A 66,555-nucleotide genomic window follows, 5' to 3' on the forward strand; every position below is an offset into this window, starting at 1 on the left:
ACAGTCATGGCATGTATTTACATGCACGCTACCAAACGTTCATACGCTAAGATATCCGGCAGACACGCAAAAATAAGAACATGGAGAGCGTACGTTGCCATTTTACGCCAACCAAGAAATTTCGACCGACTGCGACACGCTACACTTAGTGTTCAGTAAAAAAAAAAAATACGTTGGACCTCCCACCCATTGTGAAATCCTAGGTACGCTCCTGTCAGTCAGCCAGTCAGTTTTGAAACACACTGTCTATCAGCAAAGTGGATAATTTTGGCGACGCAGCAGCCCGCAGTATGCGGTATGCGGCTTATAACATACTCCATGATCGCCAAAGCGCGCAATGAGACAGCGGACATGACCGAACAACCCATCGTCCCCATTTCGCGCACCATGGACCCAGACAAGCGTAATCTAGGTGACGATCGGTACGTATGCTTTGAATTTCGTACCTACGTCCGACGCGTCCACCAGGATACATCATGACCTTGATTGCATCCGTAATGATGAGTGCTGCATCGAGTGGAGGGCTTTCCTGGAGCTGCGTCAGCACACGTGCCGGGAACACGGCGTCCGTAAGCGTACCCTGAACTGTATCATTATCAGACATCGATCCCATCAGTATGCCGCACGCTTTGAACCATCTCCGTTGTACGCTCCTTCCTGCACCGCATCAGAAAGCCGTATACTAAAGCCAGGCCAGTACGCCCCGTAGCTTGAGCCGAGCAGGTATGCTGCGCAGCCCGGGCCGCGTCAATATGCACGCATCGGGCTGCGTAGTGTACCTGTACCTTAAGCTCTGCCAGCATGCCGCGCACCTTAATCCGCGTCAGTTCGCCGCGTGCCTTCAGACACGCCATGCGGCGCTGGGACTATTTGCGGCGCGCCTGAGTCACGTCAGCTTGTCGCGTGCCTTCGGTTGCTTCTGAATGCAGTGTGCCTCGAGCTGCGCCTGTACCTATACCGTGTACCTTGAGCTGCGCCCGTACCTATACCGTGTACCTTGAGCTGCGCCCGTACCTATACCGTGTACCTTGAGCTGCGCCCGCACCTTACCATGTGCCTCGAGCTGCGCCCGTACCTATACCGTGTACCTTGAGCTGCGCCCGTACCTACCGTGTGCCCCGAGCTGCGCCCGTACCTATACCGTGTGCCTCGAGCTGCGCCCGTACCAATACCGTGTACCTTGAGCTGGCGCCTATACCGTGTACCTTGAGCTGCGCCCGCACCTATACCGTGTACCTTGAGCTGCGCCCGTACCTATACCATGTACCTTGAGCTGCGCCCGCACCTATACCGTGTACCTTGAGCTGCGCCCGCATATACCGTGTACCTCGAGCTGCGCCCGCACCTATACCGTGTGCCTCGAGCTGCGCCCGCACCTATACCATGTGCCTCGAGCTGCGCCCGCACCTATACCGTGTACCTTGAGCTGCACCCGCACCTATACCGTGTGCCTCGAGCTGCGCCCGTACCTATACCGTGTGCCTCGAGCTGCGCCCGTACCCTATACCGTGTACCTTAAGCTGCGCCCGTACCTATACCGTGTAACTTGACCTGCGCCCATACCTTAACCGTAAACCTTGAGCTGCGTGTGTATACGGTATACCTTGATACACGTAAACATTTCAGCCGCACCAGCTGGCGAACCTTCGAGTGCGTTAGCCGGCTAAATACGTTCTGAGGCAGTAGTAATTGACTTGGATTGAAGCAGAAGTAGGTGGCCGTTTGATTTTAAGTACGCGTCAACAGCACAGGTTATTTGCGCACGAATGGGACTGCGTCCGTAGGCCGCGCAACTCGGGTCGCCTTCGCAAGCGTTCCTTGTGTCGCTTCGGTGTGCATATCCTGCGTATCCCAAACTGCGTTAGCAGCCTGCCTACCTCGGGCTGCGCCAGTATGCCGCGTACCTTGAGTTACGCCAGTATGACGCGTACCTTGAGCTACGTCAGTATGCCCCGTACCTTGAGCTGCGTCAGTATCCCTGCACCTTGGGCTGCGTCAGTATGCCGCGTACCTTGAGCTGCGTCAGTATGCCTGCACCCTGAGCTGCGTCAGTACGTCACGTACCTTGAGCTGCGTAAATATGGCGCGCACCTTGAGTTACGCCAGTATGCCGCGTACCTTGAGCTGCGTCAGTATGCCACGTACCTTGAGCTGCGTCAGTACGCCGCGTACCTTGAGCTGCGTCAGTATACGCTGCGCCTCCCAGAGCTGCTCCTCGCGGCGCTGGCTGATGCTGCCGGCCTTGAGTTCGCGGTGCAGCTGGGCCAGCAGCGACTCCTGCTTCTCGATCTCCTCTCGGATGGCGTCGGCGGAGTCGGGTAGCTCGCCGTCAGCGATCGGTGGCACGTACCTGGTCGGCGGCGGGGCGCGGTCACCGGGGTCGGCAAGACCGGGGTCACGGCCCGGGACAGGACAGAGGTCACGACCCAGCAGGACTGGGCAGAGGTCACCACCCGGCAGGGCAGATCAGAGGCAAGGTCCTCCCAGCGACCTTTGCGTCTTATCAACCGTCAAACACCACGCAGCACAGGATAGTTACCTGTGCACTCGCTCCATTGCATTGACAAGCGTGCCACTAGGGCATAGCTTGAATAGCTTTACATTTACGCTTAATATAGTTGTTGCCAGCGACCACATCACCAAGGAATCCTTTTACAGCGTGCTGGAATGTCACACAATTTATCGACGATAGACTTGGTGATATAGGCAGGCAGCTGAGGGCCGTGACGGAGTATGTCAGCAAAGCCACTGCCTCATTATAACGGGAACATCCACCTCACCTTTTTATCGACACACCGCTGAACAGGATCTTCCCGTACAGGAAGAACGCGTTTAACACCCTGTGCGATATCTGCATAGTCGGGGAGAGCACCAAGGAGACGTTCTGTACGTTCATCTTGTTGATTTTTTCCTGAAGCAAACGATAACGTCATCAACATTGGTAAGAGGAGCCACCGATTACCAGCGGACGACAGCTGGGTTACCGCCATGCCACAGCGCCAGCGACCTGCCGATCACACCACGCCCGCCGACAGGCCCCCCGGGCGAGCCACGCGCCGGCCACTGTCACAAGCTTCAACCCCCAGCGGTGGAGCAGGCCGACAGTCCATGTCAGGCCGAGCGCTCTGCAGGTCCCACACGTGAGCACGCAGAAAATGATCGCAGAAGCGTCGAAGAGCCAAAACGAACAAAGCTACAAGTGAATTGAGGAAGAGATCCCATTTGAAATACATTGGTAAAACGCTAAGACAAGAGACGCAGGTTCGACCGGTCGAGGCGGGTTAGTCGGCACCAGTTCGGAAGAGTTGCCGACAAGCAAGTCAGGCCCATGCACGCTTCAGGCTGGGTGTCGTCAGCACCTGTTGTCTCGGTCAAGGGCTCCTCGTCAGGCGTTCGATATCTAACGTTCCAGGTCTGGCGGTCAGATTGGGTGTTTCAGGTCAGGAAATCCGGACTTGTCTTCCAGGTCCGGGTCAGGCCATCTGGACACGTGCTCCACATCTGGAGTTTCAAGTCAGCTCTTCAGTGTCACGTACTCCAGGCAAGCCGGTGGCTGTCCCAGGTCACATGGCACATCGATAGCATTCCACATCAACTTTCCAGGCCAACTGCCCCCCCCCCGCCCCAAAGTGTTCCAAGTCGGATGTTGTTCCACACTCTATGTTTCATGCAGCACGGAACAAGGAACACACGTGCCATGCGCCGGCTCCGCGTCACAGCTCACCCGCTTGATGATATGCTCCATGTGTTTGAACATGTACTGGACGAGCAGCCGGTTGGGAGCTGGCAGCCGGTCCAGCAGGACGCTCAGCTGTTTGACTCGGCGCTCCGGGTCCTTCTGGCCGGCGGCGGTGTCGAACAGCGGCAGCAGCTCCGCGGTCAGCACCGGCTCCGGCAGCTCCCTGTCAGGTCAGGCGTCAGGTCACACGTCAGGTCAGACATCAGGTCGGGTCGTCACGTAACGTCATAGCGGCTTTACGGCGCACTCAGCTGCTGATGTTTATGGCGACAAGTTGACTCGCACCCTGTCGGGAAGGGCGGGTACCGCGAGTCATCAAACCCCGTACCACCTGTTTCTGAGACGTGCGTTTAATCACAACACTACCGGTTCACTCAGACCCTCTCAGGTCAGGTCAGGTCAGGTCAGCTCAAGTGAGTGGCATGAGGTCCGCAGCAGCAGCAGCAGCACAGATGTAAAGCAAGGATCTTTTCTAACGCCAAACACAGAGGCCGGGTATCAGCAGCAAACCTACACGTTACCAAGGCGTTGGCCAGGCCTCCACAACACTACAATTCACCCAAGTGGTGCCTCCACAGGCCAAACGCAACACTAATCGGGCGCGTCCTCCGATCCTCAGCACCTTCAGCGCTACAGCTGATGCACCGTCACCAGCGGCAGCGAACATGTGAGCGGGCGTACCTGAGGAAGAGCTTGAGCAGGCTGGCCACCGTGTGTGGCTCGTGGTCGTACAGGCAGACGGCCGTCGCGGCAGTTGTAGCCGCGCTTCAGCTGCTGTACCTTGGACTTGACCCCGGACAGACGGTAGATGCCCTCGCAGTTCAGGCCTGGCGGGCACGTCCCACCACGACCGTAACACCGCACACCGGTGGGAGGGCACGTCCCACCACGACCGGAACACCGCACACCGGTGGGCGGCCACTCCCCACCACGACCGTAACACCGCACACCGATGGTAGGGCACGTCCCACCACGACCGTAACATCGCACATCGGTGGGAGGGCACGTCCCACCACGACCGTAACACCGCACACCGGTGGGAGGGCACGTCCTACCACGACCGTAACACAGCACATCGGTGGGGGGGGGGGGCACGTCCCACCATGATCGTAATACCGTACACCGGTGGGAGGGCACGTCCCACCACGACCGTAACATCGCACATCGGTGGGAGGGCACGTCCCACCACGACCGCAACACCGCACATCGGTGGGAGGGCGCGTCCCACCACGACAGGAACACCGCACACAGGTGGCAGCACGGCCGTCCGAACACGCACTGCCATGCAGCAATGTCGCTTAAATAAGGCAGCCGATGCGCGCTTAAATAGGCGTGGATCGGCGCGAAAACGTGGTTTGAAGGCGCCACTGTGGCTCAAGAAGGTTGAGAATCTGGAAATCTGACAAGAGACCGTGCTTTAATAAAATTAACGGCCTGTTGTGACAATTACTCAAACATTTACAACTGGACGAGACGTTATGCAGTCCCAGCTGGCCTCCACTTTGCTCTCCAAGGACATAACGTGTGTGCTCACGCCACCACTCCATTGTCCTGTCACTCGGGGCCTCTCCGCACCCACGGGAGCTGGTGAGTATCACTGGGCCCGGCTGGCCGTTACCGTTCTGTTCGATGAAGTCGATACACTCTCGGACGATGGCCGGCAGCTGTACGCCATCGTGACACTTGCTGCGCTCCACCGCCAGCGCCAGCGGTACACCGAACACCGGCTCCTCCTCCACGGCCACCACTGGGGACGGGCCACCGGGGCACGTCACACCGAGACCAGACGGACTTCCCTCTCAGCCAGCGCCGGGGAAAGGTGACACCAGATCCCACGGGGCGGGGGGGCGGGGGGGCGGCCGCAGGTGCACAAACATAGCGATAAGTGCAACCGTTAAATGCAAAGTGACGTCTCAACTGTCGGAAGTGTTTAACATTAAGGTCAATTGGGTTTTTGGTTCGATGTATTTCTAGGACCAGCGCCCACGCCAAGCACTGCTTGAGTGACCCCGTGACTCTGCCACCCAATCACGAAATTTCGAGTAAACGGCAAAATTTGCGGGCGAAAGTTTACCGTGCTACAATGATCGGTACAGTTAGTCCTCCCATCTGACGTCACCTGACGTTTGGCATGTACGCTTCTTCTGCCCGCAGACCATCCCGGGAGGAGCAAATAGCGAGTGCCTAAAGCGACTCAAATCCATCCCGTCACGGCTGGGTGAATCGGAAGGCAAGCCTTCTACCCAACTGAGCTCCTGAACTGAGCTAACCAGGCGGACATGAGTCGTAGCATTAGATACTTTTTCGGGACATTTTGTCATACAAGCCTGCCTTAAACGGAAAGGCACTGGGTATGAGGGCCGATGGATAAGATCTATGTCGGCTTGGGTGTGATCTCACTTACCAGGATCTGACTTTTTTCTTTCTTTTCCCTTGCTCTGATCTTTCTTCTTCTTTTTCCGTTCTTCATGTGAGTCTTTTGAAGAATCCTTAAGTTCTTTCGTGTCTTTCAACTTCTCCTTAGAGTCTTTATACTTTTCTTTGATCTTCTCATCCTTTCCTTTTTCCTTTCCCTTCTCTTTGGTTTTCTCCTTTTCTCTGTTCTTTTCCTCTTTTTGCTTTTCCTTCTCTTTCAGCTTCTCTTCCTTCGTTTTATCTTTCGCCTTTTCCTCTCTTGCTTTTTCTTTTGTTTTATCCTCCTTTTGTTTTTCTTTAGAATCTTTCAGTTTGTGCTCCTTTTCTTTCGCTTCCTTTACTTTTTGTTCCTTCTCCCTGTGCTGCTCTTTCTTTTCTTTTTCACGCTTCTCTTTCTTCGAGAACTTAAAAGGGTTTCCCAACTTTCCTCTCAGAGGGCTCCTGAAACACAATTACGTGTCGCATTCCTCGGAATAAACGGTTCGACGCTTTCCCCCCCCCCCCCCCCCCCCCAATGCTGCAGGATAAGGCTTCTTCTTTTTGGGGAGCTGACATGCATCAACGAGGGGCAGCCATGGCAACAGCTCGACTCATGAGAAAATACGCTACCGCCTGCAGACGAGCCAGTGCGTCTCCAATGCACAACAATCGAGCATGTCCACAGGATAAGTTCCTCGAAATATTTCATTGATGAAATCCTCAATCGGGCATGCCCGCAGCGTAAGATCCTCGAGATCGTTTAGCGATCGAATCCTCGAGACCTTACTGGTGTTCACGACAAGTGAAGGTTGCACACATGTATGTTCTACAAATTTGTCACAGCAAATTTTAGCACTTCATTTACGCTAGCAAACTACAATAACAGATGGTACACTTCGAAATAATACCTCACATCATAACATCACAAGCCACTTCAGTTACCAGCACCACACAAACAGTAACAGGCATTTAAACATTGTTCACCACGGCCATGCCGCCCTCACACATGTTTTACACTGAGCTAATGCTTCAAAACCAGAGAGCTACCCCAACCATTCTGCCAATAAAACAATATAAACCAATGAACATCACTCTGCTTTTCGCCCTACACTTTTTGTGGGCTGTTGTCCAAAACAGTAAATCAGAGCCTTTATTAAGTGAGAAAATCACTTCAGCCCTACTGTTGTCAAAATGATGTCAACTGATCTGCATAGTCTTACTTTCCATCCTCTTCTTCATCTCCCGAGCTGTCACCCAGAGCGGCATAGCCAATATCCTTTTCCTTCTTGTCTTTGCGCTTGCTAATCAGCTGCTTACTCCCATGGCTCTCCGAATCACTATCTGTAACATTCAAGGTCCATGAGACCCATGCCATGTCATCAATACACATTTTGTCGGTTAGCTGTCCGCTTTTTCACGTAACAGCAAAACACATTCGTGTTTTTCATTCTCGGCGTAACAGCATTCGGCTAAATGTCATTCGCCAATTGGTTCAGGAATCCGGGTACACTACTCCAGATCACACTAGATCGCCGTCAAATGCCATGTGACGTGAACCACGGATAACAAACTAAACTTATTTCTCTCACCAATTCACAATAACTAAGGCACAGCAACTGGAACATTTTCAAACCGACGTGTTTCAGCACAATGTGCACCAGAGGAGCAGGCTAATTATGTCCAGTCAGGTGGCCTGAACTCGACTAGGCATAACCGTGTTACCACGTTGTCCACAACATGGCCATTGCTACCCTCAGCATGATTGTGAACCACAAAAACAAGCTCTTTATTCTGCTTCAAGCTATAAATTTCAACAATCAATATGACAGATGCAAGACAAGCCTGAATTCATTCTCAAAGATTTGTGTGGCATTAACACTGTGCGCAACATGTTGTCACCATTCATGAAGTCATTGTCAATGCACCAATTCTGAAGTGAAGTTGACCTGGGCTATTGAGTGCAGTATGGATGTGTCTGATCTGACTATTAGCTCCTGATATATCACCAGCTTATTTCAAACTTCCTCCCCCCCAAAAAACACAACACTGATCGCAGGTGACAAAGTACCACAAGCAGTGGAAGCTCGGGTCATCTGAATGCCAGTGGTTGTGGGTTCCACAGAATCTTAGACTGTTTGAAACAAGCCTGCAGAAGTTAAAAGCAAAGCACAGATGAAATGATCTCTGACAAAATTACTGTGCAGTGCATTCTGAGATGGAATGCTTGGGGCTGATAAGACACCTTGTGTCATGTAAAACAAGAAGACAATGCCAGATATCTGAGTTGCTGTTTGCCATCATGTATATGATGGCATGAACTAAGCTGATCAAACCAGATCATTTCAGCTACTGATAATGATAGGTTTGATCAATACATCAGCAGGCTCATGTTCCATGAGATTTTGACTGGCATGATTGAACAGGTGTGTCCCAACTGTTACAGCAGGGCAGCCAAACATCACATATTTGTTACCACATCAGAATAAAAACATCACATATTTGGAAGACAGGTAGCCTAGAGATTCCACCTGGGTCTTTGCTCAGTGTTGGAAACACTGAGGCCAATGTGCTTGTGGAGATACCAAGTCAGCATTGGGGGAGCATTAGGGGTGGAGCATGGGGAGGTACAGCCCTCCAAACAGATTCAATTCCTTCTTGTGGAAACATGTGGCCTGAGCTCAGTGCTCCCTTCCTTAGTTTCTTATGTTTCATGCTTGAAATTATGAAAATTACCAATAGATGGCAGGTTAGCTTTACAATGTTAAGCACTCTTGCACCATGTTAAATGGATGCTAATGCTTTTCTAAACTTTATTAATGCACTGTGGACTGCACAAACTGAATGAGTGGACTTATTATTTACATCAACAAGTGCTTTACCTGCTAATATATACCTATTAAGCTGTTTTATACCAACAGCTATTGTTTTTAGCGTAGCATTTCATGGATTCACTCTACGGCATCACATTCCTACACAAACCTTCTATGGGAGAAAAAATCCCTCTGATAGAAACAGTGATGAACACCAACTTGCACCATTTCCACACCAAACAGCACTTACCAGGTTCTCTTTCATGTCCATAAAGACCAGGAAAATCTTTGACACTTTCTGGGCTTCCAAAATCCATTGCACCTTGCAATTCTCTGTGTGCTAAATGAAGAGGCATCAGTAGGTCAGTACAAATGAAGAGGTGTCAGTATGGTCAGTGCAGAAAAGTAAGATACAATGATGGGGGTAGCACCACTGACAGGATGGAGTATTCCACTGAAAATCTAAGATTTAAAACTTATCCCATGGCACTGCACAAAATCTTGGACCTGAAACAAACTGCATCCATCCCACCCTCCTCCATCCTCAACTGCACTCTCATAGAACCAGTCAAGCACATAGATAAATAAGCAAGAAGTACATTCCTACACCAGATACCTACAGGATATTATCCACTCTCCAAGCCCCCTGCTTACATACATGCAACTTATGCTAAGTAAAATAGTGCTATCAGTGACATCATTTTTACTTTTGCTTTCAAAAATTAGGTTTCAGAGAATGTTTGCTTGCAACTGCACTAGCAAATCACAATTCTCTCACACATTAGCTCTCAAAGCACTCAAATTAGTGAATACTGTATGCTTAACTCTGAGCACAGTTTGGTAACATAAGTGCGTTGCACTTGTTGCCGCGATTTCACTGTTACACTGTACATGTTCAGATTAACGCTTATTTTTGCCGTCTTACACACGGGTAGGCATATTACAGTTCGCATGACCACAGAACCTATCTTGTTTTATGAGGAATCACAAAACTGTGACCGAATCGCCAAATCAGGAAGGCCATGCATTAGAGAGGCCAAGATTCTGATGAAGCTTTAAAATCACCTGGGCTTTATGACAATCTGTAATCAAAGAACCGTCATCCCAACACCGTTTGGCTCGGGGTCTCGTTCTGCCGCCAGCACACTCCGCTGGAAATACTACGACGCTTAACTACAGTCATAAATCTGGATTCACTAAACTACATACAATCGAACTAAAAAGGTTAAACTACTGTGCTAAATCACCTGGTCAGGTTTACTCGGCTTGGGCCTCATTGCATTGAGTACAGACACAAATTAAGGGTAAGCGCCTGACTTTTTATGAATGAGCTTCTCCGAATTTCATGCAAAATAGATATAGGATAATGTCAATGCAGAAGATTGATGAATCGATGAGAGAATGGTGAGCGATCAGCATGACCTTAGACCCTTCTGCGAAAAAAGCTGTTAAATAAATTGCTACATGCAAAAAAGGATCGTTTTTCCTGCTTATTTTCCTCTTTTCCATATCGTGCTTATGAAAATAACGTTTTGTCTTTAGTGAAAAAAGTTTTATTTAAGATTACAAATAATAAAGTGGATGAAGTCGAATAATGCGCGTTTGCGACGGTGTCCAAGTTCGGTGCAATGTGAAGATTTAATATAGAAACCAGTGTGTTCATGGCCTGGGTTGTTGAGCGGCATGTAACCGGCGTTAGTTGTCGAAAAAAACTGCCGCTGTTGGAGGGCTGTCCACTTAATTTGCAATTGAGCTTTAGAGAGGCAAGAGTGTAGTCAGGCAAGAGACAAGAACTTCCTCAAAGGCGCGGAAGGAAAAATGGTAAGTTTGCATGTGTTACTTGATTTGTTTGGAAGGCATTCCTGTTATCGACTGATCCATCAGAAATGACTCCCGAATTGTTTTGTTCTGCTAGCTGCTTGAAATCGCTGGGATGTCCACCTAGTGAAGATATGGTGGTGATTAGCTTCAAAATATTATATAACAGCAGTGACCTGCAAAGGTGGGGGTTTGTTGTTGGACTAGGGGAATTATCCACTGGCAGGGTGCCAGCTGCCCCATACCACTTGTTCAGAATATCAGTGCCTGTTGCTTACACCAAGTTAAAATGTGAAAGTTTAGATGTGAAAGCAATATTAAGTGTTTGTGTTGTAGTGACATTGCAGTAGCTATTTCATTGTGTGCACTCCACAAATCCTGGCATTTAGAGTTGTGTGCATGATGGCAACTGCTGTCTGCCCAAAGATAGCCAGTGTTTCAGGGAATTATGTTGTTAAGATAATTGCAAGTCATTCTGTGACAAATTATCCTGCCTGCACAACATCAGTGCACTTGAACCTCTAGCTTGCATAGGTCAAACTCAGATCATACCCAAGTGCACTAGACCTTCAATTGTTTTTGCCTTAAAACATGTCCTTGGATAATTTTTAGCTGCATTTACATTAACAACATCATAAGGCTACAACACTTGTGTATGATGCTCTGAAATTGGTGGTGACAATGCCCCCAAGTGCCCAAAACTTAATGCTTAGATTACACTTGTGCTTTACTTGCTAGAGTTGGAGGCCCTTTGTAAATCATGATCATACTCTTTTGGATAATGAGGCCTCTCTATGCATCAGGAGGTCCTTTTTCTGGAACAGAAGCTCTATTTAAAAAGGTGAGGTCCTTTGAAAGATGATCAGAGTCCTATTGGGATTTCTTTATTGGTTACATTTATTCACTTGGATATCAGGTGTGATAGGCCCCATGTTGTGGAGGAGCCCTTCATAGAAATCCTCTCTCCATCTCAAGATCACAGGTGCCACCCCTGATTGATGTTTGCCTGCTGGTGATGGCATGAAGTATTTTTTCATGGTTTATAAGGTCAAGCCTATTTTTGGCCTAATGTATGCAGACTAGGGAAAGGGATGGCTGCCTCCAATTTGGGGAAAATGTAGAACTTTACTATTGACTTTAGAAAAATGGAACTGACCTGGTTAATATATCTGTCATAAAGCTTTTGTGGATTCTTGGATGGCAGTGGCTCCAGGTTCAGGTTAAGAACAGTTGCTGGGTTCAGCCTTTTGGGTGTCCCCTGAGACCACTAGCAAAGCAGGCCTGATCCAGCCCATCAGGCATTCTGGTGCCTGTGTCATGGGGGCTTTACAATGCACTTAACTACTGAGGCTATATGGCATTGCCTGCCTCTCACCCCGACAGGAAGGTCGGGCACAGCATGGAATGAAACCCGGCACCTCTGGTTTCCCAGACACATAGTGGTTAACACAGATGTGCTAACCACTACATGACCGGCACCCCACACTTTTGGTCTGCCTTTTTCTGGGCTTGAATATGGAGAACAAGATGGGACAATTTGTGCCAGAAAAAATCATAGCCGTATTTGCACTGGCATAGCCTTGGCCAGGTCAAACAATAGGCCCATCCATCATACCATACACAGCACTGCTGAACTTCATATCCACTGTCTTTTACCCAAAACATGGCATTTAAGAAATCATAAGCCAAGGGTTGCACCCCCAACTTTGCTTTAAGCTCCCGTCTCCTGCTGTCAACATTGATTGGTAGAGAGGTGTGGTTGTAGGGTCCCTGACTGCCTTGACTGTAGCAAATTGTGCACCCATGTACATGACATCCTGTGGCCAGTTTTGAACAAAATTTGAAATTCACTTCTGCTATTATTTCAATAAAGGCATATTGCCCAAATATCAACTCAACTATATATCCATTCTCCTGGTTTCCTCTGTGGAATAAGGCATAGGAATAAAGATAATGAAAATACATGGTTGCACAGGCATTACACCTATGTGTGCAACTGTTAATGCCCTATTTTATTACAGCTGTTCTACTCCTTCTTCAAGTCACTGGTGGGGAAGGATGTGGTGGTGGAACTGAAAAATGACCTGAGGTGAGCAAGGGGATTACATCACTGGCAGCCATGTGGGCACTTCTGCTGCAGTCTTGTCCATGGTTTTTGCCACATGTGCACTGAAGTGTTGCTATTGCAAAGTATGCACCTTGTTTAACAGGTCTTCATATTTGTACACATGAACCACAGCACTGGATGTGAGGGACAATGCTGATATCATCCTTCACACAGAGTGGAAAATTCACCTGCTTGTGTGGAGTATGGGTATGATGTTGGGCTACAACTTTTTAATGAGTATTAAATGCTATTGTGGCATTTTAAGCAAAAGTTAACATCCTTTCCCAATGCTGCATAGTCATTCTCTCTCCCATCGCACCAGCTTAGGGTGAGACATTGGCATGGTGTCATTGGTGGTAATATGCTCACCCTTTGTTTCTCTCTTTGCCAGCATATGTGGGACACTGCATTCTGTGGACCAGTACCTCAATATCAAACTCACAGACATCAGCGTCATCGACCAGGACAAGTACCCGCATATGGTGAGGATTGTGTCTCTAAATTGGCATGTAATGCAAACAAGCTGTTAAACCTTGGGTTAAATACTGTTGATGTACCCTCACAAAATTGTATTGTTTTGGCTCCGACTTTGCAAAACCAGGTTTTCTCCGATGGCTTCAGATGTGGCTTTGGCTTTGAGGCATTGTCTACGGCTGATCCCAGATTCGTCTTCGGTTTCTGCTTTGACATTTTGAACTGCTGCCTGTCTCTTGGGCTTCAGTCTTGAACAAGTTTTTCATTATGGCTTTGGCTTCAACTCCATGCAATCTAGAACGCTAAATCCGTCCTCGACCCCACGCGATTTAGCACTGCGGGATTCGGCGTTGTCATGGCTATTTTTACTGTGGCTCCGGCTTCGCTCCACAAAAATCACTTGTCTCGGTCACTCCGCAAAGCCCTTGCATTGCCTGATCCAACGCTTTAAAAGACGCAAAAACGCGTGGTTCTGTAAAGCAACGTTGTACACTAGGATCGGCGTAGGCCTCGGCCTCGGGATTTTGGACTGATGGGTTTGGCCGTCGCCTCGCATTCTCCAAGTTTGAAGGTGCTGGTTTCGGCTTCGGTTTTCCGTGTTTAAATACGAAGCCGTGACCTTCAGGTTCGGCTCCGCCGATGCGGACTTCGAGGCCGCCGCCTTCGGCCCCGACTGTAGCTTTGTCGTTGTCGTGGCGTCGGATTCAGCTTTGACGCCGAAAACCTGACCTCGCCGCCATGCCCGCTTCAAACTCATGATCAATGCGTGTTGCGCCTCGACGGAGTTCGGCGAGCATGGCACCGCTAAATCGGTACGAAGGCCCTTCACTAAATGCCCATTTTGCGTCAGACACCTCGCCACAAATGGTAAATTCTAGTACACTCTTCCCTTCATCAGTGTGGAGCTGGCCCAGGCGGCCACCAGTGCGAGTATTAATGTTGACATGATGACATGATGGCTTGTCATTGGTTGGCCTGAGGTGGCAAGCCGGTCATTGCTCGAGAACTGAGTCCTGATTCCAAACCATTCGCTGGGTTTTGTTTCGTGGTTAGATACCTCTCAGTGTGGGGCAGATGATACGAACCGTGACCCGCACGGCCTATGTATAAAAATAGCCCCCCCCCCCCGGCCAGTCGTTGCGTGTAAGAAATATTATATATATATATATATATATATATAATATATCATATTACTTTATGGTTATATGTGTAGAAAATAGCCCCGCCGCCGAGCGTGACTCCAGCATCCTTACTGGCAGCTGTCAGTGAAGAACTGCTTTATCCGCGGCTCAGTGGTGCGGTACGTGCAGCTGCCTGCTGACGAGATCGACACGCAGCTGCTGCAGGACGCCACCCGGAAGGAGGCGCAGCAGGGCAAGACGTAGCCGCCCGCCCGTGTCTCGCGTCCCGCGTCACCCACGCCAACATGCCCCCATTCAGTCGAAAGCGATCATTTGCTTGTTTCACGCTCGGTGTCACGTCAATACACGCGCAGACGTTTGTGTAGCCGCTGTCTGTCTGCATATCGGGAGCCAGCGGGCGCTCTGGTCGGCACTCACGCTCTGGATGGGACTGGTCGGAGGGTGACAAAGGTCACCCTCGGTGCTCCGCTGCCTGCGAGGGAGTGATTCAGACCCCGTGCCCTTGCCGGCCGGCGCGCTCAGGCCGGGACCCGTGGCAATCTCACACTCCACCCACGCCGTGAGAGCCCATGATATAGCCCAAACGGTAAGGGTTGCGTCGCGAGGAGCTGGAGTCCAGTAAGACCTCGTTCGGGCCGCAGACTCACCCGGTGGCGTGTGCTTGCCATTGCACGGGAACGCCAAGCTGGCTGGGCCACACGGCAGTTTCGTATGTTTTGCGGAAAGGCGCCGGCGATTTCGACAATTCATTCACTCATCAAAACTCACGATTAAACGGGGATATCGCAAACCCAATGCATTTCTACCATACACCACGCATCAGTAGCACCATTTAGACCTGGATCACAGCCTTCCCTCCCCGTCATTTCCGGAACAACCAGCTGCAAGACTCAGCGGGCGGACTCTTATTAGAATGTAGTGCAGGCTGTCAACGAAACTGCGTGCCTTTGTGGACTCGCATCACCTCAGTGATTCCACAGCAGCTCGGCCTCCCACGAAGTATCGGCGCGAGCGCATGTCGAGACCAGCACAAGCGCTTGACGCCGAGTCATCGCGCGTGGTGGCCTGCTCTGAGCTCCCAGCCCATCATCACTTCCGGTGGTGCCGGCGCGCTCCAGCGCCGGGCGATCGTCAGACGCCGGCGCGCGTCTCCACTGGAGAGCCTGCCGCGTCGACAGGCTCCAGCTCCGGCTCCGGCTCCGGCTCCGTCACCAGCTGATGGCTGAAGTGGCGAACGTCAGACGCCGGCGCGCGTCTCCACTGGAGAGCCTGCCGCGTCGACAGGCTCCAGCTCCGGCTCCAGCCCCGGCTCCGGCTCCGGCTCCGTCACCAGCTGATGGCTGAAGTGGCGAACGTCAGACGCCGGCGCACATCTCCACTGGAGAGCCTGCCGCGTCGACAGGCTCCAGCTCAGGCTCCGGCTCCGGCTCCGGCTCCGGCTCCGTCACCAGCTGATGGCTGAAGTGGCGGCGGCGGACGGCGGTGGCCGCCCGGTCCTCGGTGAGCGCCGCCAGGCCGGCCTCGTTGCACAGATGCCGCAGCTCGGCGCCGGAGAAGCCGTCTGTCAGCCGGGCCAGCTGCGCCACCGACACGTCCCCGGCCGTCGGCATCCTGGACAGGTACAGCTGCAGCGACGGCGGCGCACACTCTGGTCACCTCAGGCGACACGCAGCCTCGGGCTACCACGGACGCGGGGCTCGGTCACGCCAGGTTGTTCACCAGCATCATGCTTGTTTGCAGCAGCATGCTGACCTAAACGCTGCGAGGTGATGAACGTTGAGGGGTGATCGTAGGCGATTCTTTCGTGATGTGTTTCAGAATCACACATCTTTAACCACTTAGGACCCATTGCGCCGAGTTAGAATGTCAGGGAACGTAACCTTCAACAAGTGTCCGTATACGGAACAGTTACGGGCCATTGCCCGAAATGGCCTGTTGGTGTTCACACTCCACTGGGCCTGCAGAGCTCATCCCTTGCCTGCAGTATCTCCTGCCTCGCCTGCAGGTCTGGCAGTGGCACGCGTATGTGCTGGTCCAGCCGGCCGGGCCGCAGCAGGGCCTCGTCGATCAGGTCCCGCCGGTTGGTGGCGCCCACCACAAACACGGCCCTGTCCACCGCCTGCAACAGACGGGCGTATCGAGCACGGGCGCTGACGCCGGTACCTCCAGCCTGCGGCGTTGGCTGGGTTTGCGGACTCTTTGTTTTCCCGAAGGCCCTCGCTGCCTGGGACGGATATATTGGTGCGAGGGCTTTGACTCATTGGTTTGAACCGTCTCATAACCCTCTCTCTCTACATGAGTGTTGATCCTAACGACTTGACGCGCCCATGTCTTATTCCACCGTCCATGGCCGATCTTTCTAACAGGCAATTGCGGCACTGAGTCCACTGCCGCCTGTCACAGACGACAGCCGTGCAACGGGTCCAGCCCGTGTCAGCACGCGGAAAGCGACGGCAGGCCACTCACCGCCTGGTCCTGCCGGATGCCGATGCCGTCCATCTCGTTCAGCAGCGCCGACAGCAGCTTGGCCTGCACGCCCGACTGGCCGCTCTTGCTCCGCGTGCCTACGATGGCGTCTGGAGTGGGCGGTAAGAGCTCAGGCTGGCGCCACAGGCAGCGGTCAGACGCGACGGCGCACAGCCCTGTCGCAAGCTGCGACGATTTCAAAAGACAGACGCTGCCCGAACCGGATGCTGCTCTCAGGCCTGGGCAAGGACAGAGACAAAGGCAAGGCAGCGCCATGGCTCGCCCAGTGGTGAGCCAGTGTTTCACCTGTGCTAAACCCGGCCAGCGGGCGAAAAACAGAGCCCCTCCAGTGCCTCGGCCACCCAGCTACGCCTAAACCGAAGCCGGGCGGGTCGCTGACACCAGACCCGGCGGCCGAGCGGCGGGCGGCGGCTACCCCCAGCCAGGCCAGCGTTCCTCTACCCCTGCCTCGTCTCCCCGCTCACCGAGCTCGTCGAGGAAGATGACGGCCGGCGCCGTCATCCTGGCGCGCGCGAAAAGCTCGCTGACGGCGCGCTCCGAGTCGCCGACATACGGCGAGAACAGCTGGGCCGGCGTGGCGCTGAGGAAGGCTGCGTGGCACTCGGAGGCGGCGGCGCGCACCAGGCTCGTCTTGGCGCAGCCGGGCGGCCCGTGCAGCAGCAGACCGCGCGGCGCCGGCACGCCCAAGCGCCGGTGCGCGTCGGGACGCGTCAGCGGCGTCACCAGGCAGCGGCGCAGTCGGGCGCGCAGGCTCGAGACGCCCGCCAGCTGGGACCAGGCCAGCGGCGGCAGCGGCACCGCGCCCGGCCCGGACTTCAGCGCCGATGGGCGGATCACGTGCAGCGCGCGCGTGAAGTCGGCCAGTGTCAGAGCGGTCGTCTGATGGCGGGGCGGGGAGGGCCGGCAGTGGCATCAGAAGAGGCCGGCACGTTGCTCGGCGTCGGTAGATGCTTCAGTCCAGGCAGCGCTGTGACGTCACACACACGTTCACTCCCGCCTAAACGGCAGCTGAACACTTACAACTCAAACTGGAGCCAGACATTCTGACACGCACTCAACCGGACACGGGTCATCAGACTTCTGACTGAACCGAGCACGCTGATACCTCCCTCGACCGGGCGGTTTCGATCCGGCCTGGTGAGACAAACGAGACACCGAGGTACCGCGCGTGACTCCCAGCGACCGAGCGCGCGCACGCCTGACCCTGACCTGAACCTGACGTCCGAACACAGCCTCGCGGCAGAGGGAGACCAGATCGGCCACCGAGTACCCGGGCGTCATGTCGGCCAGCTGCTGCAGGGAGCAGTCGACCAGCCGCCGGTCCGCCAGCAGGTGTTCCAGGTGCTCCAGCCGGTCACACGCGTCCCCCACCGTTAGGTGCACCTGCGTCGACGCACCGACACGTCACCACGACAGCCCGGCGGCTCTGTGAAGCATCGAGCCGATCCAAGGGAACGCCGGTAAGCAGTGCTACAGTCACCCGCCAGCCTCGACGCATGAGACAGCGACACTGCGTACCTCTGTGTCGAAGCGCGCCGCGCTGCGCAGTGCCGGCGCCAGGTCGGCCGGCCGGCTGCACGTGGCCACGGCCAGCGTGCGCGGCCAGCTGCGCACCTCGTCCAACAGCTGCAGCAGCTGCAGCAGCGGGCCGCCGCCAACGGCGTCGGCGGCGCGCAGCAGCAGCAGCAGCGGCCCGCAGTCGGCGAAGCGGCGCGCCTCGGCGAAACGGCGGCGCAGCTCGGTTTCGCCGGCGCCGGGCCGCTCGCCGGGCAGGTCGTCGAGACGGAGCGTCAGCGCCAGCGCGCCGACCGACGCCGCCACGGCGCGCGCCAGCGTCGCCTTGCCGCAGCCGGCCGGGCCGAGCAGCAGCAGGCTGGAGGAGCGCGCCGACTCAACGCGGCAGAAGTGGCGCGCCGCTGCCGTCAGCCGCGCCCGCCCCGCGCCGTGGCCGCTGGTGGGCGGCCGCTTGGCGGCGAACTCCGCGTGTCGCCGCGTCACCACCGCCGCCACCGTCAGACACGTGTCGGCGTCCGCCGTGCCAACAGCGTCGCCGACCGGGCCGGACAACTCCACATAGGCGACGCCGAGCCGGCGGCCGAGCGGGGTGCCGGCGCAGCTGACCCGGCAGCGTGCCGAGACGCCGCGGCCAGCCAGCAGGCGGCCGGCGGCGCGCGCCGCATCGCGCCGCCGCAGCCGCAGCACGTCCTCCACGGCGTCACACACGACCGTCACCTCCAGCGTCGGCAGGGGGCGTTCCGGCGGGCAGCGGAACATGGGCACGCCGGCGGCCGGCTCGGTGGCGTCTCGACACGTGACGCAGCCGTCAGCCAGTATTGTGCCCGGGCGCAGGTCCGGCCGCGAGTACAGACGGCAGATGACAGTCTGCCGACCAGCGGTCACCAGCACCAGACGGCCTTCAGCGACACCCAACGACGCATGCACGTCCGAGCTGACCAGGCACTTCTGCTGGTCCACAAATGGCCGCTGTGATTGCATGACAACATGCTGGATGTCCATGGTTTCCTGGAATCAAAACACATTGCTCTCTGATTGTGATGATGCTTCAGGAAATATGAAAAGTGTGCACCAGCAATTTTGAAACTCACTGCATCAGCAATACAATATATAAATCATTCATTGGTGCAGAACAAGCCTTTGAGGCTGATGAAAATGGCAAGATAATTATTTGCATCAGCTGCAAGGCCAACTAGAAACAGGCTGATGGGGGGCATCCTTGACCTTGGTAGCTTGGTGGCTGTGGATTGTGCTGCAAACAAAATGTTCTGGTCCAGTATGACTAAGGGGCTGATAAAAACAGAATATTATTTGTTTAGCTGGTTCACACATCTTGGTTGGTGAATCTAGGGTACTTGCAATAACTTTTGCTAATGGAGTACTCTGAAGTCAGTACAAGCCTCACACACCATTCAGAAAAAATGACAAAATGCAAGAATGTAAACTTTAAATTTACATCTAAAAACTATCAATATAAGTGTACATAAGCCAATATCAGTTAATACCAAGTGTAAGTCAATATCAAAATTGTCTGTTTTCCTTGTACTGTGTGATGAATTACAAGCAATGTCTTTTCTTTTTTGATATGCTAAACATCCCCACTTAATTTTACCTCAATAACTCATCTTTTATATTTCCATGATCAGAACAAGAAAATCAGCTGCTGACCAAGAAACCATAAAAGGATTTGCTGCTGATCGAGCTACTGAAAAAGGTGTGTACTTGACTATTGACTTGACTTGACTATTGACTATTGTACTTGACTTGACTTGAATTTGTAAGCAATGGACATCAAAAACATATGTACAGAAAGGCATAGACATCTATCTACAGCCCTTTCAAAGCTTCAAAACAAGACCATCCTGGCTAGTATATCAAACATTCATCCACTGCACCCAACACAAGTGTGGCATTAGTCATTGGTTTGATGTGCTGTTGTTTGCGCATGAATAGCAACTTTTTACCTGCTTAGGGCACACTTGCATCAACAAAATGCAACCCAGGCTAAATTGAGCAGATTTCTATTCATTCTTCAGTGAATTTTTCAAGGTCTGCTTGCCTGACATTATCTTTTCAACTTCATAATAATTTGAAATATTAGTTCTACTTACACTAAGGTTGGTATCAGCTGTATACCAACCTTTGAGAGCTCAGAGTTACAGGACACATGCGCTCAAAAATGTTGCCGCGCTGTGGCTGCTCCTCGTCTTGTTTTGTGACATTCACGCGTAGGAACTATTTCGCAGTTTGTCAAACAGTGACTTCCTACCTGCTTCGGTCCTCGTTAGCTCTTTCTTATGGTAAACTATGTCCCTTACATCAATCAACAAAGTGTTATCGGGGATAAAAAGGATGAGATGGAAGTAAGCACAATTTTCTATGCAACGGACGGCACCCACTGGCAACACTTTTGTAATGGCTTCAACTCACGTTGTCTAAACACGTTTACCTTGTCTCAAGTGCGTCATTCAAGTAAACATTGCTACGAACTTGCGTATAGCATCAATGTACTGCCAAGATCACATCATAAGTCGAAACATAAGTCAAATCGACATAGAAGATAAGTGTGCACTTTTCTGCTATAGCTGCACTCACAATATGGGTGCAACCAGAGGTGCCAGTGCTGAAAATTTTCAACATCATCGTTTTCAATCCCCAAGTACGGTATAATGGTTGCAAGGTAAGGTGCATGAAAGCCATTGCATGCTGATGAAAGCTATCCCTGCAGTACAAATTTGATATTTTCGGCAGATGAATGTTATTACACTAGTATTACATTATGCAAAAATAAAACTGGTATAGATTAATGCGACTGAGGCCATTTTTGGCGAATAACTGGTCTAGTTTTGCCCAGATTTTGAAGTCAACCTTTCGCGAACTAATGAGCAAAGAATGTAAAGCGCTTGGAGTAGGTCGCCAGAGATGTAAGTTTCATATATTTCCTGGTTCCTGCCTCTTAGGTTAGCATTTTCAACAGAAGTCACACCTCCATATACGTGCACTCATGCTGCTGGCACACCCACCCAGCACCACCCACGATCCACGAAATATCATATACAAGTCCTGCGAGCACAGTATATTACACTACGACCACATGTATATAGAAAGCGCTGTCGTTGGAGGCTGTGTACAAAACAAAAATGTCCAGCTAGAGGTGTGCGTCTTAAGATCACATTTCCAGCAGAGGTGGCATATCCAAATATGTGTACTCATGCTGCTTGCAATCCCTATCTGGTCCACGAAAGATCAGATACAAACCGGGGTAGCACGCACGGTTGTCGATTTGTATTCTTTTGAGTGGGGCACTGCCCCCCCATGTTCAATCTGCCCCTCCCCCAACGGTGAATTTGCCCCCCAACCTTCTGGAACCCAAGCTCATATAGGACATTACAAATAGAAGCTCGAAATTATGTGAAATTTAAAGAAGGTTCCTAACCATTGTTTCGCAGGCGAAAGAACCAAAGTCACTGAAAACTGCGATACGAAGTACAGTTAAGCGTACCTGACTGAGTTAGAAGCACTTTTACACGAACTCGCGTGGGATTGGGGTGCAAATTGACCCCCCAGAGGTTTTTCCACAATGGTTTCCGAACGGCGCGGCACGGCCGCGCCAAATTTTGCATAGCTGTAGACAATTAAGTAGCGGATCGTTTGGCATTACAAATTTAGATGTACCTCGTAAGGTCGCTGACCTATGGCAGGTCAAAATCAGGCCATGGTTTCAGCGAAGTCAATTTCTAGGGAATCTTTCAATCTGATGATACAACGGAGTGCTAGACGAATCCATAAGTCTCTGAGATGCTTTCTTAGGCAACACAAATATTGAGTGGGCAAATTAAGTTGACCTAAGGTCAGGTATGAAGGTCAAACCACGGTCAAAACCAGTCTGCTTTATTACTCCAGGGCTTGCTGTATGGGATAGTTTCTGGTGCTTATTTCGAATTTATTGATTGCAGGAATCGCAGTTTACATCTTCCATAGACTTCTTAGAGGTCGGAATAGGTCATTGACCTAAAACGACCCATGTCAGCATGTTTTTTTTAGGAACATACTGCCTGGCGTAATCTTTGTCGCTTATTCAAGCGCAAAACCCAGAGCAGTCTTGTATGATTTTGGTCACCATGACCTTCAAAAGGTCGAATAAGGACACTGGCCTTAACTGAGCATACGACCTTTTGCTTAGAAACAGTTATCTAGGTTCTGGGGGCACTTTGGAGACCAACCTGAAATTTACCTTGTTTGACCTTATTTGACCCAAAGATCATGACCTAGGAGTCTCACACTTTGATCTTAGTAAGTTTACGTACAGGTCAACACACCCTGTAAATTTGGTGTCTCTAGCTCTCTTAGTTCCCGAGATCTCTGGGGGGTCAACTTGACCCTCCCCACTCCAGCGAAGGGTATCTAGCCGGCCAGCCGGGCGCGTGTTAAAGCTCTGCCAGCGAAGGGTATCTAGCCGGCCAGCCGGGCGCGTGTTAAAGCTCTGCCTGTAGTGCCTGTAGTAGTGTAGTCTGACTATAGTCCAGTTTTGTGCTCTTGTGGGAGCATTTTGACATTTTCAGCAACGTTTAAGTTATACAGACCGCAGCAAGTTGCGTTGTTTTTGCTATGACGTCCTAACGGAAGACTGAAAACGAAGCATGATAAGGTTACAAGCCGTCTTTATTCGGAGGAGCGTTGGAATGTTCATGAATGTTCAATGAAATTCACATTAATATTCGATGAAACAGTTGCAAAAACCTGACGGTCGACGCCAGCTCCCTAAACTGACAGCGGCAACATCCGACCATAACCACCAACACAAGCTGTGTCAGATATGCCTAATGGAAGCAATGCACCTGCACCCCACCTTGTGACAATCAGCGGGGATTTCTATGGCAGAAGTCGCACACATCAACTTACACACTTTGCGCCGGAAGCTGTCCAACAACGTCTGAAGTCACGTGACATCGACTCTACGTTGATTACCGAAACCTGGTTTCGACGATCGGCGCCAAACAAAATTAAAATGATGCCCGATGACAACATCACTCGCCAAGATAAATTGAGCAAACGTATTGGGCCAGATAGGATCCATCTAACAAGTAAAGACAGGACCGAGATCCGCGATTTTCATTGGCAGGGGCCCGAAAGCCAATGAGCGGCTCCTGCGTCAGCCAGGGGACCACAATGCGTAACGAGGGTCGAGTATTGACAAGAATCTCAGAGTAGGCCTGGGACAGTGTTCGGGGGTCCGCAGAGGAGCCGAAGGGTCCCTCGGGACCGATGATCAAGTGCCCGATTGGGGGACTTGAAGGCAGGACCGGGCCATCAAATGTCGGTTAGCGGGCCTCTTGCACCAAGTGAGGACACCCTGGGACAGTGCGGATCTCTGCCTCGGTCATAAACCACCAACATCGAACAATCGGCTCCGTGTTGGTCTAAGCCTTGGGGGCCATTTCCCAAGGTCGGAACCCGTGGTTTGCATCGGTCGGGACCCTGAGGGCTTCTTTGCTGGTCAGAGACCCATAGTGCCTAAAAAAGGGCCCAGTGTTTGCAATGGACCTCGAGTGGCCAGGGCAACATCTGTTGGAAAGAGACATAGACGGGACCCCAAAAGCCGAGGCCCCTTGCGTTGGTCGAGGCCCTCTGACTAGGAAAGCGGGGATAAAAGCTAAAGATGTGAATACACAACGCAACAATGGAGGGCCCTTTGCGAGACAGGAGCCGGTACCGAACGAAGGGCTCTCCATCCCATTTCAGCGAGTACAGACCAATGCTAAGCTTGGAGCTTCAGCTACCTGGGATAGTCTATTGTAATATGTTCTGGTCTGTTGAAATTTGTGTTCAGTTTTGCAATTTTGTCACCAATCGGCTGGCAAACGCCTCAGTTTTTGTCACCTACCGCACCAGGTGAATCAGAAGCTTTTTCACCTCTGGTCCATCCGCCCAAAATAAGGTTACGTTAACAAACTGCGCGGAACGTCTTAAAGGCTCCACACATTCGGTGCATCTGACTCATACAATAGAAAATGCTCGACGCATTTGATACTTTTGGCAAATTTGATGCGTTCCAGCCAATGAACACATTGGATATAGATTTGTTTCGCTCAACGTGCTGGATGCGTGGGCAACATTCGAAACATTCAAGGCATCTAACGTGCTTGATGCATTTAAATTATTTGATATAGTGTACGTATCTGCTGCTTTCGAAAAATCGCGCAAGTTGAGTTAATCGCATTGTTATAACTTAAGTGCTTATTGGGGATGCACCTGCATCACCAATATTTACGAAGATGAGCAACGTGTGTATGTGTGTGTGTGTGACATTGCACTGCAAGTATCAAGCATCAAGCATCAAGCAAGGCATGAATTCCATATATATTTAAGCAAAACATGTGCGGAACCGTTTTGTAAATGTTTTTCTCGCATTAACTTTCTAGCTCTCCAGAACTCCGAACTGTGCGTTGCCGAGACGGAGACAAAAGCTGGAGGCGCTTTCAAAGAGAAGCAGTTAGCTTCACACACGGATGCCCATGCGAGGGATGCGAGGCCATCGCCAAGGTTCCAAATGTTCTCGCCTGTGACTTGGTTGAGACTAAAAGTCATCCCGTGATTTAGCGTCTAAGTTGCAGTGCGACAACACTAGCTGCTGATAAAGTTGCACGCGGTGCAGCCTGGAACACGGCAGCTGTGGACCATCTGATGCTGTGGGGTGTGGGTCATGGTCAGTGGTGGGTCATCGGACGGTGTGGAGTGTGGGCCAGGGTCAGTGGTGAGTCATCTGATGCTGCGGGGTGTGGGTCATGGTCAGCGGTGGGTCATCTGATGCTGTAGGGTGTGGGTCATGGTCAGTGGTGGGTAATCTGATGCTGCGGGGTGTGGGTCATGGTCAGTGGTGGGTCATCGGATGGTGTGGAGTGTGGGTCATGGTCAGTGGTGGGTCATCTGATGCTGGGGGGTGTGGGCCATGGTCAGAGGTAGTTCATCTGATGGTGTGGGGCGCGGGTCATGGTCAGTGATGTGTCATCTGATGCTGTAGGGTGTGGGTCATGGTCAGTGATGTGTCATCTGATGCTGTAGGGTGTGGGTCATGGTCAGTGGTGTGTCATCTGATGGTGTGGAGCGTGGGCCAGGGTCAGTCGTGGACTGTCTGGTGTGCTCCACCTGGTGGTGTGGGTCAGTGCCCACGGAATGGTCACAGTCAGTGGTCAGGGTCAGATGTAGTTAATGGAGTCCTTTGAAATGAACTCAATTGCGTTGCTTATCATTTCGTCAGTTGAAATATTCGCTGGAAAGCTCCGTGATTTCCGTGAGCGTTGCCGCTCAGTGACAACACATCAGGCTGCTTCTCCACTTTCCACCAAAGGACAGACAGCCAGTGCAGTGCGGACAGTACAAAATGAACACATGCACGCAATACTGTGATGATGGACTCACAAACCGCAGCTTATCTGTCGCTGAGCAAATATTTCGTCGCCCATGTCAGTCATGCACCTTCCCCCCCCCCACCCCCCACCCCCACCCCACCCCCACCCGATCCTACGCTTTCATTTGCTGTGAACCGTGCCACTGCATACACACGCCGCTGCATCTGTCCACCACTGCAAGATGTTCCCCCACCGCTGTATGCGTTCACCACCTCAAGACTGTCCATCTCTCCCCCCCCCTCACTCCATCCACCCACCGCCGCAGGACGGCTCCCCACCGCTGTATCCGTCCACCACCTCAAGCTGTCCCCTCCCCCTCCCACTCCACCCGACCACCACCGCAAGACGGTTACTCACCACTGCCTTCGCCCAGCACTGCAAGATGATCGAAAATTTCGCCCGGTCCAGATGAATCGTACCAGTGAAATGGACATTTCTAATGAGATTTCGTCTAACGTAAATTTGGATTAACGATATAGCAACGTCCGTGTGGCACTGCACGTGATGAATCGAGCAGGCAACAGCATTAATTAACATGAAAGACATTGGATCTTAATTTGATTTTGCAACCGGTCTGACTTCAGTTCCGACTGCTGCTACCGGCACAGCTGAACCGGGGTGGGGGTGGGGAGGGGGTATGGCAGACCACATTCAATCCTTTGCTTGTTATGAGCCGTGTGAGGCGGCCCTGTTTTCCCTGTCCGGACAAAAAGTCCATTACCCCGCCGGGAAAGGCCCACCTGCAGGCACCAATAACGCGCGCCCGGCACGCTTTTGTCCCTTATGGGGTGCTTTAGTCAATGACCGGCCAGCCGCGTGCCGTTTCAGTCAACAACATGGTCACGGAACCAGGAAGAGAGAGAGAGAGAGAGGAGAGAGAGAGAGAGAGAGAGAGAGAGAGAGTAGAGAGAGAGAGAGAGAGAGAGAGAGAAGCGAGAAGAGAGAGAGAGATAGAGAGAGAGAGAGAGAGAGAAGAGAGAGAGAGAGGAGAGAGATAAGAGAGATAGGAGCGAGAGAGAGAGAAGGAGAGAGAGAGAGAGAGAGAGAGAGATAGATAGAGAGAGAGAGAAGAAGAGAGAGAGAGATAGAGAGAGAGAGAAGAGAGAGAGAGAGAGAGAGAAGAGAGAGAGAGAGATAGGAGAGAGAGAGAGAGAGAGGAGAGAGAGAGAGAGAGAGAGAGAGAGAGAGAGAGAGAGAGAGAGAGAGAGAGAGAGAGAGAGAGAGAGAGAGAGAGAGGAGAGAAGAGAGAGAGAGAGAGAGAGAAGAGAGAGAGAGAGAAGAGAGAGAGAGAGAGAGAGAGAGAGAGAGGAGAGGAGAGAGAGAGAGAGAGAGAGAGAGGAGAGAGAGAGAGAGAGAGAGAGGAGAGAAGAAGAGAGAGGGATAGAGAGAGAGGAGAGAGAGAGAGAGAGAGAGGAGAGAGAGAGAGAGAGAGGAGCGAAGAGAAGAGAGAGAGAGAGAGATAGGAGAGAGAGATAGAGAGAGGAGAGAGAGAGAGAGGGGGGGGGGGGGGGGGGGGAAAGAGATTGAGAGGTGAGACGGAGAGGAGAATAAGTGGAAACATAATGGAAAATTGAGGGATATAAGGGAAGAAGGTAGTGACAGATGAAGACAAAGAGAGACAGAGAGAAACGTTTCTGGTTTCCCTTCGCAGGTAAAATCGACATTGGAAATGCGAATGTAGTGAACAAAATGCAGCCCATACGTGATTTGAAATATGCAGTATTGCAGACAGTTCGGACCCGCCACTACGGTTTTATGCGTGATGCCCATCGTCCGCAAATGGCGATAATGTGACGTAAATGAAGGCATGACGTCGGCCTGCAAGTGCTGGGGATGAACTTGTACGGTGATATTAAGCCAGAAACCGTGCCATATTTCTCTATGGATGCACGTGCGTGCAGGCTAGACCGCCACGGCCTGAAGATGGCATGGCTCAGAAGAAATCCCGCGCCATTGCTTTGAATGTGACAAAATGAGCCGCAGCGGGGAATAGGTAACCAGCCCAGGTAACCAGCCACTTCTGAGGCACCACGCAAGGGACGGACTGCTGCTCATCGCTGGCTTTGCCTGAACAACGCGTACATTCGACAACGCAAACCGTTGGCTTTGCTTTAAAGTTCACATTGCAGTTGGGACAATATCTGGTTTTCAAGAAGTCTACCCTTGGCTACATCACTTGAACTTCAAACATGTCATTACGCCCCATTACACGTCATAGTTTTTGGAGCACTTTTGATGCGTATCCAATCGTAATTCTGAAATATCTTGCAGAATAAAAAGTCCCAGTTTAAAGAAGTCAGTTATAAAGTCAAAGTCCTGGTTTGTCTATAAGTAAATGAACTCAGGTGGCGTTCTCCGCGAGAACAGATTACCATGCGTGCGTTTTCAGGAGCCATCAGAGGTCGCAGCTGCCGACGCAGTGCAGTGTTTTACGCGGACTGTCGGAATACCCGAGCGAGTCGCATATGCATCTGTTCTTGTTCCCGACGTAATTCGGCTGGTAATGAACATTTTTCCAACACAGTGCATACACGATTTCTTAAATTATATTTCAAGTAGATATTTGTTACGCATTTTGCGCATTTTCAAGCACATTTGTTCCTCTCACACACCTTTTTTGTGATTTGTTCCCTGCTTCATTTCAACCATATGTATTTCTTTAAAAACACAGTCTGAGTGCTCAAAAATTCACTCCACGAACAACTAGCCGGTTGCAGCAATGCTTGCTTCGCTGCGGTGCCGGAGGCTTATTAATGGGTTCACAATAAGTCATCCGTGATCCGACAGGGTGGCTTGCAGGGCTTTCGTCACTCGCACCATGACATTGCCTCCAAAAACAGCCTGTGATGAACCACATTCTGCCAACAGCGTGCAATGCTTTCTTTATTCTTTACATGGTCTAGGACACTATGCTTGCGAACGCTTGAGGGATGGGAATGGGTGCAACGTCGACTCAGCTATGGGGAGCGCGGAGGGGAGACAAATCAGAACCCGACTGGAAGCGATATTATTTAACATAATATTTGTCAATGCAAATCTGTGAAATGCGCCCAGCTCGAGGCGAAAAATGGAAGGGGGATAAATCACCGTTTCCCAGAAACCGTATGGAGATGTTACCCCAGTCCCTTAGTGGTCTGCTGCCATACTGAATGGTTTATCTTTCTGCTCCCTTGCTCCTGCCATCCTTATCCCTCACCATGAACCTTGGGCTGGCTTGGTCAGCATTCATATCTTCCTTCTGATCATGTAGCATAATAATCATTATCATAACTTGTGGGCATTTGCGCACGTAGTGAAAACTGGCGGCACATCGATGTCGTTTAAGAGAGTGTTTCACATTTGCATGGGGTTTTGAAGTCTAAAATAGCGATCTTGGAGATCATTCGGTGCAGCTAACAGTCCTACCCGTCTTAAGACCTAAGCCCATCTAGTGTTTGAGCTACACGCCCGGGAAGATGTGCATACCATTTCGGGACGACTGTTTCAAAGTCGCCAGGGTCTACATGACCTTATGATGACACCTACCAATTCCTGGCATTCTGCGTTAATCAAGGCCAATACAATTACAGTTGTCGAGTGCTCCATATCTGGCGTTCGTGAGCACGATTTCCAGATATAACTGCGATCAACTGGCTCGTTATCAATGTTGTGCAAGGTACAATGGCGTAATCAAACATTGACGCATATTTACTGAACAGAGAAATTGTGTTGTTTAGAGCAATCTTTTCCACTTAGAAGTATATCAATTTTTATAAATGAGCTTATTTCATCACATCTGATGCTTGCCTCAATATCTTCAAATGTGAGGCATTCCTTTTAATATATATGAACTTGGAGCACCTGATACTAAAGGCGATAAGTCACCTTTGCTAGACCGATATCGTACCGCTTAGTTAATCATCTAAACAGACCTTGCTTTACACTTTATTTTCCACGATCACCCCATGATCATAAATGATCTAGCGACCATCACCAATGACCACCCTTGTTCTCACATATTGAGTCCAATGGGTATTCGTGGGCGGATTTCACGGCCAACCCGAGTGACAGAGGCCATCATCCAGGCGTCAGCAGGTGCTGCGGCCGCTCCCGGGGGACGGGACGGCCAACCCGAGTGACAGAGGCCATCATCCAGGCGTCAGCAGGTGCTGCGGCCGCTCCCGGGGGGCGGGCACCGGTGACGCTCGGTCTGCTTCTGCGCGCCCCGCGGGAACCGACCGTCGCCGGTGACGGAGTGGGGGCGTGCCGCGGCCGACGGCGGCTCTCGTCGACTTGGACGGCGCGTCTGCCAGCGGGCGCGCGCCGAACGGCGGGCCGCGATCTGCCGGTCTCGACAGCACCAGCGGACGCGCGCCGAACGGCGGGCCGCGACCTGCCGGTCTCGACAGCACCAGCGGGCGGGCGCCGAGCGGCTGGCCGCGACCTGCCGGTCTCGACAGCACCACCCGTCACAGACCGCCACCGGTACCGCTATCACCGGCAGGTCAATACCGACACTGCTTATTACTGCATCTGGTCGATTAGGGCATGCCTACAGCTTAGCAGCCACAGCAAACATGGGATTGGCGTTTGCTCACCTCAGCAATCATCCAGTTAGCCGGTGTCCTGCTAGTCAGTTGTGCGCTGATGCTCGTCGCTCGAGCCAGTGCCGATATTGCTTACCGGCGTGCGGTCACCTGCATCAAACTGTTCCTCCGACCAGCGACGCTCAATGTTGTATCTGTCCACTGTGTTCTTTGTTCACATGCGTAGAAGAGAACGGCTAACAACGGATATTTGTCCGTCTAAAGAGTTCATGCTTAAACTCTATTTTCAGTTCGTACGTAAGCCATTACAGGGCATACATCTGCTCGCTCTGTAAAACAGCACGATGATGCGGTATGTATTAAGCAAAGATGTCAGCTTTGTTAACTGTGTCGTCACTCAGCGCGCTGTTAATGTACAATACGGCCGGCGCATCCTGCGTCGCATTGCGCGTGCCGCGGAACGCATTAGTTATTTCTTCGAAGCTATTGCTAACTGCAGCACTTGTACTGCCACTGCGACGCTTTGCCGCCTAGACTCCATGCTACGTCCAGCGAAGAACATGCACGATGTGTTATGCATTGTGAGCAAAATCCGTCGGACTGGCAGGCCTTCACATGTTTTCAGTCATGACATCAACACTAAATGTCGACACTCAGGTCTTTTTATATTTTCGGGGTCATGCTTTCGAGGAAAATGCCGAGTAAAACAAAGGGGACGGTTATGCCCTAACGACTTCCCAAATCTGGAAATGCATTGGCACGTTTCGGTCCAAAGTGTTACAATTCCGGTGAGATTACACGCGAAGAGCGAAAGAACTTGAGCCAATTTGCCGCCATTTAATACATTCTAGCAGGCGAAAACCGAAGTCAGATTCGTCAAGCGCTTTCAAGATATCAGGAATTATCTGCAACACATTTGTTTGCAAAATACTTTGACGGCATGAATATGAATGCTTCAGTTATCATTCTCTGATTCATTTTAACACGCCTCTTGCATTTTTAACATAGCGCAGAGCGGGGTCACATCGCACTATTCCGTGTCACATCGCCGTTGCAGCCCCCAAACAGAACGGCGTTACATCGCTGCTGCAGCCCACCAAACAGAACGTAAAATTGCTCCGAAGTCTCCCTAAACGCATCACAATGAAAAGCCGACCAAGCAGAACAGCCGGCGCATACGTCAATAACTTGTCATCGGCGCATAAATTCTCCGGCGTCTGGACGGTCCCGCCCGAGCTGCCGTCCGCCACTCGCCGCGGAGTGGACGAGGAAGACCGGACAGATGGGCGGCGAGCAGCGACAGGTTCTCTACAGCCACAGGCCTTCGACGCCTGGCCAACTGTCAGCGCGCTGCAGTTAACGTTTCTCTGAAAATGCTGGCGCTTAGGCACGTTTGGATGCATCCGCTGAGTGTTGCAGGGATTTGGATGCCTGCAAATCTGCTGGTTCTCGGTGTTGGCGGGGGGGGGGGGGGGACGGGGGTAGAGGCCTATCTTCTGCGTCGCTGGCCGCGCCCGTGCAATAAATTCGGCCGGCCGGGATATTTTTGTTTATGTTCCGGCTGGCTGGGGATGCGAACATTCAATAAGAGTGCCCCGCCCGCCGTGCTGGCGCAGACGCGTCCGTCTTTGCCCTCGCGGAGCGAGACAGTGGCGTCGTCCCAGAGACCAGAAATGTGCCTTGAATGAGCCGACCCCCTCACTGGAGGTGGTCACCGCAGTCTTCTGCTGACCCAGAACGCCCCTATCGCTGGAATGTTGTTCTAAAAGGGAATGCTCCAAATTTGAAGATATTGAAGCAAGCATCAGAGGTAATGAAATAAACTCAGTTACATTCCCTGGTGTACTTAAAGCTGAAAACCCTGCTGCTCTGGACAGCAATATATATATATATATATATATATATATATATATATATTCAATGAACATACTCCCCAACTATTTTAATTGATTGCATCATGGAACGTTAATGCAGCGTTGAGGCACTGCCAAACTAGCCACGCGAAATTATCATTTATTTGTAGCACTTAAAACTCGTCGAGAGATGGCAGCTCGGGCTGGAAGTGTTCACTTGGCCAAATATCGCTGTGTGCTTGTGCTTTGGCCCTCTCTTGTGGTATTCTGTTATATTCATCCGTGAGTTTAGAATTTTCACTTGCATTCACGCACTCTGTTGTGCATTATATTTTTGCTCAGCGTTGTTTAAGAGCGCTTGACGTCTACCATCTTTGGAAATCGCGCTGACGGACGCCAGATCCGAACGGCTGGGCGATGATATTCGTCCTGGCGTTGAACGCCACCCAGCGTGCGAGGTGGCAAGGTTTCATTGACGTTGTCATGGCGTCATTCATGCTTGAATGACCTTGAAAAAGTCCACACGAAATAGTCTGCACGTCTTGGTGATCGTGTAGCTCAGAAACTGGAGGGTTTTAGGTCATAGACAGGCAGGGCTGTGAACTGCACCGAATGATCTTCAAAATGGCTGTTTCGGCTCAAAACATCATACAAATGTAGCGCACTCCCTTTAAGTACGTGTGCAAGCATGCATACCTATATCAACTCTTATTTATGTCCACTTATGCTCTACATTGATACTCTCCGGGTTTTGTAGTTTAGCCGTCTTTGACACTGGGACACGTGCAGCTCACCTCTAAGATCACTTCTGACTGGCATCGTCGTCTGCACTGCAATCACCTGCACGCTCTGTACGTGGTAAGCGTATATGCACTAGGTGATGTGTAGTTAGCTTGTGTAAACCAACTGCACTGGCGCCAGTGCTTTCAATGTGATGTGGTTCGATGCTATATCAGTCAACATCAAACGTTTCATGCGAGAGCTTATTCATGACCTCGTTGATATCCCGATGAGCCCGTACGTCTTACCAATGTTTTTATTCAAATCTTGATGCCAGTGAAACGTGCGACACTGTGTCTCTAGATCGCGCTGGACCAGCGTTCGCCAAACTACCTGCGCGCGCGCGTGACTGAGCTTGAAGCAGAGGCTCCGGGCTGTGTCCTCACACAGCGAACGCCTCGCGAAGCCCGCCAATACTGAGGCCCTTCGTCACACAGGAGAGGCCATACCTCCCTCACCGCGGTGCGCCACGCCAGGGTGGTGCTCATCTGGTGCCGGGACGACACCGCAGGAAGCCCAGTCGCATGCTGCAGCGTGATGCTGGAGCGGGAGCGGACGCGTGGTGATGCACATGCCGCTCGACTTCGGGAAGTGTCTGAGGGTATAAGCTATGGAAATCACGCGTGTACATATTCGGCGTTACATTTTCCGCACTTGTGCAGAAAACACAGCACCACCTGCTCTTGTCGCACTGAACAAGTGTCCTCGCTGTGTCTTGTAGAGCACGCACGAGAGGACTCTCACGCACCATCAGCGTCGCGAAGCTGCCGAATACATTGCAGGCGTCACAAGTCAGGGATTGTGAGCGTGTACCACAGATAAGACACGTGCGGGCTGGCCCTCGACCCAGCACATGTCCAGTAGGTATCGTATGTCAGCCAAGGCTGCTCGATGGAGCGACTTATTCGAAGCACGCAGAGGACTCGCTGAAGAAACGGCCAGACAGCGTTTCGATCTGGGAGTTCTGAGTGCGGCCAGCTAGTCTTGCTGGTAACCAAAGTGGGCCCATGAGGCATCCCTGACACACTGCAGGAGAATCCTCCTCGCCACCAATCATTGCATGCACTCTACATCGGTTGATTGTCACGTAAATCTGAAGGCGCTCCTACGTGTCCATTGCATAGAGAATGGAAACGCCTGAGATACTGCCTTTATTGTTTCGGGTGACAGCTCGGTGAATGGCGGTGCTCTCGGAAAAGGGCACATTCCTTTATCATTGTATAGCCCAGGAAGCTTAGACTGGCCAATGTACACTCCGCGTTACGTGTACAACTGAAAGGATAAACATTCTTGAAGGCAGTGGCGTACACAAAAGAGGAGCTTTGGGGAGAGGAGTGAGTCATGGTTTTTGGAGGTGGCGTTGGCCACCATTGGTTTTTGGCAGTTTAGGGTGTCCGAAGGGCGCATAAAACAGCCCACCACAACCTAAAACTAGACCCAAGCGACGATAAGGAAAATATCTTTGGGCTAGAAAATCCCCTTTGCCGATTTAGCCCCCTCCTGGCAGAAATATTGGCTACACCTCCGATTGAGAAGACATGTAGGCGGATGAAATCCACGATAATGTGTGTTGATTTTCCTAAATGGGGTGGATGCGAACAAGAGAAGTGTGCAACTTAGTTGGCTCCTGAGGCCCAAGCACACTATTTAAAGCTTCAACTTCATTGGTTGTATATGATCGAACAATGATGATGACAGACTGCTGCGTTTCTTTAACTCTAAAGAGCTGATTCTGCGTGACCAAAATCAGAGCAGCCCTAAATAAAAACAGCATGCCAGACGAACTAAATCTCACAGTGACGTTTTGTTCTTGTGGATCGTTATGATGATGCGAAGTTATCGTTGAGCGGTTAGTTACCACATTCCGTTGAGCGCTGCTGAGTAACTAGCATAGCAGCGATTACATGGCGACAAGCTGTGAGAGTAACAGGTCCCGGTATACGAGAAATATCACTGATATAGCATAAACGTTATGTTAACGAACGGTAGACTGATGTATATTCTTTCTCATATGGCGGTGCCATCCGAGCTGGTTATTTCAGCTACTGCCGAGGTACAGTTTCGCCCGTTCTGAGAGAGTTGTGAAGGGTTCGCCAAGCTGGTTATTTCAGCTACTGCCGAGGTATAGTTTTGCCCGTTCTGAGAGAGTTGTGAAGGGTTCGCCAAGCTGGTTATTTCAGCTACTGCCGAGGTATAGTTTTGCCCGTTCTGAGAGAGTTGTGAAGGGTTCGCCAAGCTGGTTATTTCAGCTGCTGCCGAGGTACAGTTTTGCCCGTTCTGAGAGAGTTGTGAAGGGTTCGCCAAGCTGATTATTTCAGCTACTGCCGAGGTACAGTTTTGCCCGTTCTGAGAGAGTTGTGAAGGGTTCGCCAAGCTGGTTATTTCAGCTACTGCCGAGGTACAGTTTTGCCCGTTCTGAGGAAGTTGTGTAGGGTTCACAGAATAAGGTGTCCGGTGCAATCTCTCGATAAATGCGATTTCTCCCTAGTTCTCCACATCGAGCTATATCTCTCGAGAAACCCTCCACATGGAGCTCTATCTCTCGAGGAAACCCAGTTGTGTGATCAATCGATCGCAGCACCGAGGCTTTGCGACCACTTTGAGGATCAACAGCTCCTCTACGCTAGGCTAAAGTGAGTTCCAGACCGCTTTCAAATAGTCATTCAATCTGCTGCCATGTTCTTTTTCCGGCTAAAAGCCTCTGTATTGCAACAGAGCCGCTCTTTCAAAGGGGCCCGCAAGCTGCCAACCCATTCATCACACGCTCGCGACGGCCGCCTCCCGGGGAGGAGCCGTCGGATGGGGGCAATGAAAATCCTGCACCGTCATCGCCACGGAACGAGGGAGAGAAGAAAACACGGGCAAACTGGCAGCTGCGAGACCCCCGCGCGCGCCGAGCGCTCCAGTTGACCGCCAAAGCGCGCGCATCGGCGCTTTCGGTATTTAGCTGCTGCGACACTGTACCGCCGGCGCTGGTCCACATAGATGGTTGGTCGAGGTCAGCTCCTTCGTCCGCCGCACCAGCGCGCTGCAATTGTCCCGATGGGCAGCCCTGCAAACAAGACAGCCTGTCGGGACGGACACAACTGGTGCTGGCGGTCAGGCACCGCGGTCTTGCGGCCCCCCGATGCAGAGCCTGGCGGAACCAACAGCTGGTCCCGACGTTTAACTGTCACAACCCGACGCCATCCGCACAGCTGTCTGCTGGGCCACACATGCAAATGCGGCGAGTTTGTGGCCGGACGGAGCTGAAATTGACCATTTGCCCCAGTTGACGCCCACCGCTGCACCGTCTACTGTCCCCCCTCCCCTCCCTCCCCCCTCCCGCTGGCGGTTGCCGGATGGACGGAGCGTCATTTCCGGCCCATTGGCTAATTGCTCGCCAACCGCATGGTCGTTGTTAAGGTATGGGTCTGGCTGCGCGCTTCCACGCAAAACAACGTAGTATGATGATGTTATATCAGTGACATCAGCGTAGACAGTGTCAAGTTTCGTCGTGATCCTGAACTGAGTTTGAGCTCAGTATAATCCATCTGACATTATTGATATTTCCCAGAGGCAACACCAAGGAATGCTCTCTTGTGCCCCTCCCCCCCCCCCCACACCCATATGGGCAGTGTTTTTTCACTGTTTCGAAAAGTGCTAGCGCCAGCTCATAGTTGTCTTGCGAACGCCTCCTGCGTAAAATAGGCCAAAATGAATAGTGTGGGAAAAATCCTGAACGGGTATTCCGTTCCAATTGGCCTTACCGATCCAACCATCTCTTGTTTTAAACAAGCTTGCTCAGAAACGTCCCATAGCCTAAAATGTTGTTCAGTGCGTACGTCCTCAAATAATTTCCAAGTAAGACTATCACAGATGAAAGAAGCACAGCGATTTCGCTATACAAAAACCACACGTACAAGTACAAGGCAAGAAGAGGATCTATCATGGTACACAAGCTGAAAGGAACTTGGTGGCTTTTGTAAGACGTTGATGTTTTGCTTTTTTGTAAAACGTTAATGCTATGTAAATGCCATCATATAGGCTTGGGTTCAACGTTTGTAAAATTTGTGGACCGCATCTTCTCCGAACTCTATGGTCGATGAGTCCATGAGTACAAGGATCTCCAAGCCTTAAATATGTTTTGGTGTCTTCGACAGCCAGCGATCCAGCTTGCTTCCATTCGGCTATGCAGACCATCCGAGCGCAGCAACCGACTTTGTATATTTGTTTGCAAGTCCGTTCCCCAAAGACCCTGTAAAGTGCTGTGAGAGCACAATTTCAAAAAGGCATAACGTTTTTCATCGCTTTTAAGACCTTTCACAGTCGTAAAAACGAAATCACTAGCCATCGATCGGGAAAATTCGCCGGCGTATTCGAGGACAGCTAAACGGCGGGTCTCTGGTGCCACGCCACGAATTATAAATATGCCATTTACAAAGACACGACCCTCGACTCGCAGCGACTTACAGCTTTTTCACCCGTACATACCGACTCATAGCTAGCTTCGCCCGTACAGGCGCATGACTGAGAATTTCCGACAGGCAGCTTCTGTCGGCGTATGGCGCCTCCAGCTTTCCGGTGGGGCCCCCACGTCTGCCGCCATCTATGGACTGTTGGTCTGCGTCTTGAGCAAAGCAGGACTCAACGTGACGTCACTGGAGCATAGTGATTGCGGGTTCAGGCCGAACGGCATCTAGTATGAACGTGACGCCACTGGAGCACAGCGGAAGCAGGTTCATGTCAAACGGCGCCTGGTATAAACCTGACGTCACTGGGGAACAGCGGTGGCACGTTCAGGTAAAACGGCATCTGGTAACACGGTGATGTCACTGGAGCACAGCGGTAACAGGTTCAGGCAAAACTGCATCTAGTACAAACGTGAAGTCACTGGGGCACCTGTTATCTTTGCCATTGTCTTGAACATGCTGACGTAACGCCTATAAATGAAGAAATACATTATCACCCCCGTCTGCATCACATCAGCAATAATAGCAGCATCAACGCAACCATAATTATCAGCACATTTATCATCGCCATCGCGCCACTCTCTTTATCGGCGCTTGATCAGGTATCACACCATTACAAAACATAGCTCACCAGGATATCCGATAACGGCGCCAGCTCGACGCCCGACACCGGCATGGATCGACCGTGAGGACTGCTCACGTCACCCGAGACCGCAGCAACCAGTGAGCGGTCGGGCAGCAGCCACTGAGCCGTCGAGCAGCAACCAGTGAGCGGTCGGGCAGCAGCCACTGAGCCGTCGAGCAGCAACCAGTGAGCGGTCGGGCAGCAGCCACTGAGCCGCCGAGCAGCAGCCACTGAGCCGTCAGGCAGCAGCCACTGAGCCGTCGAGCAGCAACCAGTGAGCGGTCGGGCAGCAGCCATTGAGCCGTCGAGCAGCAACCAGTGAACGGTCGGGCAGCAGCCACTGAGCCGTCGAGCAGCAGCCACTGAGCCGTCAAGCAGCAGCCACTGAGCCGTCGGGCAGCACCCACTGAGCCGTCGAGCAGCAACCAGTGAGCGGTCGGGCAGCAGCCACTGAGCCGTCGAGCAGCAGCCACTGAGCCGTCGAGCAGCAGCCATTGAGCGGTCGGGCAGCAACCACTGAGTGGTAGTTTCCAGTATCTCAGTCGACTTAACTCCGGCACAGAAGCGTGACATAATCGACGCCGGTTACATGGGAAAGGCTTCCACGGACGGCGGAGTGGGGCGCAAGACGTGTCGGAACGACCTAATGAGAGGTCAGCGGTGGTATCATTTCGTTTCCATGCGGAGCGCAGTACGCAGGTCGCGTGACTGGGCTACCTCCGCGTGTCCATTAGGGTCGATTATATGAGAAATGAGGTCGTTTCTCAAAAACAGCGTCCAATATCCGATGCAGCGCACCTTTGTGCGAGGTAAGACATTTAATCAAGCTGCATTCAGTTTGCGGGGCGCGGCTGCCGCTTCTGGCTGGCGCAGAGCCCGTATCAATCAGTTGGCACAAAAGGGCAGAAAACGCGGCAGAGGGGCGTGTTGCGCCGCGCCGTCACGAAAGGCCTCCTGACCATAGGATAAGTCCAAAGTCAACTGACAGGCTGCCCAAATGCCAGGACTCAAGAGCTGCCAAAGAATGTTGTTTCATGGCTGTTTTCAACTTGTATGCATGTCCTTGTACATACCGCTTTGCCAAAAATGCTGGGCCGAAATGGTGTACGCTGATGCGCGTATGAACATCGAATTAGCCCCACGCTAATATGAACGATTAAGTCTAGTCTAAGGACTGATTGTGGAATGCTCGTTAAGTGTCTTTGTGAAACATTGCGTGCGACTCCAGTGCTTTTGATTCTGGTTTCTGTTTCAAAACGCTGACCGCTTCCCAGCCGATTACTTTCGCATCCCCGGATCAGACAGGCTTGAGACCGTTGAGGAACACGTCGAAGCTGCATTCGCTGAGGTCGTGAAGTTGGGTCTACAACATCATCTGTTCTGGTCGCCAACATTTGACATTCATCCTCAAAAGCGTTCAAAGCGGGCGAATCCACGGTTTGCGGCAAGAGCTCATCGATCTTCCACATGCGCTGATCCATGTTTTTATCGATGCTGGCAGGTTCAGCGATGGCCATTTTGGCTTCCTCGCCGCTCCGGGGCCCTTGTCGTCCTAACGGTCTGCCAAACACCATGCATATTCGGCGGAGTTTCGCTTGATACGCCGCGCCCATTGCAGCTCGTGAAAATACGGACACCCTTAATCGCTTGGGAGTCATTCTACGGCAACCAGGCTTTTTAAGAAACCAACACGCACCGTGTGCTTTCGCACGGAATAAAACAGATTAGAACGCCTCCCGCTCAGTGCCGGCTTCGGGGAAAGAACCGCAAACTTAGGCACCAAGTTCCGTGCGGTTTCCGCAGTCTGTCAAAGGGCGCGACGTTTCGAGCGATTAGTCTCGGTTTATGCTCGCGGCTGGCTCGTTTCGGTCGGTTTTCCCGGCATATGTGCTGGTTCGAGGCACTGGTCTTCCGTCCTTCGTGACATGTGCAATCTCCGGGGGCTCCGAGGCGGAGCTGTGGCGGAAGGAGTGTGTAATGGGGCTTTAGATTAGCTCCTATCTCGGTGGGAGCCGGCCGAAGCTGCCGGGCCGCGCAGCACAGGGCCGACAAGGCGGCACGCGGGCCCGGCACGAGGCAGCCAGTGCCAGTCGCCATAAGGGTGGATCTCCTGCCCGTCTCCAACTATGACCGATTAAATGCCGGATCATATAAATGATCTGACGATGACATACGCGGCTGGGCAATTTGTCTTTCAAATGTTTTGCGAAGTGTTTCTGGTTTTACGTACGCGAGCGTCACACCTGTACTAGTTCTGCTTCATTTCGTTGCCATTATGAAGCTGCGAGGAAGCGTCAGTTAGCATTTACACATAGCAGGCGATTTGTGAGTTGAAGCCAATGACATCACTCCCTACAAGTCTGCGTATTGTACGGGATGTTGGAATAATAATAAAATTGGGGCATTCATGAAAAGTTCTTACATTTGCAGGCATGGCAAGTATGCAGACACAATGGACGTATACGCAGCATCGCAGTTACAGCCCTGTCCCTACTGCCCTTGTGTATGTCAGTTACGTCGCCGATGACGTCAACGATTACGTCACAACCCAACCTCCGATGATTGGCACGGAATCTACGCATCCCTTTCCTGACGCTGTCGGCGTCGGTTACTGAAGGCTGGAAGCGGGCACACATGGTCCCGGCAGAGTTTGGACGCGAAGGGAAAGTATGGTTCACGTGTTTCAAGATGGAATTCGGCCAGAGGGATCATCTTGCAGCTCAACTTCCAAACTTGACGAACATTTATATTTCCTTAGGAGCCTTACACACGCTCTTGGTCAAGGAAATCGAGAGGATGTGAACCAAAAGAAAGAAATTGCGAAACAAACATAGGATTTTTTTAACATATCAAACTACGGTAACGTACGGCCGTGGAAAAACAGCATTCGGATCTCGAAGTTGAAAGGACCAGTGGAGAGTTCCTTAACTGGTTTTGTGAAACCTGGTTCCGTTAGTTGTTCAGTTTATGTGCGAAGAACGTTATTCACATAGATATCAGCAGTAATACCCTTATTTCTCGGAGAAAACCAGGAGAATGGAGATTTAGATTGGTTGATATTTCTTCAGCATGCCTTTATCAAAACAATAGCAGAACTGAATTCAAAATTGCCCGCCGATGATTTTACTCGATTTTTCGTTTTTTTTTCTAAACAGGAAGTCGTAGTTTTGACAAGACATCAACATTCAGGGGATTAAACAAAAAGTGATTGTCAGTCATTACCACGATGCACTGCATATCTAAGAATTACAATGCGCGAAAACACGTGCACATGCAAACGAATTCAAGTAAACAGACATCACACATCACGCTTCACTCAAACATGTAAGTGAGTTGAAGTAAACAGGCATCACGCATTACGCACCATTTATACATGCAAGCAATTTCAATTTAAGTGGTATCACACATCACGCGTTAGGCATCACTTATACATGTAAACGATTTTAAACTAGCACACATCACACATCAAGGCACAAAGAAGTGGAAACAAGAGCATAAACAAAATGCGGACTTTACTGTTGGGAAATGGATATTCTCCGCGACCTTTAGGTAGAATGTTGGAAGAAATACAAACAATGTGTGCGCGGGGAGGGATGGGTGGTAAGAGGCGGGAACAAGTCCTATCGCACGACGGATTCTTAACGCTACCTTTCATAGATGAGTGTTTGCTTTGGAAAATCAAACGCATTTTTAAAAAATCAAAACTGCGCGTAAGCACAGCTTGGAACAACGAAAATAAGCTCAAAAAGCCTGCGGCGAAATCTTCCATCTCAAAGCTTAAGTGGCCTGGTGGCAATAGATGTCATTTATGCAAGTCTGGGTTTCAGAGGGCTCGCACACAAAAAATGTGGTTTACGAAATCAAGTGCAAACCGCATGAAAATCACAGGAGGGACATGGTATGTATCAGGGAGTCCATGTGCCACATTTGTTTGAGATATAATGAACACCTGCGAGACGCTAAAAACAAAACAGGAAATAATACTTTCGGTGACCACTTTTTGGCAAAACACGCTCAGCTGAAATCGAGGGGGACATAGACCCTACGCCCTTTTTGGAGCTCAGAGTCATCTACAGAACACAGGGCCACCCAGACAGGAAAGTCAGTGAACCTATTTTTGTCAAAAGTCGGCCACCAAATTCTAACGTACAGCGCTCATTATGGCCGATTTGCGAATGTACCTTGATGTGTGATGTGTGGTAACCTAAAATCGTTAACACGTATATGTGTTGCCTGACACGTGATGTGCGATACCACTTAAATTGAAATCGCTTGCGTGAACAAATGATGCGTGATATGTGATGCCTGTTTATCTCAACTCGCTTGCATGCTTGGATGAAGCGCGATGCGTGGTGCCTGTTTACTTACATTCGTTTGCATAGACGCGTATTTTGCGTATTCTAATTCTTAGATATGCACTACGTTGTGGTCATGGCCGGCAATCACTCTTTGTTTAATCCCCTGAATGTTGCTGTCCTGTAAAAACCGTGCCTTGCTGTTTAAAAAAAGGCTGAAAATCGAGTAAGATCATCGACAGGTCATTTCAATTCACTTTTGCTATTGTTTCGATAAAGGCATGTCGCCGAAATATCAACCCATCTAAATTCCATTCTCCTGGTTTTTCTCCGAGGAATAAGGCTATTACTGCTGTCTTACAAACCTGATTCCTGGTAATGGTTGACATGCCTCGGCTGGAGATCTAAAAACTTGATTTTAATCTAACGTTAAAAGTTTGAGATTTATTGCGAGGCAAAAAATGTGTTTCAAAACTTTGCGTCTGGTAGTGCTTATCGATAGACTCGTTTTGACAGACCACGTGATTCATGCGAATCACGTGGAACACGTTTTCATGCGAAACGATAAAAATCGTTCTGCACCTATAGTACTGAATGTGTACTTTTGGTGACCTGTTTTAAAGGATTGTTCGCTATAATTCGGTCAAAAGTGTTCTTACAAATACCATTAAGCGCCAGTCGCCACAATCACCCAAAGGTTAACCTCCCGATCTCGATGATCTCGTGAAGGCCATTACAAAAGCACTATCGTCGACGCCACGGGAGCCATATTCAATATGCGACGGAATTTCAAACCAGTGGCATCCAATCGTCCATCCGCGTCCGATCTGAAAAGCCTGCCACATATCTTAATTAAATTCGATTTGATCTCCCGGTAATTTCCTATTCGACGCCAGCTTTTGGCCGCCGGCTGCGGCGGATGGAGGTGCCGAAGCGACAAAGTCGACGCAGCAGCTGCCAGGAGGGAATCTCGCAATAAACTTTGCTGTCGCCGAGAGGGAATATGGCCAAGGATGAGCCAGTTGAATACATGCAGACATTCACGGCAAGGCTTTCAAACGCGCGGCGATAGTAATCGCTCGCTTCGGTAGTTAGCAGAGCTTTGCACCAATGACACTAATACCTCTGCGGCGAGTCGTGCGGGACAGATTTTCCGGTACAATGCGGTGGCAGCCAACTGGGCGATGCGCATTCAGGTCGCTCAAGCAAAGAAGAGCATTCATTATCCACAAAGAAACATTAAGCCATCTGTTATAGGTTGGAAATATCTTGTGTTGAGATAGCGCATTGATCGCCTCACGGCAAGTAAACTGGAACCAAGCTTTAACAGACTGTGTGTTATACTGATACGCAATGCACCATCGGACGAGCCCTCGGGATTCCCGTATCGATAGAGCTGTATCCCCGGCGCTAGCCTGGTCCGTTAACCCTTCCCGGTGCGTTGTCGCCCTCCTCATCAACGCTTTTGATCGTGGCCCTTCATATGTCCTGTCAAAACGCCCCTCGTGTGGGCTTGATACCATCAAGTTGTGAGGCAGATCGCGTGTTGTTTCCGCGCCCCCGACAGGAGACTGGATGTTTCGCGTGAAGAAGGTCATTGCCGTGTTTGTTGAACTAGATGTTTCACATTCGTATACATGCGTTTGTGACTATAGATATATTCTGCAGGCCGCAAAGCGACATGCACTGCCATAAACTGATTAACGACTAATACGGGCCAATTTCGGAGAGTGAATGTAGGAAATCGAGGGCTTATTGAATATACCGACATTGTCACACGTGACCGAAATGTATGGTAGAACTTCAGCCAATGACCCATGGCCGGGAATGGCAACAACAGCTGACAGCAGTCTATCTGCCAATCGGCACTTCTGGTCGGTGATAACCTGAATGTGACGTCATGCACGGCATGACGCGCCGAGGACGAATATCTTAACTGAAAAATGACGATGCTTTCAAAGCTGTTGACAGAAATGAAAGATATGATCAAGTTTGACATACAACGTGCAATCACGTTTTATTTTTTTCTGATGACCTTTCAAAACGGCCTATTTCCTTTCACAATTCCCATTAATAATGGTGTGACTGAATCACCCTCCGAAATTAGGGGTGTGGAGCAGATTGTGATGGAGAATGGCGCGGGCAGAGAAGGGTCTTAAAGTTTAGGGCTCGTAGCAGTCCGTGGCGAGGGACATGATCTTGTAAGCGAGTGGAAAAACGGCCCCTTACGCCCCTGCGCACCACAGCTGTTCGTCGGTTCTCTGACAATGACCCTCCGTCGCTGGTTTTAGAAGGTAGCAAGACACCAGTCAATGTTTGTGTCGAAATCCATAATTTTCAAGGAAACACCCACCTGTTTGGCTGGTGCTACCGATCCCTGTGAGCACATTCTTAACATGCGCTTCAAATCAGCGTGATGACTTTGTGGAGAACGCAGTGTGGCAGGTGTGGGGGGCTCACACCACCTGTCAGGTGTGGCAGGTGTGGGGGGCTCACACCAGCTGTCATCGACGTTGGCATCTTCGCGGCACCAGCCTCTCTCAGCGCTCTTCACTCGTTGGCGCCAGACGTTAGTTGTTGCTGCTGCTGCGCTTCCGTCGGCCATTTGTTGGCCATGCTGCATGCACAGGACGCACTGCTGGCGGAATACTACACGCGATAGTCTCGCGATGCCGATGCATCCGCCACAACCGATTAGCATTATTGACCCTCACCGCGTGTGACCGCCTCATTACTTATACAGCAATATGGTCGACACGCACGCATCTGCCGGTGCGCCGCCTCTTCGGTAATGCGATCCAAGATTCCCTGATGTTTCCCTCGGGACAACCGCGCCTGTCAGTCGTACGTTACGGAACGGGACAGAGGGGGTCGACTTCTCCCGCCTCAGTTTTAAGAAAATTACAGGCGAAACCGAGTCCTCGAATGGGGAAATGGCGCTAAAGTAATTTGTATTCGGCGGCGTTGCGGACTTTCCTTCATGTGGCAGGTTTCGGCGCAGTGAAGCGGGATGCGCTCCGGGCTAGCAGGCAAGTGCTGATCCAAGCCCGGCGCCTGCCAACCAAGGGATGCTGTGCCATAGTACTTGTGTCATGCGGCGCAGTATCTATCTATCCATTTGCCGCCTGCCCTCAATGGACACATTATTCGAGACGTTCCCGTAGTTATGCGGCGGAACAATGGTATAGTACATTCTCAGTACTGATCGACCAGGATCAGCTCCTGTTTCCCTGAATGGCTCACTATTCGCCACATGCGTGACTGAGGACGCCGTTAATCCCTGCAACAAACCTTCTGGCTGGCTGAGCCATCGCACGGTATTCCAATTGTCTGCTGCTGGCCCGACCAGCAGAGTCTCCCAGAAGCATGATATGCATAGTTTGATACGCGGTATCGTTTATAGTGGCTCTAAACCACATATGGATCGCAATTGTTTTGCAGTAGTACGCACTATGTATGTAGTTTGTTGTTTGGATGAATGCTTCAGCCCCCCCCCCCCCCTCCCGCTCCCCCTCCCTCTCCAACGTTGGGCGGCAGGTTAGTTTAATCCGGGGATTGTCCTGCTCAGCTCCCCCAGCTTATTTAACAAAACTGTGCCGCTCGCAAGCACCTTCATCATAAAGGTGCTTGCCAGGGCTTTATATAACGGCTCCGTCCTCCTGATCCGAGAAGCCGCAAACCAAAACTTAAGCGCTCTGTCACCACCGCGCGGTTATGTCTCCAATCCATATTTCACCCAAAAACACATTGCATGATACAATAACGACACTGTGAGTTCGGGTGTAGCGCAAATTGCATTTGAAGCCCCGGTGCTGCACTCGGACCAGCAAGAAGGCGCAATTTTGTTTTAAAAGTGCATAGCTTACTAGTGCTGGTCTGTTATTCATTGTCAGTAGAGAGCTAAGCACGACTTATGTATGATAGATAAGCACGACGATAAATAATGCGCGTCGGGCTGAAGATCCTGAAGACATGGTAAGGTTTTCAGTTGCCTTCCATGGCAGGAAGTGCGGGAATCCATAAATGGCTAGAAAGAGGCAAAAGATAGTTCAAATATATTTTAGCCAGTAGGCTAGTGAAAAATTTTCATTCATAATGCCAAACAAACGTGATCGATTTTATCGAAATTGGAAGACCGTTACTCCTGCCCTCCCTGTACAAACAATGTTGCTTAAACCAGATCCCTGGCAACATTGAGTGGCATTGCTTAGGTGCTGCAAGCCTATATATAAGTTTATACTCGTTATGATGGCCGACGGTCGCGTATGAGCGGGTACTCAGAGTCGCCGTGCTTACTGAATTTAAGTAGGGGTCCAGATGCATGGGGACCATAGGCCCCCATGCATTTGGAAAGGCAGCATGCCCCAGGCGTTCTTCCCACCGGGCCCCTGCACGGAAAAGGTAAGGAGGTCTCCTCAACGTGAAAAAAGGTGGATGCAACGGGGTAAGCAAAGTGCATGGGCCTGGCTAACAGCTGCCTGCTTAAGGACATCCCTGTATTTTTAGAATGGATTGGTGAGGAAGCATTAAACTCGCACATTCGCAAACTTTAAGAGCAAGATAACGGTACCAGCCGTTTCAGCTTTCATTGAAGCGAGCGGTGTTGGCCACAGCAGCAACCTAGGATTAGGTGGCCGGCACGTGCGAAAAGTTGTCTGGGGTAAATTATTTTAAAAGTCCTTCAAAACCAAGGCGTACCAATCAAGGGCTAAGCTGAGGAATCCATTTCAGCTGAGCAATTCTAATGTTGATGCTCGGAACCGAATGATAACTGATGCAACACGAACAATGGAGAGTCTGTCACATTAACACGGGCTCGGTTGGGGTCACATTACTTTCCCAGAAGGTTTTTCCAGAATGGTTTCCGAACGGCGTGGTGTGGCCGCGCCAAATTTTGCATGCCTGTAAAGAATTAAAAAGCGTATCATAGGATATCAAAAAATTGGATTTACCTTGTAGGGTCGCTGACCTACGGCAGGTCAAAGGCAGGCCAAGGATTCGGCGTAGTCAATTTCAGGGGAATCATTCAATCTGATGGAACAACAAAGTTTTAGATGAAGTCATGCATTTATAAGATGCTTCCTTAGGCAACACAACAATTGAATGACCAAGTTCCATCGACTTAGAGTCAGATATAAAGGTCAGACCAAGGTCAAGACCGATCTGTTTTAATACTCTAGGGCTTGCTGTGTCAGGTAGTTTCTGGTGCTCATTTCGAATTTATTTATGAGAGGAATCGCATTACACATCTTGCATGAACTTATTATAGGTCAGAATAGGTCACTGGCCTGAAATGATCCAGGTCAGTATTTCGTTTTTATGAACATGCTGCCTACCTTAATCTTTGTGGCTTATTCAAATGCAAAACTCAAAGCATTCTTCTAAAAATGTTGTCTCCATGACCTTCTTAACGTCAAACAAGGTCACTGACCTTGAATGAGCATGTGACCTTTTGCTTGGAACATATAAACTTTTCACGTATACTTTTTTAAATACATACGTTCTGACGACACTTTGGAAACCAGCTTGGAGTCTGGCCTTGTTTGACCTAATCTGTCTCGATGTCGTGACCTAGGCTGCTCAAACTTTGGCCTAAGTGAGTTCACGTACAGGCCAATACAGCCTATGAATTTGGTGTTTCTAACCCTCTTTGTTCCTGAGGTCTCAGCGGGGTCAAATTGACCCCTAACACCCAAGCGAAGGGTATCCAACCGACCACCCGGGCGTATTCTAACAGTTCATGGTGATTTAAATACTAATCCGTTCTCAGCATTAATAGGAAAATTGCATGGCCTGAGTATACGCCCTAGACAGTTTTCTACACGTAAGGCCGAAAATTTACGGCGATATCCCTGGCCGTTTTTGGTTCAGAATGACCGCATAACCATTGTAAAATTAATATCCCAACAGTTTATTTGATGCGGCCATTTGGTAACCACTTTACTAATTTCACTGACCTCTACGCCAACCTGCAAAAGGTTCTGGCTACCTTGCTTCGGTTCAGCAGGGCATACAATGAATAATGAGAACATATTTGGAGCCATTATCTATTTCAGTGTTCTCTCCCCTCACCAAAAATGACAGCGCGCACGCACACAGGACTGCGCTGCGCCCGCACACATTAACATATTGCTCCGAATGTTTCCGTTTTAAGGTCCGCTGCGGACCATTAATTTTGCTGGGTCGTTGGGTTTCCGCGTTCCAAAGGACTGTTTTGCCGTTCTCGCACACCGAAAAAAACTGCTTGCCCCTCCCCGCCATCGGAAAATGCTATCTGCCGCCACTCAAACTCGCTAGGGGTCATCGTGACCATCGGCTTAGCTGCCTGTGTTTCGGGCAATCCATAGCAGCGTCTTGCATTCTACAATTCAGTGCCAGGACATGAGAGACTGAATACCAAGGGCGTTCGTGACGTTCGAGCGATGCCCGTGACGTTCGTGCGAGGTCCGTGACGTTCGTGTGATGTTCATGGTGTCTTATGTTCGTGATGTCTAATGTCCGTGATATCTCATATCCGTGATGTCTGCCGTTCGTGATGTCTCATGTTTGTGATGTCTGATGTTCGTTATGTGTGGTGTTCGTGATGTCTCATGACCATGGTGTCTGATGTTCGTAATGTCTGACGTACGTGATGTCTGATGTTCGTGGTGCATGATGTGCGTGATGTCTGATATTCGTGACGTCCTGCTATTCATAGTGACTTTTATCTAATTCTCGGCATGGGTCATCGTAACATCCCGCCGTAGCCACCTGTGTTTCGTGCAGCCGTAACGTAATGCTCTGTATTGGATGTGTGGATGTGGATGCTCGGATTATTTGTTATTTTGACATTTTGGACAGCGCGTGCACAGATTCGGAACATTTTCTGGAGCTATGCTTTTTAAATGTAATTATTCGCTCACCTTTTTTACTCTTAACCATCAGCAAGCATTGGAGGCACCGAGCATTGATAACACAGCCAATGACAGCTTAACAGCAACACTTGCACAGTGCCTCCTGTTATATGAAAGATCGATAACTCTTATTGTAAGATCTCAGCTTATTACGCCTTAAGCCTCCATATCATTTAAACCTGTTATTTATTGCATATATTGTATATTGAAATCGGCCCATCAGGTCCATTCAATTCACTGGAAACGGTGTTAATGTGCATCATTGGGTTAAAATGCGTTACATAATCCTCCGGTTACCATCCGCTGCCACTACATACCAAAGTTTTGCTCACAACTTCCCCAGAACTCGTGGACCTGGTCCTGACATGTGAGATTACTGGCTGGTTGAAGCCTAGCCCTCGCCCTGGGTGACCATTTTTCATAACGCGGACTGATAAAGAGAGGGGAGGGCTAGGGTCGAGCAGCCCTATGCCCTTTCCGATCTAAAAAAGATAGCGGTTAACAAAACCACCAGTGGATTGGTCTCAACAATGTCTCGCGATTGGTTATAAGTTTTATGTTGCTAGATCAGAAATTGACTCCATTGCAGCAGGCCTAAGTCCAAATTTTCCTAAAATCAAGTATGTGAAGCTTTACATGCTAATATGTATTAAACCATGCTTTTTAGAGAAACGAAGTTGAAACGGCATGTTCCTTGTCAAAAAACTCAGCTCCTCCAGAACCAGCAGCGCGGGGAACACGCTGTTGGTATCAAGAAACGCGAAATAGATGCTCCGTAGGCTACTGAAATTTTGGGCGCCCTTTTACGTCATGCTGCAGCAAAAACATCAGCAAAGCTTTGGGAGGGGCTCAGATCTTCCTCCCTCCCACCCAACGGCAGGACGAGGCTGGCCTCCTTCGATGGCAACCATCCCAGTAGTTTTTGTTTAACAGCTCTTGCTTCATTAATAGTTAATCACTAGTAGGGCGCGTTGATCACATAAACTTGCTTCTTGTAGTCAATCCTTTTCCCGAATCGGGCTGTAGATTCGGACTCAGGACGTAAAACAACGCTGGGAAACATCGGATTGTGCCATGTCGCTGCCCCGGTGAATTGTTGGCAGCGTTGAAGGGCATTTGGCCCACTGTGCACCGTCGCTGTAGCGGCGTTACTCTACAGTGTGTGTGTAGCCGTTAATGGCTGGCGAGGAGTATTTCATACCGGTCTGGTAACAGCTATCTACAGCTGATCTAGAACTGCTGGAAGGGGGTTTATTCCGCGCAGTGCCGACCCAGGCACCGAGGCGTCTGGATGTACGAATGCGCCCGCGGTACTTAGTGCCAGCGGCCAGTACCCACGTCATACCGGGATCTTGTGACGTCATACGGAATCTTGTTGGAGCGCCTGCACTTTCATTCAATCATATTAGGTTTGGTACCGAGATGGGCTCGGGTCGCCTCAGGCGCTTGCTATTTGCCCATGACTGGGATGACATACAGCCGGTGGCAGCTGCCACGCGAAGGTCAGGTCACGTCGGAAACCATGAAACATGCCGGGCATATCTGCACTTGACGCTTTTACTGCAAGTCTGCCGTTGACCTGAAAATTTACGAACGAATGATGGGATTCAGGCCTCATGCAACATGCACTGCTAAGCGTAGGTGTTCAACCTGGAAATCCATCCCATCATAAGGTCAACACTAAATCTGACAAAAAATAAATTGAAGCAATTTTTTCATTGAGCAATACAACAATTCACTGCAAGTAACGCGCTAAAATGTAAAATTTGAATAAGGGAAAAATGATGTTTGTGACAAAGCAAAACATGAAAAATGTTTGGCGAAGAAAAAAAACACAAAACAAGCGTCAAAACATGGAAACTTCTGCGACCGAAACCCAAGGTGATTTTCTGTGCGAGAGTAGCAGAACTGTGAGTTCTGTCCCACTCGAAATTCAGCACACGTCTCAGGTAAGATTTAAATGCATTCAACTCTCAACTCAATCATGTCAATATATCATATCTCAGCTCAATAAATCATGCAACTCAATACTTGAATTTTGCGTGGGAGAGTCCAACACTCCTGTTAACGAACTAGTCCTACGAAATCCACAGACAGAATCTTCTTCTAAGCATGCCCGAGGACAATTGCCCCGGATAGACTCGTTAACACCGCTGTTTCACATGAGCTCGTCCAGTATTCTGGTCCCCGCGGACTGGCACGGGCCGGTGGTAACGTGAGACGCCTCCGGCGGTGCGTGCGGCCGGCTGACAGCCGCCCCGCCGCCCCACCAGACACTAATAAACCACGTCCACACCGCCGGGCTCCAATAGGGACGAGCTCGCACAATGCGACGGGCAGGGAGGCGTGAGCCACAGGCCAGTTTCCGAGGGAGGGGGACGTCGCGCTTACACAAGGCGACGGCGGCAGGGGTAGGTTTCCGATGTGGCGTCGGCCAACGGCGGCAGGCGTAGCCGAAGGCGCGCCGCGAGAACAGAAAACACTGGGTGCAGTGATCTGGTGGGAGCGGTGCTGACCGGCTGCGGGGCTCGCATCGGCCAACTCCAGGCGGAGTCGGGCTGGAGGCTAGCACCAACCAGATTTTTGTTGAGCTATGTGGAATTCTTTCCTTTGAATCTCCTCCGGGTGGGCTAAAAAAATAAGTTGGATCGGCTAATCGTCCTTAAGGCAACTTAAGAATGTATGTCGTCTGAAATATTCCTACTCTGATGGCTCATCGTGCACGAAATAGCACCCAGCCTCATGCAGCTGTCATATCGACCACACTAATGTCGTTAATGCGCTTTTATGAGGCCCGTGGACTGGATTATCTCCTTTATTGTTGTCACCAGACTCGACTCTATGAAATCTATTTTGGAGAAAACACCACAATTCCTTGCGTCGGAATCGGCATCGATTTAAGGCTGTGGCATGTTGTTCAAAGGCAATGGTGGATCAAACCGCATGAGCTGTGAGCAGGGGTCGGAATAAGCTCTTCTGAAGTACAGGCCAGGACGGGTCTGCGTATATGCGATGTTTGCTCGCCTTGTAAAGGTTTCACTGAAAGTTTGTCACTCATCATGTCGCGCTGCCTGATCTTCATACTTCATGAGGTTTATTAATCTACTGTTGCTTTATTACGTACATGTCACGTCAGTTTATTTAGCGTTTGTTTACAATCGTGCATATCTTTACACTGTGACGCTTTGTGAAAGATAATTGAGCTTAAGCCGAAGCACGAATGTTGGCATATACGCAAATGGACACAAAAAATGCAATTGTGTACATGCTACAAAACAGTTGCTTTTTATAAGAACGTTGTTCCGAGCCAACATCGAACGGGCGCTGGATCTCGTAATCTTTCGTCGATCGATACATGCTGTCACTGGTATAAAAACAGTGACGCAATGTTTAATTTGATTTGCGCAATCAAATCGCACTTTCTCGGCGATAAAATGTTTCTTCTACACTTACGTTTTAATTGATTCGGAGAATAAAGCACTTGCAGAAGACACAGGTGCCCATTTAAAACATCGACGATATCCATTTCAAACATTTGCATTTAACTCAATAATGGTCTCCTACTTTCAGTTTCTCACACTAGCTTCTTATGCTGATTATATGGAAATAATACAAAGATGTCGTCACTGACTGCATTTAAGTGTACGACAATGCCTCTTGTAAATCAAAAAGGGCACAGAGGCTGGGATGACGAGTGCCCTCTGCCAGCCCTATGCATTTCCAAAAGCCCGACTAAAAATTTCTGACACCCACACAAGATAGCATCACAACATGAAAGGCAGCCTGCATTTTCCAACTATCCAAGGCGGCATCGTTAAAATCAGAACACGGCACTAGCTTCTCCTCGCGTCGAGCAAGGCATCACGTCTTCGAGGCTTGACTCGCCGCGACCTGTAGGAATGGCCCTGCACTCCGTGGCACGGCGGAGTTTGGAGCATACGCGCTAAGTGGTTGAGGGCATGAGCAGACAGATGCTGGAGTGGACCCATCAGTGGTGCTCTGATGCACGTTCAGAGGTTGATACGGAGCACAGTGCAAGTGAAGAGGGCGCGGAACAGGCGTGCGCCAGCCAACCATAGCCCCAGGCGCGTTCACGTCAGCTGAGCGCGCCGTTCAGGTCCGGGGAGATAGCGAAGGCGGGTTGATATCGTCGAAATAGGAGACGGCACAGGGTCTTATCGGGATTACCGCCCCCGTAGCCCGACCGGTTACGAGCTGACTGCTTCTGAGAGCGCCGCGAAGAGCGGCACGATAACGAGGCACAGGACCGGCGCAGCCACCACCGCCGGTGACTTGGCAGCGGACCACGGCTTCCGAAAACCCCCCAGCACCGACCGTCAGAGAACGGCAGAAGTACGGATCAACGGTATTCTAACCCGTTGGCGCCGGTGGTTATCCTCGTAGTCCTTTAAATTACGGTTACCCATACAACTGCGAAATGCATAGAGCTAGCAGTTTGCAATGTTCGCTTTCCTCATTACATGTTAATGACACAATATTACAAAGCTGAGCTTGCATTGCCATAGGCCGAGTCGAAATGACACCTTAAAGTTGACGTGCATTACGATATTTGCGATTTCAAGCTTGTATAGTGTACAAGCATGCTTAGTTCCGTTTGCAACTGGCTTGCCAGTTTCGAAGTGTCTCATACCACCATGATCGTTCGCTGAAAAGTTTAGTTCACCCTAACACGCCTGATAATGATGTCAAAGCATATCTTTTATTTAATATACGGAATGAACATGACAGTTATTTGTGCGTCGTTATCTCGATAAGAACCACATTGCAAGACATATGTTCTACAACGCCAATCTAGGTCTTTAACGTAAGCATAATGACACCCAATTAAGAACTCAGCACTTACTTGTGAAGGAGAGATGCTGTCGGCAGAATGACGATAGAACTAAGCGATAACGTCAAAAAAATGGCCAGAAACATCCACAGTGTGGGCTAGATGGCAGTCGGGGTATATCGCCCACGGTAACTTTTTGCGTTATTAACGTGGCGCACAACCCAAACAGTTATACGCTAGACCAAGATGTGGATCAACCATATAATTATTCATCTAGTGTGTCTGTCCAAACGCCAAAACTGGCTGCACAAACTTCACTGGCGTTGCGAGAAATGGCGTCTGCTTTTCACTGACGTCTACAGAACTGACGTCTACAGAGCCGACGTCTGTTCCTCACTGACGTCTACAGAACTGACCCCTGTGCTTGTAACAATGCTATGCCAACTGAACATATGTGACAACAGTGATACATGACGACGTTTCGCAGTAGAGGGTCTCTTTCAGGTGAGAAAGCGACACAGGCGGACGTTAAAGTGAAAAAGTCGAGCATTATTCTTCTCAAATGCGTCTTGCTAAACGGCAAAATGAAATGTGAACTTTGCCTAGCATCCCATCACGTTGTCAACATGACAACCGTGTTACCCCACCGCACATGCCGGCCTCCATACATCACGCGCCTGGTGATAAATAACAGCGTTGTGTCAGGTGTAAAAGCCAACAGAAACTTGACACACCCAGGCCACAATGGATCACTAGCAAGCGTTACATTTAAACATCTTTTGTTACCGCATGCTGTAGCTAAAAACCCACTATCTCATGGCGTGGAACGAACAAATCACTGTGCTCTGCAACCTGGTGTGCCCTGGGATGCCTCAAATGGTGCAGGCTGACGCAAATGATGCCGAGGAGTGGGCAAACAACCGTATGGGGTTAGCGCAAAGTCCTCACGCTGGCTCCCGTTAGATCAAGAAACTGGAATAGGTGGATTGCTACTTAATGAGACAATATATAATTTTTCAGATACGAACAAGAAGATCATGCATTTACGTGGTTCAATGCTGGCATTTGCTCTCTACCAGTGTTTGTCACGGAAGCAGGGAAGTGCAATTAGAGTGTAGTTAATGGCTTTCGCCTTTGTCTGTGCTGATGAGACAGTAGCCGCCGCGATAGCTTTCCAGACACCATGGCGAACGAGCTTTCAGGCAATCTCTGTCGTCGCAAAACTCATCCCTCCACGATTCATTGAAACTGGGGTCCTGAATGTACGGCTCCCCTGGGCGACATTTTGTGGCCGGTGAAATGAAGACAAACGTCGTCCCGGTGTCATCTGACCGCAGTTCCGATCCGGAAGACCAGCGGCCGAGTGTCACACTCCTGCTGACCGGGCCCGTCAGGTGCCGCTGCTGAAACGGCTGTCGCCGACCACCTGTCCAGGGTGTACACCTGGGGCTCGGCGTGGGTGCTCTGCCGTCTGTTTATGTACCGCTTCCCTCAGTTTCGTGCATGGTGAAAGAAGAGAGGAGCGGCACAGAAACCCCGGCCGTGAGGGTGAACGAACACGCCCCCGTCCCAGCTCCAAACTCGAGCATGCCGGGCGGCCTCCAGCGGGCCACTGCCCGGCAGGACCGCTGGCGGCCGGCGGTCGCTGGAGACAGGTCCCTGTGATGGACGGCGGGGCCAGTCGGTCGCCGTCTCCCCAGCTGACCCTGCCTCGTTCCAGGCCCGGGGTGCGGAATACTGAACGGGGTACTGAACGGAAAGTGAGCCAACGGATTGGTGGTCGGGGACAGGGGCTGATGCCGCTGCTCGTGGACGGGCACAGGGTCCAAGTCGCTGGTACCGGTGCTGGTACCAGCGGCTTCAATACAGCACTGACATACAGTCAGTCATTGGGCATGAGTCGTGCTGCATTTGGACTGGCCGAAATTGGCTGTCACTGAACAATTTACATAAATCAATGGGGCGAGTTCAATGGCGGACATTTTGATGGACTATGAGAACCGCGTGACAGTATCATGCCACACACAATGAGGTTCTCAGTTCTCTTCCAATGGACAGCGTCGCAGGCCGCCCTGCGCCTTTGATGGTGACATTCACGCGCTGCATTAAACATGAGCGGACGTTTTCAGCTACATGAATTCATGCTCCATGAAGGCTGTCAGGATGATATGCCACAGACGTCGCAGCTGTTGTGGAGACCACGCTAGCGACGCTGCCTTTTATTTCCGCTGAACCCCGCCGCGATCGAACGGCTACAAGACTGGGACCCGGATGGCTGCACGCCGAATGGTTGGCAAGATGCGGCTCAGGATAAAATGCGAGCATCTTCCACACTGATGATGCGGGGATGACTATCTTCAATCGCGGGGTTGTTCGGTAATTGGGACTTTGTATTCATTCTGCCCCCGTCAGATTCTGCTCATTGCGTAAGACAGACTGACGCCAGTCATTGCAGCTTGATAAAGGGCTCCACATCCGACATACAAAGTGTCATTTTGTCCTATTGCAGTCGATAGCTGCCGCTTGGCACCGGGCCATGAGCGCTCAGAGCCCATCTTTATGGGCACGGCATACTGGTGCAAAATTGCATGCCTTTGAGCTTATGGGGACGCTTCTTTCGTCGAAAATTTGCCGAGCCTCGGTGCATCTGCCTGTAGTGAAATGTAGACCGCTTGTTTGTTTGAGAAACGCATAGTTTTCGTACAAAACTGAAAAGAATGTTACCAAATAGAGCTCTCGTGAGAACCGCGCGATGTGTCAGCAGGATAGGGCACTGGTTTGCCGTCCTATCCACTCAAGCTTCGATTTAAATGAGCTCCTGCTGACCTAGGATCGGATGGTCGGGGCAGGCGATGTGGCGCTCTCGCGAGCCCGCGACACAAACGCTCGGCACTGCATGGCGCCAGAGGTCTGTGAGGCCCACGCGCATCATTCGGATCGCATGTGTCCCAGTTGATAGCCTAGCAGGGGAAGCAACACCTTAAACAGTGAAGCTATTAAAGTGCGTTTGTCTCAGTTATGGCTATGGGTCTTTCCTCAGAGTAGGGTCTGTGAGGTCTGTGGTCAGAGGTCTGTGAGGCCCACGCGCATCATTCGGATCGCATGTGTCCCAGTTGATAGCCTAGCAGGGGAAGCAACACCTTAAACAGTGAAGCTATTAAAGTGCGTTTGTCTCAGTTATGGCTATGGGTCTCCTCAGAGTAAGGTTATCAGAGTCTGGAGCCTTTCCGTGATCCACAGTACCAAAAATGCGCCACTTTCTAAGTTGAAAACAGCCCCAGTGCTAGCTATGAAGACACCAGAGAGGACCCCCTCCTTTTCCCTCCCCTCTCTCTAAATTCCAGCATCTCCACCCCTGATCTGACTCATCTCGTTTGCTTTGTCTAGTTCATGAGTGTGACTGTCTGGCCTACACGACTAGGTCACGGCAAATTATGTGATTTCTGGCCGCGTGATTGCTTGCTGGCAAAGTCATGTCACGGAGCAAACAATGCCCGCTCGGTGGCGTCCCGGAGCGGGTGTGGCTTGATTGCCTGGCCGATGCTGCCCTCCTCCCCCTCCCCGCCGGCTGAGCAGCGTGACCGCCACGGCTGGGCTTGAGGGCGGTCTACTGGAGGCGGGACGCCTCTGTGATCGCAATATGACTCTACGGCCTGCACTGACTGGCCAGTGGTTGACATGCTGCGAATCCTGATAACACGTCTGGGTATAAGTGATTTTCTTAGGCTGGCGGTGGCTTGGCCATAAAGAAATTAAGAAGGAAAAAGTACATAAATCATGATCCATTTTCTTTTCGCAACGACAATTAATTCACGCGAACACGCCAAATGAAAATAACCATGGCGCAAGGAGATAAGGAAGTAGGCTTCAATTTACGCGCCGCAAATTCGGTTGGTTTCTACACGTTATTACGCTCAGCTAGATTGCATGTTTCGAATTCAATGTCGACACGGCATTCGTTTCCCGCAGCTAGCAAACAAGATATTTCACCAGATAACAGCGGCGTCTCCTTCAGTGTTCGGCGCCGGCTCGGTGAGCTGCGTGGTTTTCCTACCGGCCGGCGAATTGTTTTCACACTCGAACTTTGGCAATGACTCACATGAGTGGTCCTCGGATAACTTGAGGAAATGATTCGCCGTCGCCGAACTGCGGCGGATTAGCCGCGCGCCAAGTTCTGGTGAGTTGTTGGCCGCCGAGGCAGTCTGCGAGCCGACCGCGGGGCCAGCGGCGTCACGCGTGGTCCGGTCGTGCCGCCACAGGGGATCGGGGCGCGGCGCTAGGTCAAAGACGCCGCACTGAGCATGGTGGGTGGGCTGGGAGGCAAGTAGTCCGCAAAGGCTGCTTTCAGTACGAAGTGTGTTTGTCTGCATCGTCACGCGTTTCGGAAAGTGTTTTTTTTTAATTAAAGTTTAAGTTAGAATGATTAGTACCACAGTGAGAAAGATACAGCCTGAGCTTTCTGAGGTGCGTAGCGTCGGTTCCAAAACAATGCATGCGTAAGCATAAGCTGTTAGGAACTTCGCAGAATGTCTGTTGACTGATGATTGTCGCAAAATGCATGGCTTTAGCACATACAGTTTCGATTCACGTGGAGTGAATGATATGTGGGGAACTTTGCCAGATAATATGTGAAAATATGCTAATATTCTAGATTCGTGACGAACCGATGTGACCAACGTGGGCTTTCTGTCAAAATCGTGATCTGTGATCGTATCGTTATCATTCTTCGAGGGTCAAGCACGTTACCAACTGGATTCAATGGGAACCGATCACCCAGTCAACCGTTCATCTTCAAGTTTATCACCACACCAGAGCACGCCGTCCGAGCCGCCTCCGCCATTGGGTCCAAAGGAAAGGGGGTGCAAAAGGTGAGCACGCGGGACCCACCAGCATGCTGGTACGGTGTACCAGTGCTGGGTGTCGTTCCGTAGCCCCGGCGGCAGCCTCTCCACCCACTGAAGTTCGATCGGTTTGCTCACTGTTTCCGGCGTTGGAAAGGCGACGAGTCCAAAGCCTTACACGCACCGGCAGGTCACGCCATTGACGACCGCATGCGGCTGTTGCTCCCCAAATCACGCACTCTGTGGTGGAACCCGTGCCGCCATCCGTCCTTGCATCGCCGACACCCTCCGCGTGACCTGTGCCTTTCATTGTGTGAATCCCTCAGAGGCCCGGCTGACGGCACGTGCTCCGTGCCGTCGATCGATTCCGAACCGGCGCCGCAGTCTTCCCGCCGAGCGGACGGACCAGATGGTATCACTCGATTCGTGATCCGTCGGCGCGCCGCAGTCTTCCCGCCGAGCGGACGCACCAGATGGTGTCACTCGATTCGCGATCCGTCGCCGCGTGCTACGACAGCACGCTCGAAAGCTGGAGCATTCCCTCAGACGGGGAAACAGCGGATTCGTGATCCGTCGGCACGTGCTGCGACTGTGCGCTCGGAAGCTGGAGCATTCCCACAGACGGGGAAACAGCGGACTCTGAACTCTTCCCAGAGACAGCCATGTAAGAAAGCTTCCTTCGCCAAAAGCGTGCGAAATACCCTGTTCGCTGCCTCGATTTTGAACGACTAACTGCACAGGGATACACGTTGAGGTCTGTTTTAAACCAATACTCTTTTGATCACAGGCATGGGTGGAATCATATTTGGAACGTCGTCCTCACCAGAGACGTAATACGTGAATTTGCACACAATGTCTAGGTCAATCAATATTTCGGCAGCAAGACAATAAACGATTTTGGAACATCACTAACACAATTTTTATACATACCCACGCAAAAATCGCAAACCGCAAAATCTCAGATTTAAGGATTTTGGCAGCTAAAACGTTGGGCCTACAATATCGTGATAAGTAGACGTAGACGGTATCATGTAAGCCACCGGCTACAAAATCCTGAATTTCACAGTAACCGCGCAGCCATCATACATATAAAGCACACAGCTTGAACGTACCGGCAACAAACAACCGAATCATACAGCTTGACCCCACAATCAGCAAACGTCCACCTCTTATGGGAGACACCATTTCCTTGTTTCTTTGTTTCTGGTCACAATCCACGTCAGCTTATATCGAAGCCCGCAGTGACAGCGTCTAGCCGGGTGTCTTTTGAGCCCAACCGTAACTTTGTTGAGGCAGCACAAACAAACAGAGCCGCCTTTGATCCTACCTGCCGCGCGTTTATCCCATTAGAAGGCGTCACGGCCGCACTCGGTTGTCGTTCTGGTCACGCACGGACTCCTGCTCGGGTGGTGAGTCAGGACACGTCAGGCTGGGGACCTGTGGTATGGTCAAACGTTGCCGCGCACCGCACACCGCACACCGGATTGTTCTGCTGTTCTACGCTGGAGCACATGAGTTTGCAGACGAGGTTGGCTCGCTTTGATAATGTGCTGAGCAAGGTCAACAGACACAGAGCACCCTCGCCCGCAATATTGGAGCACAGAATCAAGAGACAAAGCACCTCACCAGTGCTCGATACTACAATGGGCGGAATTATCAGACCACCTGTGTGCCTGACCTTAAAAGCGACGCACGTGATCAGCAAACAGAGCCATCCCGTCACAGGTGTGCAAGGGCTCCCTTGATAACGCGATGTCCGGTTCGAAAACTGTGGCGAATTCGTTCAGCCCCGGTATTGCTCCCAAGTGATTCAGATTCAGTTTTCATGCGGTCAACTTCAGATAAGAGCGGATCACATTAAGGCCTCGCATTTACCAAGGCTTCGGCAACAAGGCACACCATGACCTGAACGGCCTCCCAACGCCACCGTAGCAGTAAAAAATAAGTGCATACGCTGGATTCATGCGAAAGCTGCCATCGAACAGCTCATGTTAAATGGCTTCCGAATGGTATTTTTGGAAGTCAGGACAAAACGATTTGATGAGTCAAATCAAGTTAACGTGATTAAGTGATGTATTGTGCCTTTTTGATTTATTCAGAACATATTAGTTTTATGATGACGGGAATAGCGGTGTTGATGACTTCAGCTTTCAGCACACCGAAACCCACACCTGCGGTGACACATCGATCGACATACACCTGCAGTGACACATTGATCGACATACACCTGCAGTGACACATCGATCGACATACACCTGCAGTGACACATCGAGCGACATACACCTGCAGTGAAACATCGATCGACATACACCTGCAGTGACACATCGATCGACATACACCTGCAGTGACACATCGATCGACATACACCTGCAGTGACACATCGATCGACATACACCTGCAGTGACACATTGTGTCCATGTGCCCAACATCGCTCATTAAAATAACTGAGCATTTTGCCGGGACAAAACGAACGATGTTTCTAAGAACTTGTCGGAATGTATGAAATACTGGTAACTGTAGCACACGAGTGTCGATTGCCTTCTTTTGGGCAGGCCGTCACAACCGCTCCCCCCCCCCCCCCCCCTCTACCGTGGGCAGTGGCCTGCCCACATGCAACGGTGAGTTCAGCCCTGGACACTCAGAGCCTATGTTCCACCAGGCTATTGAAAATGCGAACTTAAAGTGCTATCAATTTTAAAGTTTTTACGACTGTTTTTTAGACAGAAGAAAACTTGAAAAATGAATATGACGATATCATGTTTAGCTGAGTGCATCCTACTAAATGAGCTTACTTACTTAGATTAAATTTAAAATACTTACTTACTTACTTAATTGAGTGAGCGACTGAGCTTTTAGTGCTCCGCGTTCGCAGCGCATGTACTTGAATATTATGTATTGTGAAAACATGTAGTGTGCTGAATGTTTTTGATTATAACGTGTATATGCCATGCTGACTTCCGTCTAGTATTGCGGTATTGCCCGAATATTTTTGCATTATTCCGCAAGACTTTTACAAGAAGGAGCTGAATATTTGTATAATAATAAGTCACACCACTATGCAAATAAGCCGATTTTTTGTTAAAGCATTGGATTCTTTGCCAGTACGCCCTATCGGTGAATGAAACCAGTCAGCCGCATTTAAGCTTCCAATAAGACGAGGAACTGACTAGCGATTTTTTTCACCTTAATAGTGTGCCCGCCTGCACTTTCAGGGGATTGTTCCACATTTATATGATGTTTTGAACTGAGATAGCTATCTTGAACACCTTTCGGTGCTGTTGATAATCCCGCTTTTCTCATGACCTAAGCCCCTCTAGTTTCTGAACTAAACACTCTTAAAAGTGGGAAAGGTTTATTAGAGAGAGCATTTCAAAGTCACCTTGATATCCATGCTGCCATAAAAACGTCATTCAAATCTTACTTTTTCCTAAGCCATGCAGCGATCAAGGCCAAGAAAAATAGAATCATCAAGGTGTTCATATCTGGCGTTCGTGACAGCCATTTCCAGAAGTGACGACCGTAAATTTTCTCCCAGTTTAAGTCGTGCAAGGTACGATGACACAATCACGCCATGGCGTATTGAGGATCATATTTACTGAACAGGAAATTGTGTTGCCTAGGGCAGTCTTTTCCACTTAAAAAATATGCCAATAGTTATAAGGGAGCCTGCTTCATCGTATCTGATGCTTGCTTCAATATCTTCAAATGTGAAACATTTGCTTTAACGTAAGTACTCAGGGGAACTCCTGCGAAAACCTGGCGATCGACACCAGCCACCTCAGCCGATAGGCGGTAATTGTTGGACAACCATCCCCAGCAAAACGCCATAAAGCCGCGTCGACCAAGCGTGACGTGAATGTTGCGTTCCACCCCACAGCCAGCTTCGCAGCTACCGGTCGGGGGCTTCCGTGGGAGCTTTTGACAGCTGCACACAACTTACACTCTGTATTCTCAAAGTGGTAGACGTTCAGCAACATCTGTTTCCACAAAACATCGATCTTACGTCGGTTGCCGAAACCTGACCGGGACGGTCGATGCCCAACAAAATGATGCTGCCGCCCGACGACGAGATCCTCCACCGAGAAACAGCAGTGGAGCATGTTGGAGGCGTAATGATCATGGTGATCACGTGGTGAAGGCGTCACGATCATGACACGTATTGGAGGCGTAATGATAATGACACGTGTTGGAGGCGTAATGATCACGACACGTCGTGGAGGCGTAATGATCATGACACGTGGTGGAGGCATGCTGATCATGGCACGTGATGGAGGCGTGATGACCATGGCACGTGTTGGAGGCCTATTGGTCATGACACGTGTTGAAGGCGTAATGATCGTGACACGTGGTGGAGGCGTGATGATTATGACACGTGTTGGAGGCGTAATGATCATGACACGTGGTAGAGGCGTAATGATCATGACACGTGGTAGAGGGGTAATAATCATGGCACGTGGTGGAGGTGTAATGAAAATGACGCGTGGGGGAGGCTTGATGATCATGACACGTGGTGGAGGCGTAATGATCATGGCACGCGGTGGAGGCGTGAGGATCATGACACGTGTTGGAGACGTAATGATTGTGACACGTGTTGGAGGCGTAATGATCACGACACGGGGTGGGGGTGTAATGATCATGACATCTGGTGGAGGCTGCATGATCATGACACGTGGTGGAGGCCTAATTATCATGACACGTGGTCGATTCACTATCGCATTTCTTCAGCTGTTTAGCCCACAGCACAGCTCCGAAGTAGAAAGCGTGTGGGTCAAGCTGCTGGTGGATCAGAGTCACAGTGAGACGATAGTCAACTTGCATCGATATCGTGGCGGTGCCACATGTCCGTGGCTTTGATGAAGACGAAGTTCGAACCGAAGCGGGTTCTCTTACAGCACGGTGCACTAAAATAAAAAATCAAATGGAGGGGAATTGTATCTGCAAACCGCTACTTAGGATTTCAAAACGCTATGTTTCTAACGCCTAGATCTGCATTCTACATATTTGGGGACAAATGATAAGATAACCCTTTTCAATATTCCACAACACCAGAAAATACCGGGATTATGGTCATACACATCCATAGCAAGTCTCAAGTCGACTTTTGCATTCGTTCCCACCACTTCGTCGGCGCAGTTGACTAATGTGCCAGCCAACGTGGGAGGAAGGTCCTTGGTTCAAGCCTGACATTGGCAGGTTTTTCCTCGACCGGTTCCCTCCCGGCCGATGTGGACGGGGTGGGATTGTCCTGTTCCGGGATAGCGCCGCGCCGGCCAGAGCCCGCCACGGTCGAGGCTCGGTCATGGCCCACCTTCGAACAGACGCCTCGGTCCGCTGGCCCAACCCGGGATCAGGGTCACGCTGTGAATCGCAGGGATAGTCCACGGACCTCCGGAATCCAGAAAAACGGATTGGCCTATGTATGCGTGCGCGCTGCAGGAAAAGAGAACAGGCATTGGACGAAAACTTTGAAATGATAGAATGGCAGTCACTCATCTTGGTGACTCCCGCAGCTCTGGTGCCCTAATACTTTTGAAAAATCGACAACCATGCTGTTGCATAATTTAAGTCCAACGAGGTAATGTAAAGTCAGCGATTATTCCTGTACATATTTCTGCATTTGGAACATTTAACCTTGGCTAAGATCTTTGAGTGAGTGCAAGGAATGCAGGGCTAATCATGCACGCTCAACACGAAATGTGTGTAATCGGTCGTTTGGACGTCAAATACGACCAACATAACTCCGACGAACCAATCATCTCTTGCAGTGTATGAAAGATGCAGGTTTTACGTGTGTATGTAACGTATGCAACATTTTACAAGTCAGCTACGTGAAAAGCGAAGGTCATAGTCTTAGTTGCCCAAATGTTATACCAGAGAATTTAAGGAGTCTTTGAGGCGCTGTATTCTGTCACTGATGAAATAGAGGCGTATGTACGCATCTCTATCAGGCGCGTGTGTGTCCAATGCATTTTCAGCTCGGAACAGTTTTCAGCTTTTGGGCATCTGTCTCGAATTTGTCCTCCACAGCCCTATGCGCCGATGGGTTTTTTTTAAAATTTGTGCTCGGACTCCTTGTTCCTTACTATTAGAGTAAATGTCCCAACAAAATAGAGGTATTTCGTTGGGAGGCATTATTATCCCGAATGGAATGATGGTGTGGACTGCTGTCCTCATCTGGTGTGTTAAAATGCACAAAACGTCCTTCACCATAATCTCCGCTGGTAGAGCACCGAACTCCTATTCAGAAGGTTCGAATCCAGTCAATGCCAAGGAGAGAATACGAGTCGCGGCGTATACATGGTTGAAAGCCGACCGTCATCTATCCATAAAAAACTCCATAACATTGGACGAGAGCCGAAAAGATCAATAGCGAAACGTTGCGTACATACCAACCCACCAGACGAGAGCGATTGTCCGAACAATTATTCCATCCATGGTGCGAAATTCACATTGCACCAATTCAGCTGAATACCCGGAAGCTAAAATTGTATGAACAATATTAATAACAATGTTTTCAGCGGTGCCAAGGCTTAGCCATAGCACATGGCTGTGACTTTTTCAGAATCTTCTAAACGGCAGGGTTTCTGCGGTTAGCTGCTCCGTCGCTCGAAATGTGGAAGCTATGCTTGAAAAACTGAATGCTATACAGAACTTTGGTCCTCGTATGTGCTGGACACATTTATTTTATGTTTAATTTATTTTTTGCAGATTTAATCTGGATCTTTTGAGCGAAGGGTTTCTGGAACTAGAGCTCACGCTGAGCAGTGCTTATGGTGTGAGCCCCGACACCTAGTATCCGACCGTGAAATTCCACGTCAACGGCAGCATTTGGTGGCCAAAGATTAGCGTGCCGCAATGCTCGGCACAGTCCGTCCTGTCCTCTGACGTCAGCTGATCTTTACCACGGCCGCTGCCACCGGCTGCGGGCCATGGCTGTCAAGTACAAATGGCGAGGGCCTAAAGTGACTCGAACTCACCCCGCCACGGGTCGCTGAGCTTCACATTTTCTAGTTAGGCTCAGCTGCTTGACATAGCCACGTGCGCTAATCATCATGGTATTCTGCTCCAGGCCACCTTTTCAGACAGAATACAGTGTGAACTAGTCCCACACACTTATTGCGGAGTGCTTTTGTGTTGGCCAACAAGGGTAGCACTCTTATTCGAAGCATCGCAGGAGCCGAATTTGCAAAGCTGGATGGCAGGACGAAAATGAGCTAATATTTTAGCACCAATCTTCGATGTGAGCTCGTGCGATTGGTGACCCGGCGATGCACAGCCACGCCAGTATGCATCCTTCATTCGCTTCACGGGAAGATGCTCACAGAGCAGCCGAGCATTCCGACCTCTTACACAAGCCAGCGTCATCAGAAGTTGGCACCCTCGGCGGGAGGGGCGGTGACAGGTCCCGGTGCGCGCAGCTGGGTCTCGACGCCGCTGACTGAGGCGGGGGTCTAGTCAGGTCACGCGAGCCAGGCGGCTCAGCACGCCCGGCTGGGCCCTCTAATGAAGCCACTAATTATCGACGGACGCCCTCCAAGGGCGAAATCGAGACGCGTCGCATCAGACCTGGACGGGAGAGGGGCCGAACGAGCCGGGGCCAGCCG

At 50.6% G+C, this 66,555-nt stretch overlaps 3 protein-coding genes across 5 annotated transcripts; 1 reads left to right on the top strand and 2 right to left on the bottom strand.

Annotated features, from left to right (window-relative positions):
* Positions 1-2,218: 2,218 nt before the first annotated feature.
* Positions 2,219-10,422, bottom strand: LOC119100727 (ralA-binding protein 1). Of its 3 annotated transcripts, none has more exons than XM_037223819.1 (9): positions 10,191-10,422; positions 9,194-9,283; positions 7,354-7,474; positions 6,144-6,595; positions 5,358-5,486; positions 4,421-4,566; positions 3,725-3,902; positions 2,781-2,911; positions 2,219-2,350 (listed from the first exon to the last, which is right to left on the bottom strand). In XM_037223819.1, the coding sequence occupies exons 2-9, from the start codon at positions 9,258-9,260 to the stop codon at positions 2,330-2,332; spliced, it is 1,245 nt and encodes a 414-aa protein (XP_037079714.1). In that variant the 5' UTR covers positions 9,261-9,283; positions 10,191-10,422; the 3' UTR covers positions 2,219-2,329. The 3 variants fall into 3 exon arrangements, with proteins under 3 accessions (XP_037079714.1, XP_037079712.1, XP_037079713.1); XM_037223817.1 differs by lacking the exon at positions 10,191-10,422 and adding an exon at positions 10,009-10,123; XM_037223818.1 differs by lacking the exon at positions 10,191-10,422 and adding an exon at positions 10,055-10,079.
* Positions 10,423-10,582: 160 nt separating this feature from the next.
* On the top strand, positions 10,583-14,848 carry LOC119100729 (U6 snRNA-associated Sm-like protein LSm2). The gene is made up of 4 exons (XM_037223820.1): positions 10,583-10,764; positions 12,783-12,850; positions 13,260-13,350; positions 14,602-14,848. The coding sequence occupies exons 1-4, from the start codon at positions 10,762-10,764 to the stop codon at positions 14,725-14,727; spliced, it is 288 nt and encodes a 95-aa protein (XP_037079715.1). The 5' UTR covers positions 10,583-10,761; the 3' UTR covers positions 14,728-14,848.
* Positions 14,849-15,810: 962 nt separating this feature from the next.
* LOC119100213 (cell division cycle protein 48-like) lies at positions 15,811-17,572 on the bottom strand. The gene is made up of 5 exons (XM_037223322.1): positions 17,436-17,572; positions 16,951-17,060; positions 16,463-16,603; positions 16,075-16,109; positions 15,811-15,871 (listed from the first exon to the last, which is right to left on the bottom strand). The coding sequence occupies exons 1-5, from the start codon at positions 17,470-17,472 to the stop codon at positions 15,811-15,813; spliced, it is 384 nt and encodes a 127-aa protein (XP_037079217.1). The 5' UTR covers positions 17,473-17,572.
* Positions 17,573-66,555: the final 48,983 nt, after the last annotated feature.

Source organism: Pollicipes pollicipes, unplaced genomic scaffold (genome assembly GCF_011947565.3).
Source record: "Pollicipes pollicipes isolate AB1234 unplaced genomic scaffold, Ppol_2.1 Scaffold_4881;HRSCAF=5763_pilon_pilon_pilon, whole genome shotgun sequence".
Lineage (NCBI taxonomy): Eukaryota > Metazoa > Arthropoda > Thecostraca > Pollicipedomorpha > Pollicipedidae > Pollicipes > Pollicipes pollicipes.

Excerpts from the sequence above, each read along its gene's own strand:
- LOC119100727 (XM_037223819.1), bottom strand. The coding sequence starts at position 9,260 with ATGGATTTTGGAAGCCCAGAAAGTGTCAAAGATTTTCCTGGTCTTTAT. Across the intron at positions 6,596-7,353 it reads GATGAAGAAGAGGATGGAAA|GAGCCCTCTGAGAGGAAAGT; the intron begins GTAAGACTATGC and ends ATTGTGTTTCAG. Across the intron at positions 3,903-4,420 it reads CTGCTCAAGCTCTTCCTCAG|GGAGCTGCCGGAGCCGGTGC; the intron begins GTACGCCCGCTC and ends CTGACCTGACAG.
- LOC119100729 (XM_037223820.1), top strand. Across the intron at positions 12,851-13,259 it reads GAACTGAAAAATGACCTGAG|CATATGTGGGACACTGCATT; the intron begins GTGAGCAAGGGG and ends TCTCTTTGCCAG. Across the intron at positions 13,351-14,601 it reads AGGACAAGTACCCGCATATG|CTGTCAGTGAAGAACTGCTT; the intron begins GTGAGGATTGTG and ends CCTTACTGGCAG.
- LOC119100213 (XM_037223322.1), bottom strand. The coding sequence starts at position 17,472 with ATGACGGCGCCGGCCGTCATCTTCCTCGACGAGCTCG. Across the intron at positions 17,061-17,435 it reads CATCTTCCTCGACGAGCTCG|ACGCCATCGTAGGCACGCGG; the intron begins GTGAGCGGGGAG and ends CGCCCACTCCAG. Across the intron at positions 16,604-16,950 it reads GCATCCGGCAGGACCAGGCG|GCGGTGGACAGGGCCGTGTT; the intron begins GTGAGTGGCCTG and ends CGTCTGTTGCAG.